This window comes from Camellia sinensis, chromosome 9, assembly GCF_055761805.1.
Source record: "Camellia sinensis isolate YWXY chromosome 9, ASM5576180v1, whole genome shotgun sequence".
Lineage (NCBI taxonomy): Eukaryota > Viridiplantae > Streptophyta > Magnoliopsida > Ericales > Theaceae > Camellia > Camellia sinensis.
This window is the reverse complement of record NC_138969.1, coordinates 42,507,630-42,579,718: the sequence shown is the minus strand read 5'-3', so window position 1 is coordinate 42,579,718 and position 72,089 is coordinate 42,507,630. Positions and strand designations below refer to the sequence as shown.

Sequence of the window (72,089 nt, the reverse complement as noted above, 5' to 3'; positions counted from 1 at the left end):
GTACACGTTGTCGTGTGTGCTTTACTTACATGTGTTCAAGTCCCTCTTATTATACACATTGTACACATTGTCGCGTGTGCTTTATTTACATGTGTTTATGCTCATTTACATGTTGTTATACACATTGTATACGTTGTCGCGTATGCTTTACTTACATGTGTACATTGTTCTTTTTGCTTCACACATTGTATGCATTGTCGCGCATGCTTTACTTACATGTGTTTGTGCGCTTTTTGCATTGATATGCTTGTTTCAAATTGCATTGTTATGCATCCCACGGTTTGCATTGTCATGCATGCCTTCCTAGCATTGTTATGCTTGTTTCAAATTGCATTATTATGCATCCCATGGTTTGCATTGTCATGCATGCCTTCCTAGCATTGTTATGCTTGTTTCAAATTGCATTGTTATGCATCCTACTCGGCTTGCATTGTCGCATATGCCCTCCTCGCATTGACATACTCCATTCCGCATTGTCATGCGTCACACTTAGGTTGCGTCATCATGCACCCCTTCACCCGCGTTGTCGCGCATTTTTCACTTGCATTGCTATGCATGTTTCTAACAGTATTGTACCTATTAAGTTTTCTTTCTTTTTCAGGCACGATATTGTATGTACAGTTCATTTGAAGCTGGTGAGACCAGACGAACCGCACGGTATTGTATTCTCCGCATGAGACGTAGTGAGAATTGTATAATTCTCTTACATCCTTTCTGCATGTAATGTAGTTAGATTTGTATATGCCTGCTTAAAACTGTTGCATGTTTTGCTTCGTTACAGCTTTCTTTGCATGATTATAAGTTATGCTCGGCCTTGTGCATTGTTCTTGCATCATGCCCCTACCTTTGGGCGCATATCTTTATCTGTATTTTGTATGCTTTGTCTAAGTCTTCGACCTTGTCAAAAATGGGTCGTCTCTGGGCTTTGACATTCACTCTCGTCATTGTTATGACTTTCAAGTTCTATCAAAGAGGGGCAACTGTAGACACCCCATTTTTTACCGTCCTCAAGACTTGGAAGTCATCGTTTGAACACTCAATGATCATCCATGTTTGTGTTCGTTTTGAGTTCTCAGAAGTCCCAGTTGCGCGTCTTGCCTCAAGATCTCTCAACTTGTTTGTTTTGTGCTTGGTTATGGACCAAACACTTGTGTTTTTGGCTTATGATGGTAGGAAGTGGCCTGTTAGCCATCCCCTCAACCCACCGGCCATGGCCTGAGGCCACCGACCTTGTTTTCTTGCCACCGGCCAAACGTATTGGTCGATCGGCACTGTATTTGGTCGGCTGGCCATTTTCTTGGTCAATCGGCCACTTTTCCTGGCCGAGGCATATTCTTTTCCTTTTTCAGGCATTGTGCATGCCAACTATGCCAACTGGTGAGCACAAACTCTGCCCTCCATACACGTGTATAGAGGGATTTCATCCTTACACTTAGCTTCCCTTGGAAGCTTAGAATTGGATTTCCTATAAGAGGAGAGCCTCCCCTCCCTTTCCAGAGGTTCAGCCAACTGATATAGAATATATATATCACTCTCTCTCTATATAGTTGTGTGTGTAATAGTGTTCTAAAGGGTGTTTTGTTCATATTTTTGCACTAAAGCACCTAGTGGTGCACTATCCCTTAGTTACTGAGGTGCTAAGGAGTTTTTTTCAGAGTTTTTGAGTTGGTTTTGATCAAAAGGAGGTGCTGGAGTTGGTGTTCTTGAAGTGTTCTTCAAGGGTGAGAAACTACTCTTTTATTCCTCATTTTTGCTTAAGCTTTTAGCAATACTTGCATACTGTTTTAAGCTTAGTGTCCAACTGAAAAAAGTTCTATTTTTATATGCTAAATGTGTTTGTTTAAGGTTACTTTTGGGTTGGGGGTTGTCTACCCCCTCTTAGGCCTTGTTTGGCCTTATTTTGTGACCTCCTTTTTGAGCTTTGAGCCCTTTTGGTCTTAACCTTCTCACCACTAAAATCCAGAGGATTTTCAGTATTGGAGAAGTGGTTTTGAAGTATTGAATAGGGGAGGGACACCCCCCTCCCTTTGTGTCTCATTTGCTTGCATTGTTGGCTCACCATAATAGCATGTTTGCTTAGCCTATGTTGACCTCATTTCAGTGGGTTTTTGGTGTTTTTTTAGCATGCCATGACTCTGTTTTGGGTGGGTTTAGTCGGCTCTTACATGCTTCATATACTTGCTTTGCAATCCCCTCATTTGCCTTAACATGCACCTTGTGTTTAGACCACCATGCTTACATGTTTTAGCTTAACTTTGAGAAGCTTTTAGCTTTGTTTTACCATGCTTGAGGTCTGATTTTGGTTGCTTGGATCACATATGCCATGCTTTGTATAGCCACCATGCAATCTAGCTTGTTAGCTTTGAGTGTTCAAGTCATTAGCATGCTTTATTTCGACTATTTCAGTGATTTGGCATCACTTGTCATGTTATTTCAGTCCATATAGTATGCTCCTATGCTTGCACTTGTGACTCCTTTAATGTTTTAAAGAGGTGGTATGTTGTGCCTCATGAATGTGTCATTGTGTACGCCATCATGTTTAGGCCTTTGGAATGCCATCTAAGCGGGTTTTTGGGCTCATTTTCGCATGCCATAACTCTGTTTTTATTGGCTTAAAACATGTTATGTTCGGTTGTCTTAAGCGTAGTGTAATACCTCTTTGGTAGCCTTACATGTCTCATGTTCTTGCCCCTTTGTCTTAGCTTGTTTTGGCTTTGGCCATTGCATGTTTTAGGCTTACTTTGCCAAGCTTTACGACTGTTTTGGGTCATGCTTGCCATATGCCTTTTGTTTTGTGTAGCTTTGGTTCAAGTCCCTTCACTAGCCTTACGCTTTAGGCCTCCTTGCATGCTACATTTGTTTTGTTTGGTTGGTTTGGCATCACTCCTCACATGATTTCAGAGCTTAATGCATTGCCACACTCTCATGTTTATCACATCTTGCTCATGCTTGAAGATTGTGCATTGTTGCCTAAGTGTTGGGCCATTTGCATGTGCATGTTCGTTTTGCATTTCCATGCTCCCAATTCATGACTTTGGCCATTGTTTTGGGTATGGTTGAGGTCTTCCCATATCGGTTTAAGTCCATCTCCGCATGTTGTTGCATGCTTGTCTTGCACGTTGCATGTTTACACGTTTAGGTTGCATTACATTTGGCATGTTTACTACCTTAAGCTTTGTGTGCATACTTGAGTCACATTGTGTTTGACATGCATGCATTGCATTGTGTTTGGTTTGGGGTGTCAAACCAAACATGAGGAATGAGGGGCGTTCGTACTTGAAGTGACGAAACGTACCTCAATCCTCGATCACCGACGCTCTTAATCAAGCATGATAGAGTTCTAGGCATTCATGTGTTTTCTTGCATTCACTCCACATTGATTTGCACACTTGGCACCTTTGGCCATCATGCATTGAAATGCGTGATTAGTGGTTCGAGGGTCGAGAGCCATACTCCCTTGAGTTCATAGTATGATAGGGAGGGTGGTCGTGCACACATTGTCTTGTAAACGCCCTGCCATGCACTGTCTGTCCTCTGCTGCAGCAAAAACAGCATTCTGCAGGAAGGGATGGCCGGTCGGCCATCTTCAGTGCCGGCCGGCTAACTTAACCTAGCTGAGAGCTCCACTTTTGGTCGATTATCATTTTTCCATGGCCGGCAACTTCATCTCTTGGCCGATGACCTCCCACAGTGCTCAGGGAGTGTTTTAGAAGCATCTTAAGGATTTTCATAATTTTCAGAGATGCAAAACAGTGCAAATAGAGGCAACATGTGGCATAGCAACGGGTTTCCGAGTGAGGCGATCGAGCATGCATCATTCAATCATTCCGAGGTGGAGCTATGGCGGCCTCCTTTTTGTAATTAATTTGTTAATTAATTAAGGGTTTGTAATAATTAATTAGCTAGGATAGTTGGTTAATCATTTGGGTTTGTATTATTTATTCGGACCCTCCGTCGAGAGGGCGAATTTGTAATAAGTGTGAATGCGTGTGTGAATGTCTTCGAACCCCACGTCTTTCTCCCTTTTACTTACTTGCTTTTGATGGTTAGCTTTAGGTCATGTTTCAATTAGCATACTTATGTTAGCATGTTTGCATACATTCATTCGTATTGCACGCACCGGGCTTGGCGCATCATACTAATTGTATAGTATTTCAATTCCAACTTGAATACGTGTATCGAGTTATCGCATTTCACATGTCATTCTTAGATTAGCCGAGCCTATTCTAGTTGCATTTTACATGTGTTGCATTAGCCATCTTAACATGAACTAGGATCATGCATGATTTCTAACTAGTTTCTTGTTTTGGCTCGGAGTACTAGGTAAGCTTTTATGCTTTAGCATCTTTCATGAGTGTGAGTGTTACCATGATAGCATGCTTGCCATGAGGCTAACTACTTATGTGATATAACTACCTGAATGCCTGTAGGTGAAGGTTAGATTACTTGAATTGGAGCAATTCATCAAAATGTGTGTTTTAAGCCCACTTGAGAGTGGCAAATCATGTTTTCTTAAGCCCACTCGAGGGTGGCAAATCCACGTCTTAGCCTACTTGAGAGTAGCACCATCAAACCATTTTTAAATAAACAAAACATGAAATGTCTTGTTCCAATTTAGGCGATCCGGTCTATACTTGTGAGTAGCATCACATAGTAATTTTAGGGTAATAACCGGAATAATAACACACATGTTTTCAAAACAAAATATCATGTTTAGTACAGGCCGATCTTTGATCGGGCGAGTGGGGGTGCTCATAGATGACCTTCCCCAATCATATCCAAGTTCCCGAGCCGAGGTAACTTTGGTGATGATAGACACGTGGCCTTAGGCACGAGTTAGGGTTTCCTAAATTCTCCCAAAATAAAATATTTAGATGGCGACTCTGTATCTGGCTAAGCAGTCCATGTTTGGCACTTCTTTCTTAAAAATTAGTTTTCCAAAACGATTTGCCGGATTTGGACTCTTTGGTGATTTATCAGTCTCGCATTGCACTTTGCGGGATTAGATTCAGAACCGTGACATTTGAGTCTGAACTGTAGCATGAGGCCCTCGGGGCGCGTCTACAGTTTCTAGCGACTCTGCTGGGGATTTAGAGAACTTGACTCGAACTCATGATATCTTATTTTGATTACACTTATGTTTTTCTTTGCATTGCATTTGCATTGGTGCGCCTAGGACACCGCGTTAAGATATTCTCGCATTGCATTTGCATTGGTGCGTCTATAGTTACCAAGTGCGAAGCATGAATTGGAATGGATTAAGATATTCCACTCCCTCATTTGGACACATCTGATCACTTCCAAACTGGCCACAGTCATCATCAACTGATATCAGTTGCAGACCTGCTGCACACCTAGTTGTGGCGTAACCCCTCTTTGGAAGAAAATTCACTAGCTGTGCGTAGAAGAATGAGAATCTAGCAGAATGCTAGGGGCACGAGCCCACAACCTCCTGTTTATCCATCAACCACCCAGGGGAGGGATAAAAATGAGAGATTGAAGAATAGAGAGATATGCGTTAAGAGAAAAAGTGAGGAAAATGGCTTTTTCAGAAAAACAGAGCCTGAGGGCCGAGTGATGTGAGAATCACAAATGAGAAAGGGTGGGAACCAATACCCGAAGAAACTGGCTCCTCACAAACTGAGAGGTCTCTCGCCTTTGGAACACGTCTGAGTGTCGTGTTTGTTGTTTTGTTTGTTTCAATTCTTATTTTGAGTCGTTTCGAGTGTTACTCGATGTAGTTAGGTTGTTTACCTTTTGTTTTTCTTTGTTAAGTCGTTTTAACTGTGGTCAGTCTTGGGCTCAATTCCCGGTTGAGAACCCTTTTCTCATTACAATTTCAAAAAATGAATCATTTTATGCTCAGAGTGCTGTGTCATTCTCCATATTTGCGCAAAACAAAATTCGTTCTTTCATAAACTGTAGGGTTCAACCCAGGTCGCATCAGAACAGTAAAACCAGGACCTATCTGAAGCTATATGGGTTCCAGACTGCAATGTAGAAGAAAAGGGGAAAAATTTGAAGTATCCTAGTATGTTTCAACTCCAGCAAATTTTGAGGTTGTATTTCAGGTGCACCTTCTTAGGCCTCGCCTTTCTTGAGAGTATGAGTGTATCTCGACCCCAAGTGTAAGCCCACTTCAAGTCAAAATTGTAGTCCAAGTAGCACCTGTGGTTTTCACATACAGATGTTATCTCTTGCCAATATAAACAGGGTGTACCCCTTTTGAGCTGAGTGTGTTGCAAAGCCCTCTGAGAGATAAATCAGAGGCACCAGAGTACATGTTTGATGCCCCTCTACTGCATAGAATGTGCACTTTCATCTACACTTCTATTGCACGCATGCCGCACATCGTTATGATTCATACATGGAATATGCTTTCAATATTGCATATGATATACCTGTCTATTGCGTAAAATGTGTTTGCTTTCAATTTTGCATAGAATATGTTTTTCTTGTCTCATACGTAACAAAAAAAAATGTATTTGCTTATCAAGTTGTTGCTCATTTGTCTATCGAGTTGTTGCTCATTCGTTTATCGAGTTGTTGCTCATTTGTCTGTCGAGTTGTTACTTATTCATTTATCGAGTTGTTGTCCATTTGTTTATCAAGTTGTCACGATTTTGTTTATCGAGTTGTTGCTCTTTACTTATCGAGTTGTAAACTTGTCAAAGTCTTTGCTTTGCTTATCGAGTTGTATTTACACTTGGTTTTCTTATCTAGTTCTTTGTTTTGATTATCGAGTTGTTTTTGTCGTTACTCAGTTCACTACCTGATTATTACGATGTAAGTGCTTAATTTTTAAACAAAAATTCAATCTCATTTACATTGTTATGTAATGCGATGCGATGTGATGCGTAGAATATACAAATGTAACACTTTTTGAACAAAACAGCTGTTTCTTTTCTCTTCTTTTTTAAATGGTCTGAGACTTTCTGTTGCAATGGATCCAGACTTTCTGCTGCTCTTCTTCTCTGGATCAACATCGCATGGAGAAAAGAACAAAGAGAAGAAGAGCAGCAAAAAGTCTGGATCAACATCGATGGTCTCAAGTGCGGGAATCGGTCCTGATCCTCTTCCTGGACGAGGGTCCAGGATCACCACCGCCATCTCCGTAGTCAGAGTCTGAGCTATCTCCGACCTCACCCTAGGATGACGCCGCCTCCTCATCAGAATCATCGGGGGAGGGCTCTCGTGAATTGCTCTCAGCACGGGTGCGCCTGTGTCTGCCTCGGCTATGGATAGTCATCCCCCGCCTGGCTCCCCCTCCTCCTTGAGAAGGAACAGATGGTCCAGCTGGAGCACCTCCCGCCGCCGGAATCTGGAATGGGGCCTGGAAAGGACAAATAGAAAATGCATCAGTCATGTTATATAAAACAGTATATGAATGCTGTGAGCAGTGTATCAGTACTGAATGCAGTGTATGGGTTCAGTGTATGAATGTCGTGAGCAACGCTGTGAGCAGTATGTGGGTTACAGTGTATCAGTGCCGTGAGTGCTGCGTATCAAGTGCCATGTTGATAGTGTGATGCATCAGATTATGTATGAAATAGATTAGGTAGAGTTTGAGACTGAGGCTGAAAGTACTTACCGGGATATTGTAGATGGTCAGCAAGTCGATGCACCGCTGCAGCATCCCTACCGCTGACGCTATCAACTCTAGGGACTGGCGAGTGTGCTCGACGGAAGCCTGCAAAAGTTTTGAAGTCATTAGCATTCTGCATGATGTCAAATGAATTGAAATGACTGTATAGAATGCAAAGTCTAGTCGTACATACCGGGGTCACACCATAGACTCCAACAAGCTCATAATCAGTAGGAGGAGGAGCGAAAGGGATCTGATAAGTCTCCCTACCTTGCCCTTGATATGTGATCGTCGTGGGCAGTGCTGGCCACTCAGCCCCCCATCCCCTCCGAGATCCACTTCTACCATGGGCTTGAGTCGCCCTCAGTGCTCCTACTCCTGCCGGCGCCGCAGGCCTCTCTCTCTCGACTCAACCAGCATCGGTCAGAGATGGCATCAGATAGATCTGAATGAACTCAGAGTAGTCGCCCTCATCTCTGAAACGGTCAGAGTCCCAGCCGATGGTGTACTCCGTCATCTCCCGCAGAGTGTACCTCTCAGTATGCCTCATATGGGTGGGAGGCGGCCTCGGGACTACTTGCTCTGGTAAGCCGAGGGTCTGCCGCAAGAAGCGCTCACCCAAGTACCACGCCCGGGAGACTGGACCCTCCAGCAGGACTCTGAAACAGGCAGTCTCTCGAGCACCGGCATACTGCTCCCGAACTGCGTTGGGCAACGGGGCCCAAGGCTACCAGGTGATCTGCAAATAAAACACAGTTTGTTATATACTGATATTGAGAGTACAAAATAAAGTGAAGCTTAAATAAACTGTAATGTTTGACATACCTCGGCTGCGGTGATGGTGTCAAAATAGCGACAGAAGAACATTAAGGACTCCCGTGGCCTCCGCTCATATCTCACATCGAAGCGGTGGAAAAACGGAACCATGGAGGGCGTCTCCTCATCCGGCACTGGAGCAAGCCTAGGAAAGTAGGCATACACCCACAACTACAGAATGCAACAGAGCTGATATGAGTGTGTTTATTAGATAAAATAATGTACAGATAAAGCAGAATACAGTATGTGCAGTGAGTGTAGTGTACAACCAGTGTAAAGCAGATTACGTGCGCGCAGTGTGTGTGATGTACAGATAATGTAAAGCAGAATTGAAAAAGATAGAAAAGGAAAAGTGTACCTCCCAGGCTCGCCAGTAGCCTCCAAGCAACTGCCCGCTGAGACGGGAGGATGAGCTCATATATCCGTAAAGAGTGGCCAAGCCTGCGTCACCCCAGTCGTAGCCGCGGATCCGTGTCACATCCACAAGTGCGCTCAGTAGGTAGAGGGCGACCATGTTTTCCCGGTCAGCGAAGAGCGTGGTCCCCAACAAGTACATGATGAAGCCACGAGCATACTGCTCCTCCTCCTCCCGAGTAGTAGGCGCCTGGATCCGAAAATGATCCTCGAACCATGAGTACCTCACAAATCTTGCCCGAGCAAGAGGTGGCTGAGTGTCGAGTAAGTATAGCTGAGCGGTGTCCCACTCGTCCATATCTGTGTGAAAGGGGATCGGATCACCCCCTACTCCGATGCCTGTGAGCATGGAGAAGTCAAAAGGAGTCATCGTCATCTCCCCAGTGGCAGAAAGGTGAAAGGAGTCGGTGGTGTCCCACCACCTCTTCACCAAAGCAGCAAGAAGGGGCCTGCTCGCAATAGGGCGCGAGAGTCCCATGCAAAAGGTCCCAAAGCCGGCCCAGTCGACAATATGACAGACCGCGTCAGGTAGCTCCATATACCAACCTCGGGCGGCAGTGTTCCCATAACCCCCGGAAGGCATAGGAATCTCCCTGTGTTCAAAACAAACAGTTGCAAAGTAGTGTTAGAAATACAATGTTGAATGTGCTCAAAATTGATGAAAATGCAGTGTGCGTGAATGTGTCCGAGTCTACACAGATATTGGGTGTGGGTGTGCTCACAGTGAACTATAGCATATGATGTATCAGTATGTTTGAATTGTTCAGTTGAGAATGCAGTGTGTGTGCATGTGTTCAGATTTAAACAGATACCGGGTGTGGGTGTGCTCACGGTGAAATACAACATTTGATGTATCAGTACGTCTGAGTTAAGCAGTTAAAGAACAGAATTGACTATCGCAGTTATATGTTCTACATTGCAGAAATTTAAACAGAAGAAGAATATACCTCAGCGGCACCGTAAGACAGATGTGACTCTAGCTCGCGCAACAAAAGCTCTAGTGGCGCACCCCACGCATAGCTCCTAAAGTGACGAATGTCATCGGGAGGCAACACATGTATAGCCGGCCTGTAAGTCGCCGGATCGAACGGCCAGATGTGAAGAGGTAGGAGCTCGACCTCGGGGTCCACGTCCATCTCCGAGGGAGTCCCACCACGTGGAATGTCATCCGCCATCTGAAAAGAAGAGTGAAAATGGGCAAGAATGCGAAAAGTCAAACCAAAAGTCAACCCCGAGAGGATAAAAAATGAGAGAAAAGTTCGGAGTGTAGAAAAGGCACAAAGATCAAAGTATGACTCGGGGGAAACAAGCCCCAAGTAGTGGAAACCAAGAAAAGGGGACTGAAACCAAGATTTGTTCGGTTCAAAGTGTGCAAAACGGGAAGGGTTTTGTGAATCAGACGACAGAAAAGGGTCGAAAACAAAAGAAAAACATGGATCGAAGGAAGAAAAATCACCTAGGAAGAGAGATGAGGGATTTTCGAGCTAGGGTGAAGTGGAAATATAAGGTTTGAAACCTTATATTTAAAGACCCGTGGCCAAAGGACAAAACTGCCCCGACATTGCCATTTTTGGCCGGTCGGCCAAATATTTGGCCGATGAGCTTATTTTGTGGCTGATGGATGGCCGGTAGCCTTTCCTTGTGGTCGATGCACCTCCCACACCCTTGTTTGGGTCAGATGTGATGTTTAGGACCTTCATTCCTCAAGAAAGTGCAAGAAAATACACTGTTGAAGCTCAAACCGGCCTCCGTGTCAACCTCAAATCATACCTTCCGTGTACGATGCTCGGTACGCGTATGGTGTATCCTTTTTCGTATCCTTTTTGTATCTTGCGAGATTCGAAAATTTCTTTAAATGCGTTGCATTACAATGTTTTTGTCTTGCGTTGTAGCGCACACCACGTTTGCATTGTTATGCACGTCTCTTAAGCGTTGTAGCGCGTACCCCTTGCATTGTTATGCACGTCTCTATAAGCACCGTAATGCGTGCCTGTTTGCATTGTTATGCACGTACTATATGCGTTGTCGCGCACACTATGCTCGCATTGTCATGCACATCCCTTAGGTCGCATTGTCTTGCGCCCCCTCCATCCGCGTTGTTTCGCATGTCTCATTCGCACCATCATACAATGCATTGTCATGCATTTCAGTACATGCATTGTCATGTATTTCGTCTCATTCGCATTGTCATGCATATTTCATCTGCATTGTCATGCATTTCAGTTTATGCGTTGTTATGCACGTCTCATTTGCATTGTCATGCACTTCAATAATTAGCATTGTCATGCATATTTCATTTGCATTGTCATGCATTTCAGTACTTGCATTATCATGCATTTCAGTTCACGCATTTTTCACGCATTTTATTACATGCATTGTCATGCATTTCAGTTCATGCATTATCATGCACGTCTCCCATGCATTGTCATGTACATCTCATTTGCATTGTTATGCATTTCAATTCATGCATTGTCATGCATTTCAGCACATGCATTGTCATGCATTTCAATAATTTGCATTGTCATGCATTTCCTCTTTTGCATTGTCTTGCATTTTCTTATAACAGGCATTGTCTTGCTCATTATGTGCATTGCCTTGCACACTCTTACTAACTAGTGCATTGTCTTGCACTCCCTCTAACTTGTGCATTGTCTTGCACCCCTCCAACTTGCGCATTGTCTTGCACTTCCCTACTAACTTGTGCATTGTCTGGCACACCCTATTTAACTTGCATTGTTTTGCAACCTACTAATTTGCATTGTTTTGCAACTATCTAACTTGCATTGTTTTGCAACTCTAACTTGCATTGTTTTGCAACTCTAACATACATTGTTTTACAAAATTTGCATTGTTTTGCAAACCCACTAACTCGCATTGTTTTGCAACCCTTCTAATTTGCGTTGTTTCGCACCTTCTCTAACTTGCGTTGTTTCGCATACCTTTAACTTACATTGTTACATTTATTACTTACATTGTTATGTACCCCTACATCGTTATGTACCCCTTTAACTTACGTTGCTACGTTTGTTACTTACATTGTTGTGTATGCCGTTAACTTGCGTTGTTTCTCATGTTTTATTTGCATTATTATGCACTCATCGCTTGCGTTGTTGCGCGTACCCTACTTGCATTGTCATACTCGTGTTTATCTCATATTGAAATGATATCTTGATCTAACGTTGAACATGTGTTTCTGCTATATTGTACCTGTTGAGTTTCTTTCTGTGCAGGCACGGTATTGTATGTACGGTTCTTTTAAAGATGGTGAAACCAGATGGGATTGTATGTACAGTTCATTCAGGGAAGTTTCGGTTCAGCTTGACTGCTACCCTTTCTCCACTCGCGTACCGCGTTTGGACGTAACCTTTTCTCCACTTGCGTGTCGCATTTGGACGTACCCTTTCTCCACTCACGTGCCACGTTTGGACGTATCCTTTCTCCACTCGTGTGCCGTGTTTGGACACACCACTTCCTCCACTCGTGTGCCGCGTTTGGACGTACCATTTCTCCACTCGCGTGCCGCGTTTGGACGTATCCTTTCTCCACTCGTGTGCCGCGTTTGGACGTATCCTTTCTCCACTCGCCTGCCGTGTTTGGACGTACCCTTTCTCCACTCGTGTGCCGTGTTTGGACGTAACCCTTTCTCCACTCGCGTGCCACGTTTGGACGTACCCTTTCGCCACTCACGTGCTACGTTTGGACGTAACCCTTTCTCTACTCGCGTGCCGTGTTTGGATGAACCCTTTCTCCACTCGCGTGCTACGTTCGGACGTACCCCTTTCTCCACTCGCGTGCCGCATTTGGACGTATCCTTTCTCCACTCGCGTGCCGCGTTTGGACAAACCCTTTCTCCACTCGCGTGCCGCGTTTGGACGTGCCCCTTTCTCCACTCGCGTGCCACGTTTGGACGTATCCTTTCTCCACTCGCGTGCCGCATTTGGACGTATCCTTTCTCCACTCGCGTGCTGCGTTTGGACGTATCCCTTTCTCCACTCACGTGTCGCGTTCGGACGTATCCTTTCTTCACTCGCGTGCCGCATTTGGACGTACCCTTTCTCCACTCGTGTGCCTCGTTTGGACATAACCCTTTCTTCACTCGTGTGCCACGTTTAGACGTACCCGCACTGTTATGTGCATCGCGCTTTCTTGCACAGTCCTTTCCTTCCATGCGTGTGCCACGCTGAAAGATGCTCCATTTCCTCTCATGCATGTGCCATGCCGAGAGATGCTTCCTTTCCTCTCTTGCGTGTGCTACACTGAGATATGTTGTGTTTGGGACTCCGGGTGTCCTCGGTAGTCGCTTTTAGTCTTCTCCGCGTGAGACGTAGCGAGAATTGCATAATTTTCTTACATCATTTCTGTTGGAATGTGTAGGACCGTTATCTCTTATTCGCTTGCTTAAAATTGTTGTATTTATTTTGCATAAATGCTTCATTACAGCTCTCTTTGCATGATCATAAGTTATGCTCGGCATCTTGCATGTCATTTGCATTTTTCCCCTGCCTACGGGCGCATATCTTTGTTATCTTGCATGCTTGTCTGAGTCTTCGGCCTTGTCAAAAATGGGTCGTCTCTGGGCTTTGACATTCACTCCCATCACTTTGTGACTTTCGAGTTCTGTCAAAGAGAGGCAACTGTAGGCACCCCATTTTTAACCGTCCTCAAGACTTGGACATCATCATTTGAACACTCAATGATCATCCTTGCTTGTGTTTGTTTTGAGTTCTCAGAGGTCTCGGCTATGTACCTTGCCTCAAGATCTCTCAACTTGTCCGTTTTGTGCTTGGTTGTGAACCAAACACTTGTGTTTTTGCTTCTAAGGGAAGAGGGCGGCTTTTTTTTCCATGCCCTCAACCCACCGGCCAAGCCTTGACGCCACCGGCCCTGTTTTCTTTCCATCGGCCAAGTGTGTTGGCCGATCGGCACTGTTTTTGGTCGGCCGGCCATTGTGTTGGTCGATTGGCCATTTTGGCTGGTCGAACCCTGTTCATCTGCTTTATGCAGATATTTTGTGTCAACTGGCACAGCTGGAATCCACAATTAACCCCCTCCATACACGTGTATGGAGGGATTTACACCCTATGCTTAGCTTCTCTTAGAAGCTTTGGATTGAACTTCTATAAAGAGGGAGTTCCTCCTCCCTCCTTAAAGGTTTAGAAAAATGAGGGGAGGAGAGTTAGATATAGTTTTGTATCTATACTCCCTTGTTTGATCCTCGTTTGTGTTCAAAAGTGTAATATTGTCTTACTATTGCACACAAACACACACTAGAACACCATCCTCTTGGAGCTGAGGTCTCTTGAGGTTGATTTCAGAGTTCTTGGGTTGGTTTGAACTCACAAAACCTGCTGGAGCCTTGTTCTTGAAGAGGTTCTACAATGGTGAGTTCCTTGCTTTAGATACCCCTTTCTTGCTTAAGCTTTTAGCCCTTCTTCCTTATTGTTTTAAGCTTAGTTTATAACTGATAAAAGTTCTAATTTTGTGTGCTTTAGATCTTTGTTTAAGGTCATTTTGAGATTTGGAGTTGTTTACCCCCCTCCCCCCGAGGCCTTGTTAGGCCTTGTTCTAGGCCATCCTTTTTGGCCCTTGCTTTGAGCTTTGCATGACCCTTCCACCACTGAAATCCAGAGGATTTTCAGTAGTGGAGAGGTGGTTTTTGTGTCCTAAATAGGAGAGGGTCATCCCCTCTCCTTGTTGTCTTGAAAGCTTGCATAAATGGCTTATGTTTGTAACATGTGTGCTTAGCTTGTTTTAGTTTCATTTCAGTATATATTAGGCTTTGTTTTGCCATGATATAGCACTGTTTTGACTTGGTTTAGACATACCATGCATGTTTCATGTACTTGTCTTGTAATCCCATGATTTGCCTTAACATGCATCATGCTTTAAGCCATGTTTCTAGCATGATTTTGGCTCGACTCCATGAAGCTTTTAGTCTTGTTATAACATGCTTAAGCTCTGATTTGAGTTGTTTTGACCATATATGCCATGCTTTGTATAGCTTCCATGCATTTTAGCATGCTAGCTTTGAGTGCCCAAGTCACTAGCATGCTTTACTTGACTCATTTCAGTGATTTGGAATCACTTGTTATGTTATTTCAGTCCATATAGTATTCTCATATACTTGCATTTGTCACTCCTTTGTTGTTTTGAAGGGTTTGTGTTTTATGCCTCATGAATGTGCCACTGTGTATGCCATCATGCTTAGGTCTTCGGGAAGCCATCTAAGTAGGTTTTTGGGCTTACTTTGACATGCCATAACTCTGATTTTGGTTGCTTAAGTCATGCCATGTTTGGTTGTTTTAGGTGTAGTGTAACACCTCTTTTGTGGCCTTGTATGCCTCATGTTTTGGCAGTGTCCTAGCTTGTGTTGGCTAGTTTTGAGCTCACTTTTAGTCTTGTTTGGACCTACCTTGGGACTGTTTTAGGTCCCCTTGGCCCTTTGGGGCTTGCTTCATGTAGCCTTAGTTTGAATCCCTTGGCTAGTTTCAAGTTTTGGGCTTTATTGCATGCCTTGCTTGCATTATTTGCTTGATTGGGCATCATCCCTAACATGATTTCAGAGCTTACCATGTTTATCATATGTCCATATTTGTTCCCTTTTAGGTGCGCTTAAAAGTCTCCCTTTTATGCCTAAGTGTTAGGCTAATTAGCATGCATGTTTGTATGTATATTTCATGCCTTTGTCGTATCATTTTGGCCACTGATTTGAGCCTATTTGAGAGTTGTCCATTTTGGTTTAAGTCCATCCTTTGCGTGTTGTTGCATGCTTGCCTTGCACGTTGTCGTATGCTTGTTGCATATTTAGTATCTTGCATGTTGTTGCATGCTAGTATGTTGTATGCTTGTTTCATGCTTATCCCTTTATCATGTTATCACATGCTTGTCTCATTTTGTATGCCGTTGCATACTTGTCCATCTTTGCATGCCTTGCATGCTTGAATGTTCATGTTGCATCTTGCATACTTGTTTAGGTTACAATGCATTTGGCATGCTTGTCGCCATTAGCTTTGTTTGGCATTGTCATTAACATGCTTATGTTGCTTTGGATTTGCATCATGCTTGAGTTGCTTGCATGCTTAGGTTGCATAACATTGTATGTGCATCCCTTGCCTCTTGATCAACCATGATGGAGGTTGAGGCCCCTTATGTGCTTTTGTGCATTTCATTTGATATTGAATTGCACACTTGGCTCCTTTGGCCATCATGCATTGGAATGCGTGATAATGGTCTGAGGGTCGAGAACCATACTCCCTTGACTTTGTAACATGATAGGGAGGGTGGTTGTGCAAACATTGCCTTGAAAATGCATTGCCATGCTCTGTTTGTCCTCTGCTGCAGCAAAACAGCATTCTGCAAGAAGATATGGCCGGTCGGCCATCTTCAGTGCCGACCAGCTACCAACTTTTGGCCGAGAGCCTCATTTTTGGTCGATGACCATTTTCCCTTGGCCGGTGGTCATGTATTTTGGCCGATGATCCCTCACAACACTCAAGTAGCAGTTCAGAAGCATCCTTAAGACTTGTGCAGTTTTCAGAGGTGCAGAGCAGTACAAACAGAGGCAACATGTGGCATGGTGATGGATTTTCGAGCGAAGTCATCTGAGCATGCATTCATCCCTCGTGTTGAGGCCATTTCAGTACTTTAATAACTTAGAATGGTTATTTATTTCGATTTGGTTTTGTAATTAATTAATTAACTTGATTATTTAGTTAATTTGTATTTTTCTTTCAGTCCCTCCATCGAGAGGACACAATTGTGTAATAAGCGTGCATGTGTGTAATGCATGCCTTCCAACCTCCACTTCTTTCTCCTTTTTACTTAACCGCTTATGATGGTTAGTTTTAGGGCACGTTTCGATTAGCATCCTTATGCTATGCATGTTTGCATTCATTCATCTGTATTGCATGCACCGGGCTTGGCGCATCATGCTAACTGCATTGTATTTCAATTCTAACTTGAATACGTGTATCGAATTGTCGCATCTCATATGTCATCTTAGAATACCCGAGCCTATTTCTAGTTGCATTTTGCATGCGATTCATTAGCCATTTTAACAGGAACTAGGATCATGCATGATTTCGAACTAGTTTCTTTTTTTGGCTCGGAGTACACTGTGAGTGTTTATGCTTTAGCATCTTGCATGAGTATGAGTTTTGCCATGACAACATGCTTGCCATGAGGCTAATTGCTTATGTGATGTAACTATCTGAATGCCTGTGGGTGAAGGTTGGGTTACTTGAATTGAGACAATTCATTGAAATCTGCATTTTAGCCTACTCACGAGTAGCAAACTTCAAACCATTTCCAAACAAACGAATATGCGATGCTTTGTTCTAAATTAGGCAATCTAGTCTATACTTATGTGTTGTGCGCATCACATAATAATTCTAGCTAATTAACCGGTATAAGAACACATGTGTTTTCAAAAATAAAATATCATGCTTAATCTTTGATCAGGCGAGCGGGGGTGCTCATAGATGACCTTCTCCAATCGTACCCAAGTTCCCGAGCCGAGGCAACTTTGGTGATGACGGACACGTGGCCTTAGGCACGAGTCAGGGTTTCCTAAATTTTCCAAAATAAAACATTTAGGTGGCGACTCTGTGTCTAGCAAAGCAGTCCATGTTTGGCACTTCTTTCTTAAAAATCAGTTTTCTAAAACGATTTGTCGAATTTGAACTATTTGGTGATTTATCGGTCTCGCATTGCACTTTGCGGGATTAGATTCAGAACCGTGACTTTTGAGTCCGAACTGTAGTAAGCCCAAATAAACAAAACGGGATTTTTCCCGGGATGTTCGGGGACGTCTACATTTACGTAGTTCGGTTTAGGTTCGCTTGAGTATTAACTCTCTCCTTTTGCGCTCTAACTTTTGTCAAAGTCGCCCTTTAGGGTTTTCAACCTTGCGAGCTCAGTTTTTTCTTTATTTCTAATTTTTCATGCTCTAACTTCCGCCTAGGTCACCTTTTCGGGTTTTTGGCCTAGCGAGCCTCTCAGTGATAGTATTTCTTCAACTTGTCCATATTGATCAGCTGTGAAAATTCCAGGCCATTTAAGTCCATGAGAATAACCACTCCACCTGACTAGATAGCCTAATGATGTAAGGACCAATCCAATTGAATCTGAACTTGCCCCTATGGTCTTGGATGGGAGCTCGGTTGTCTTTCAGCACCATATCTCCCTTCTTGAGATTCCAGGACTTAACTTTCTTATTAAAAGCCCTAGCAATTCTACGGTGGTAGCCCTGAACATGATACAATGCTTTTAGCCTCCTCTCATCAAACAACATTAACTTCTCAAATCTGCTCTATTGCCAATCCGTCTCTGCTATCTGACACTCAACCATAACTCGCAGTGACAAGATTTCAATTTCAATTAGCAAAACGGTTTCTATCCCGTGGACGAGAGAATAAGGGGTTGCCCCTGTAGATGTCCAGATCGAAGTCCTGTAGCCCTAGAGTGCAAATGACAATTTATTTGGCCAGTCCCTGCAGGTCTCAACCATCTTTTGCAGGATGTTCTTGATGTTCTTATTGGCGGCTTCAACAGCTCCATTGGTTTGTAGCTTGTATGTAGATGACTTATGAAAAGCAACGTTGAATTTGTCTAACAAGTCTATCACCTCTTTCGTGAAGTGGGAGCCATTGTATGATATGATATCGTTCGAAACTCCGTACCGACAGATGATATTGTTTCTGATAAACTTAGCCACATGCGATGCCTTCAACACTGCATAAGATTGAGCTTCCACCCACTTTGTAAAATAATCAATTGCCACCAAGATATATTCATGCCCATTCAACCCTTTTGGCGTAACTTCACCGATAACGTCGATTCCCCAGACCGAAAAAGTCCATGGCGAAATCATGTTGTAAAGCTTTGACGGCGAAATATTCATGCGATTGGCATGAATTTGACATTTGTCGCATCATCACACAAAACCAATACAATCCTCCTCCATGGTGGACCAGTAGTAACCTTGCTTGAGAATCTTTCGGGCTAGCATCACACCATTCATATGCACCACGCATTCTCCGCTGTGGATAGCCTCCATAAGGCACTTTGATTCCTCTTCTTCCACACACAACTTATGCATTTCCAAATGACCTATTTTATACAACTTACCTCCGCAGATGATAAATTGGATGGCTATTCATCGTATTCCCCATTTGTCCTTGGTATTTGCCCCTGGTGGATATATCTCATTTTCCAAGAAGTTCCAAATATCGTAATACCAGGGGTTTTTGTCTTGCACTTCATCTATGGCGGCAATAGTTTTATAAGCCGGCGTGTATTTATGCTCGATGATAATCGAACTCATCCAGACTCCAAGTGAGATGTCTACCATAGAAGATAGAGTTACTAAAGCATCGGTGAACATGTTGTTCTCCCTCAGTAGATGTGTGAAAGTCAGTTTTTCAAACCTAGGAATCAGAATATCCAGGGTCTGATGGTAAACCTTCATCTTCTCTTCTTTGACTTTCCAGTCTTCATTTGCTTGAGAAACAACTAAGTTCGAGTCCCCGATAACATCCAATCTTAGTTCCAAGGCGTCTTCTAAACTAGCAATACACGCTTCATATTCTGCTTCGATGTTGGACACCTTGAACCAGATTTTGAAGGCTAAAGGTATATGGGAGCCGTCGGGTGCTATCAGCAACACACTTATCCCATAACCGTACTGATTGAACGCTCCGTCAAAGTACATCGTCCAAGTTCCCTCCTCAACTTGTAGAATGTCTTCATCTGGGAATAAATATTCCACTACCTCATCTCCTTCTACCGGGTGGTCTATCAGGAACTCCGCTACAGCTCTTCCCTTGACCGACTTGCGGATGACATATTTGAGATCAAATTCGGAGAGAATGAGCAACCCTTGAGCCAGCATACCCGTAAGTGCCGGTTTCTCAAAGAGATATTTGATGAGATCTAATCTCGAAACCAGGATTACAGAGTGAGCTAACAAGTAGTGACTCAACTTCCTAGTAGCCCATACCAAGGCTAGGAAAGGTTTCTCCAAAGGAGTATAGCGGGTCTCGTAACCCAACATTTTATTCCTCAAATAATAGATGGCTTTCTCCACCATATTTTCAGATTCCTGAATGAGCATGCATCTCATGGTTGTGTCTGTTACTGACAAGTACAGAGTCAAAGGCTTCCCCAGCTCTAGCTGCAACAACATAGGCAGATTCTGGAGGTATTGCTTAACCTGCTCAAAGGCGAATTGACATCGATCATCCCATCAAAATTTATTCCCTTTCTTCAGGAGACCAAATAGTGGTTCACAACTCAAGGTTAATTTGGAAATAAACCGTCTTATGAATTGCATTTTACCCAGAAAGCCTCGCACCTCCTTTTCAATCTTCGATGGTGGCATTTTTAGGATGACCTTGATTTTAGAAGGATCTACTTCAATGCCCCTCTGTGTGATCATAAAGCCTAGCATTTTTCCTGTCATTATGCCGAAGGTACATTTCTGCGGGTTTAACCTCAATTTGTATTCCCTAACCCGTTGAAAAATTTCTTCAAGGCGGTGTAGTGGCCCTCTCATTCTTTGGACATGGCAATCATGTCATCCACATACACCTCGACCTCTTTGTGGATCATGTCATGCAGAATGGTGGTCGCAGCCCTCTGATAGGTAGCTCCAGCATTTTTTAACCCAAACAGTATAACTTGGTAGTAGTAGGTACCCCACGGCGTAGTGAATGCGGTCTTCTCTGTGTCCTCTGGTGCCATCAGAATCTAGTTGTACCTGAAAAATCTGTCCATGAACGATAGCAAAGCATGGCCCGTAGTGAAGTCCACTAACTCATCAATATGCGGCAGAGGAAAGTCATCCTACGAACTAGCTCGGTTCAAGTCCCGGAAGTCCAGACACACCCAAATTCTACCATCCTTCTTCGGCACTGGGACGATGTTGGCCAACCAAGTCAAATACTCAGATACTAACAAGAAACCTACCTCGATCTTCTTGGTGACCTCTTCCTTGATTTTCAGCACCTAATCTAGACGGATTCTACGCAATTTCTGCTTAACTGGCTAGACCTCGGGGTCAAGAGGGATCCAATGCTGTACAATCTCAGGATCGATTCCAGGTATGTCTTCGTAGGACCACGTGGAAACATCTTTGATTTCTTTTAACAAAGTGATTAAAGGCTCACGCTCCTCCAAAGACAGCGTGGACCCGATCTGGACTAAGTACGGATCCTTTTTAGTACCCACATTAATGGCAATGATTTCATCAACACAAGATTTAGCGAACCTTTCCTCCTCTCGATTAATCAAATTTTTCAAAGCCAGGGGAATTTCTTCCCCTTCGTTTTCATTAAAATTCTAAAAATCTTGGTCAATATAATAAACCAACAGCACAGAGAAGTACACAGAATCTGCAGAGTTCTCATTCAAAAGGTCCAAATCTTCGGTTACAAACTCAAAAGAAAAGCTGAATGAAGACCTCGACAAGACTTTAGTATACGGGTTACCACTCCCAGAAATACCAGACTCAGACTCAGAAGAACTTGAATCTGATTCCAACCCCATAGACTCAGTGGAATTAGATTCTAGCTCATCGTCCGATTGAAAATTGGACAAATAGCCTTCCTCTAACTACCAGATAAGAGATGGTGCCACTGATGCATCCAAAATGTCGCTGGTTGGGTTCACACCCAATTCTTCCCCGATCAAGGAGACCGTAAGGTTATCCCCCAAGTTCTCTAGGTCGGGCACAGGATCTGTCAAGAGACTAGCCAGTGCTGTCTCTACTCCAAGTTCACTGCCATCTAAGTCACCTTCTGTGCTCTATTTGATACTTGGTTCGACCCTTTCCTCATCATCATTGTACTGCAGCTGTAGATCAAAGAAGATTTCAAACCTGGGGACATATTGCTTCGAGGAATTCACCCAAGGCTCAAAAAAGTCACAAAAAGGGAAATCTTCTCCCTCCCGAACAAAGCGGCCATTCAGTGTCCCCCGAATTACCCTGTGGATAAGCTCATAGTGCTTCCTGACTTGCTTGGCCTTGACTTTGCCTTTCATCTCTTCTCCCTTCCTGATCCAGTCCTCTTTGGTGGGCACATAGCCCAAACCAAAAGCATGTAGGTTGTGCGGCACATCTGTTAATGCAATAACACCTTTACGGCCACTTCTTCCCAGTCTCATTCCTGGAACATGCTGCAGTTTGTTCATGAAATAGATAGACTGGGCGCTGACATATATGCCTTCGTCTGTGGCCAAGATGGTCTGCACTACCCGGGCTTCAGCCAAGGTGAATCCCAAGAGGAATACATCCTCCTCGCCATGGGTAATCTCCAGCACTGGCGTAGTTACCTCTGGCGATGGATGGATGGATGAATTCCCAAAAACAATCGACACTCCTCCCCCATGAGGGTACTTCAACATCTGATGGAGAGTGGAGGAGACAACTTTTACATGATGCAACCAGGGCCTCCCTAACAACAAATTGAAGGTGGCCGACACATCCAAAATATGGAACTCGACCTCCTGCTCAACTAGGCCCACCTAGACTCTGACTTGCACCGTACCCATGACCTCTCTATTCATGTTATCATATGCACGAATTACTTGGGCTGTGGGAACAAAGTCCACTGGTTTGAGGCCTATTGCATCGGCGGTGTGGGAAGGACACGCATTGATGGTCAAACCGGTATCTACCAACACCACCGGCACCTATTTCTCCCTGCATTCCACAGATATGTACAATGGTTTATTGTGAGCTAAGCCTTCCGGCGGTAGTTCTTTGTCAAAGAAGGTCAGAGTTGGTCTAGCACCACTTGGGAAGATCAATCCCACAAACTGTTCGGGGGTAGTGTCAATGGACAATTTAGCCTTGTCCATTGCCAACAACACTACTTGTCGTTGTACCTAAGAGGCCATGAGAAAACCCTAGATGGAGATGTCAACTTGGATTTTCTTAAGTTGTTTCAACACTACCTCTTCTTCCAGCTGTTTCTCTTTCTGTTTCTCGGCCTGTCTATCTTTTTCCAGATGCTTCTGCCTGATCCAGGTGCGGTGGCTTAAAATACAACCCGCTTCTTGTTAGATGGTCAATTTCTTCTACATACCACGTGTTGTCTAAAAGGCACTCACCCCAGTCTTCGTCGGTGTGGCCAGATGTAAATAATTATCGTCCCACCATTCACCCTCAACAGCTGGCAAACAGTTGTCCGGCTCTACTCGTATCACCTTCACATTGTAAGTGCCCCCCACAGGGTGTTGTGCATTCACAGTTTCTTGGTTGTCTTCAACCCTTTCTAGTTCAAACTGCCTCAATGCAGCTTCATATTCTATATCTACAGTGCTCACAGAGCCTACTTCCTAAGCTTGGTTTTCCACACCAACGCTCTCCGGCAGCTTTCCTTTCTCATAGGCCCTTCTGGCCACTACAGCGATCTCTGCTTCATTTCCTTCTAGTTTCATTCTAGCTTTTTCTTCCTTATCTGGTTAATCACTCAGCCATCCAGTATTGTCAGTTGATCCGTTCAAGTCGAACCAGCCGATCTGTACATCCCCCTGATCCTACTCATCAAAGAACTGCTGGTTGTCCAAATCCTCCTTCAGTTCTGCTAGATCATCCAACCCTTGGCCGGGCCATCCTCCCTGACGACATTGATGTCTATTGTGGTCGGTAGCACTAATTCGGGCTTGATTTGACCAATTGGCACAATGTAGCAGCTTGATTCATACACCCTATCAATTAAGTCCTCAAAACACTCCAGCAACGAACTAATACTTTCCTCCAAGGTAGACTCCCTTTCCACTGTAAGCATAACCACAGGCATGGGTTGGGGGTTGGACGTGTCCATTATGCACAGATCTATGCCTTTTGGAATGAACAACGTTGGTTTTAGTAAGTGAGAGGGGGTAATATATACGTTGGGGTCATAAGGAGTGGCCAGTGTATGGATCAGGTTGAGATTTCAAGGTAGGGGGACTTGATTATGGGTTGGGAGTGGATTTGTGGTCACGTTGGGTTTTTTAGGTGAAGCGATCACCTTGTTTTCAATGAGATCCAGAATCTCATGATGCAATCGAAAGCACTAGTCGGTATCATGACCATGATGTTGGTGAAATGCGCAGTATTTTACGGGGTTGTATTTGAGTGGAAGAGGATCAAGCAATGGGCGGAGTTCTAATGGTTTGAGGTGCCCTTTTTTACCTAGCACTTTCATGGCTTAAAACAGGGTCATGTATAGCTGGTTGAAAGTCCTCTGGGATCGGACAGGGTTGGACGGTGTTTGTGAGCTTGTATTGGCAAAGGGGTCGACAGTCTTGGTTATGGTGACAACACTTACATCTGACGGCCTCGCAGCTGTGCTGCCACTGGTAGCATTGGAACTGCGTATAAACGGCATTTTTGCCAGCTCCTTCTCATCTGTAATCAGCCCCTGCTTCATAGCATCTTCAATTCTCACCCCTATCTCATAGAGTTTTGTAAATGTAAACAGAGATAGGATGATCATCTTTTGCAGCAACTTGCCGTGCATATTCTGGAAAACCATCTTAATCTGATCCTTCTCAAAAGGCCTCGTAGTCAACACCGAGGCTTTAGCTCTCCACCTTGTCACAAATTCAGATAAGCCCACCTTTGGCTCTTGGCGTGTCACTTCAAGATCACAAGTTGTGACCTCGATCTGTGCATTGTATGAATACTGCGTAATAAAGGCCTCGGCCATCTCCTCCCAATTCTATTTGACAGAGTCTTCCAACTTTGTATACCATATGGCCGCTATACCCGACATGGTATGGCCAAAGAGAGACAGTTTTTGTAATCTAGCCAGGCCCATCGGCCGCAAGATGTCCGAAAATAGCCAAAGGTGAACCATTGGATCTCCAGAGCCGTCGAATCGATCGATGTACAACATTTTGAATCGATCTGGCAATGTCACTACAGAATCGGTATACCCATCCTTTACGTCCGAGATAGGGTTAACCGCTTGTGCTCTCTTGAATAATTTCTCTAGTTTATTGACTTTGAGTATAGTTGGGTCAACCTCAAACTCAAACGGAGCCTCAATCTGATAAACAGGTGCTTTGAAGGCTTGTGCTGGGATTGGCTCTTTTGGATTGCCCTAATTTTCTTGGACATTGGCAGTATGAACAGTGGCTCCGGGTGCTGGGATACACGTAGGAGGTGCATGAGATGCAAAGGCCGCAACTAGGTATGGTTGCTGTTGTTGTAGACTATTTATAACCTTGGTCTGACGAACTGTGACCTCGGCCTGACGGGCAGCATCTTGCTGTAGGGTTTCAACTGTCTGCTACAAATGATGTATCAATTCTTCCATACTAACTGGGGGATACTGGGTTATGGTGTTTTTTTGTTGTTCTTCCACTTTGCGAGGATGGGTTGTATTTCTCCCCCCTTTTCAGGGGCATACAGTGTTAGTTTTACATAGATTCTGTAATTGTCAATTGTTTGTTGTTAGGCATTCCTGGGGTATGCCCCCTTGTAAACTTGTAAATTTCATTGTCTTTATTTTATGACTGACTTACCCCAAAAAAAAAAAAAACTGGGGGCTACTGTGTCATCAGAATAGGCTAGTGATCTCATACTGGGCTAGAAGTAGAAGGCTGTCCTTGAACCTGACTGGACACAGGTGAATTGAGGGGTGACTACTGTAAAAAATGAACCGGTGAGCTCTACCTGATTCTCCTCCGTCTTATAACCGGTGGGAGTGAGGTAAACATGGGCTGTTCTCGAGCAAGATCCCCGATTTTGCAAAGCCTTCTGACTCGGGTCCAGAGTACTTGGGGGATATACAAACTTTTGAAGCTATGGTGGTAAACTACCTAGCAAAAAGAAATAAAGCAACAGAAAATGGTAATCAGAAACTGCACAGCACCTCAGCTAAGACGCTATCAACACAGACATGATCAAAGTTGTAGGACTGCACTCCACACTGAATTTCGCCCCCAAAAACAGATACCAAACTTGCAAACTTGCAACTGTTATGCACATTCCTGTACAGTTTCACTGTAAAGCACATACGAGTTAAATGAGAGCCAAAACACCCCTATAAGAGGGTAAGGTTACCCTGTCCTAGTTTTGTCAGGAACTAGGGTTCACTATTCAAACAAAGTGGTTTTCACGCAATCCTACATTTCTGATGAGAATCCTGTCCTAGTTTAGAACAGTCTCTATGGCTTTTCGATATGCAACTAGGCCGAATGGTCAAAAAGGGTACCTCAGCAAGACTACCTAATATGCCTCTCACACCTAGTACCGAGAAGTGAAAGGAGGATCAAACAGTACAACGATAGTCCAGATCCAAGGGTTGTGTTCCCATCATGGCAAAGCCCACGACCGGTCAGCCTTTTGGCAAGCTTCCGACAAACCGTCCAGGAATAGCATGTGGCATACACAGTGACTTAAGCACACCAATGCAAATGCAATGCAAAAAAACATATAAGTGTAGACAAAATGTCACATCATGAAGTTCAAGTCAAGTTCTCTAAATTCCCCAACAGAGTCGCCAGAAACTGTAGCTCGACTTTTCATGCCCCCTTTCAGAAAATGAATAAGCCTTACAATTCAGACTCCTGCGGTTCTGAATCTAATCTCACAAGTGCAATGTGAAATAGATAAACACCAAAGAGTCCAAATCCAACAAATCTTTTGAAAAATTGATTTTAAATCAAATTGTCAAAAATGGATTGTTTTGCCAGATACAGAGTCGCTATCTAAATATTTTTTGGGAAACTTAGGAAACCCATGACTCGTGTCAAAGGCCACGTGTCTGTCATCACCAAGGTTATCTTGGCTCGGGAACTTAGGTACGAGGGGGAAAGGTCATGAATTGAACACCCCCGCTCGCCTGATCAAAGATCGGCCTCTAGTAATCATGATGTTAATCTTATTTACATTATATGCTCTTGTTTCGATTATTAGGCTATCATTACTATGTGATGCGCACACAAGTATAGACTAATTTGTAAAAATTGGAACAGTTTGATTCATGTTTGTTTTGAAAATTGTTTCGAATATGTACCACTTGAAAAGTGATCGCATATAAACATTACTCAAATTATTCTAATTTAAGGAATTAGCCTTCATCCACAGTGTCACGACTCGAACCCGCCCCTATGGGTTAAGGCCATAACCGGCTAGTAATCACGAGATTACCTACGGCCTCAAACCAATAAAACAAAACTCATCAGAGTAAAGAGGCCAAACAGAAGCAAATTTAAAACTTTGTCCATAGAGCTGTGCTTATATGCACACCATAACATTCCAAAGATTTATACGTTAATAACTCACATCAAAATATATACTAACACAGAATACTGTACATACAGGATCATACAAGTTTAAGTCAGTTGAACCCAAGACTTATATACAAAAGTAGTCCAATGCTTTCGCCAACATAACAAAACTATGAACAAAGGACAAAGGCGAAGACAGTCTCGTGCGTGAGATGTTTGGGCTGCCTCCTCAAAACCTGATTGTTTCTCACAATTTCACTGAGGCTGGTTCTGGACGTCCCTTGGCTCACCTACATATACATGAATGAGTGTGAACGAAAGCCCAGTGAATAATATCGAATAAGGAAGATACATAAGCAATCTTTGAAATAGTTACAACAGACGGCCTTTGGCCCAATCACTTGTATCAATCGTCCTTCGGCCCAATCATTCATGTCAATCGGCCTTCGGCCCAATCATTTATATCAATCGGCCTTCGGCTCAATCATTCATGTCAATCGGCCTTCGGCCCAATCATTCATGTCAATCGGCCTTTGGCCCAATCATTTATATCAATCGGCCTTCGGCCCAATCGTTCATGTCAATTGTTGTCCACTATTCAAATTAATGAACTTACAAAACTTACATAGAAGTGAACAATTGGACAATAACATATCTCAAATATCTTGTTAAGACATTACTCACAGTGATCGGTTGGTTGGTTCACCCTGGAGCTCGACCCTACACATTCCATCAACACAAAAGGGTCACAAACAATTCAATCCGTTCTAAATTCACATTTTCCTCTTGAGGCTTCATTCTTATCTCTTTAGCTCAATTACAATGCTCAATTTATGCCTAAGAGTACTTAGAAGTGAAAGAGAACAGAAAACGAAACATAGAATGTCTTTTCAAAATTTTAGAAAACAGAGTCCTCGCTCGAGCGGACCCACAAGGTCTGCAAAAGTACTGGTTACATCAATTTCACGCTCGAGCGCGAACTCGGCCGCTCAAGCTAAAGATCTGTCTACATACCTCCCCGCTCGAGCGAAAGCCATGTCTGCAAAATATGCTGGGAGCTCGTATTTCACGCTCGAGCGGCGGTTTCCCCGCTCAAGCGGACATCAAGAATTCTGGGTTTTCCAGAATTTGTTCTTGAGCTCAATTCGACCTCCAAAGGTTCCAAACTCATAATTTTTGGCTCAAACTTCATATATACATGTACTAACATGGTACAAACACCAAATTACAACACAATGGAGCTCAATTTCACAAATTAATCACATGCATGTCCCAATCTACACCAAATTCACTTTCAACATAACAATTTCATGCATTCAAGCTCATACCTCTTATGAATGCTACATGTATGTGAGATATGGCTTCCATTTCAACTCAAATTGTACAAATGGTGGTCACAAGCATGGATTCTGGCCACAATTTTACATGGATCATATTTTTCATACTCAATTATGCAAATTCATGGTTATTATGCACATGCAAGCATTCCATGACTTCAAATACAACAAAATCAACCCAATTTCCTTATGATCAAACTAACTCATGTTCTTCACCATTAATAAAACTTGAATTCACAATTTACTACATTAAACTCATGAATTCACTTACCTAGAGGCTCAATTCTTTCAATCTATGGTCAAATCTAAAGTTAGACTTCAAATTTCCAAGCCTTCAAGATCAAACTTTGATTCTCTTACACCCTCTCTCTCTCTCTAGTTCGGTTCTCTCTTTTTCTTCTTAGAGTTGAAACCAGCCAAATGATACAACAGGAGAAATCAATTATAATAAGGCCCTTTACATGTGCTCTCATAGGCACAATTAATTTGAATTAAATAATTGAGCACTAAAGCACCAATTTAATCTATTTATTTTGATCCGAATCAATTTCCAATTAAATTTCACCGTAGGCTCTAAAAATTACGCTAATCACAAAGGCGCAATCGATTTCAGTTTCTGTGGCCGATAGGGCCTTCAATTTAATTTCCAAAGCAGATAGTCAAACAGATATTCCTACAGTGAACAGATAGAAATTCAAAACCACATATTTTCACATAATGGCACAAAAAATCACATTAAACACATAATCATATTCATATTAAGGACCAATTAGCACGAAACGGAACAAGGTTATCACACACAGGCATTCAAACAGTTTATCATTTAAGCAATTAGCCTCATGGCAAACATACTATATATGGCAATAATCACATTCGTGCAATATGCTAAAGCATAAAAGAGCTCGCCTAGTACTCCAAGCCAAAAAGATGAAAGAGTTAGGAAAAATGCGTGATCCTAACTATGCAATGTGACTAATGTAACGCATGCGATATGCAATCTAAATAGGCTCGACTACTTAACATGGCATATGAACCAATTTGATAGCATGCGGTCTAAGCACATATTCAAAGAAGCGTTAAACTAACAATGCAAATTAGCATGATGAATCGAGCCTTGATGCATGCAAAACAAGTGGATGCAAGGCATGAGAGATGCTAAACAAAACATGATGCCCTAAACTAACCAACATAAGCTAGTAAATAAAAGGGAGAAAGACGTGGGGTTGGAAGACATACACATTATTACAAATTTGCGCCCTCACGCTGGAGGGTCCGAATGAATAATCTAACTAAGCTAATTACTACGAATTAACTAACTATTACAAGCCGAAATCAATAAATTAGCTAAGCTACTTAACTAATTATTACAACAATAAATAGCTAGCAACTTCTAACTAATTAATTACAACACAAATTAACTAGTTAGCTATCTATTACAAGTCCATAAGCGAACGAGCCTCAATAAGTAAGTGAAATGCTTATGCATGCATGGATTTCCACCCGAAAAGCCCACTGTTCTGCTGTCAGAATGCTTTTGTTGCACAGTAGAATATCTTTTCACCTCAGACACTGCTCTATTCTGCTCTAGAAAGTCACTGCTCAATTTGAAAAGTGGCCAACAGCCAAAATTGGTGGCCTGCCGACCACAATTAATGGCCTACCAACCACAAAAGTTTGGTTCCTCCTGCTACAACAAAAAGCATACAGGGTATTCTCAAGGGTTGTTTGCACAATTTACCCCTCCTTATCATCAAACAGCTCAAAGGAGTAATAAATTTGATTCACAAACCATCAATCGATGCAATTTCAATGCATGATGGCCTATGAACCAAAGTGTGCAAGTTCAATAAATGCAACAAATAAAGACTCCCAAACCTCCTCCTTATCATGAATTGATCAAGGGAAGTGGTTGACAATGACTCTTGAACCGTTTTCATCACGAACAAGTATGAAACGATTCAAGACTCAAAGGTTCAATTAACGTCCGATTGAACCCAAACTAAGTTATTATCTTGTATCATTTTTAGTCCCCATTTTAATACTTCATTTTAATTACCAACCATTCCTTAGTAAATTAAGTCCAAATGTGAGCTTTAAGTCCTCTAATGGAAAGGAGTACCAAACCAAGAGTTGTTTTAGGTATGAGAGAAGTGTCATGCCGTTGGTAATGAACTCCCCCTCCAAAGGGATTAAACCATTAAGTACAAAACCTCAATCTCATGCTTTAAATAAGTAACTAGTTTGAACCAACTTTCAAAGCAAAACAAAAACCAAGAAAGGAGGGAGGTTGCACAAGTGATTAGAGGTGAAAACAAGTATGGAAAACCATAAACAAATGCTATCAACTCAAATAGGCCGGTGGCCAAGGCTAAACCACCAAGCCTATGAGGACAATTACACTACAAGCATGCAATACAAAACTCAAATGCAATGAACAACCAAAAAAAGTCCTAAAACAGTGCTAAATCAGTCCTAAAACATGCTGGAATTAAGACAAAAATAGCTAGAATAATAAGCTAAAACATTGAGCTATATAAGCTAGTAAACAAGCACAAGGAGGGAGGCTACCCCCTCCATTTTTTAGACTTCAAAACAACATTTTAGCCACTGAAAAAGCTCTGAAAATCAGTGTTTAAAAGCTCAAAAAAAGATAGTGTAAAAGTGGGAAACACAAGGGTAAAGGCTAGAGAAGCAAGGTGGAAAGAAAGGTGAACCACTCCTCCACCCTTTAAGGCCTTAAACCACAAGTTTCAACCCAAAATTATAGAGTTTATACAGTCCAAAATAGTAGAAAAACAGTAGGAAAAATAGCAAACAAAGCAAGGAAACAAACCAAGCTTTATACCTCTTGAAGAGGAGAACACTTCTAAGCAACATTTCAACACATACACACCCTCAAGAACTCAAAGTAGAATCAAAAGTACCTCAGCTCAAAGACCACAAGGCTTGGTTTAGAGTGTATAGGAAAAGGCTTAAAAAATTTGCAAGAGAGAGAATTGTAGAGAGAGAGAAAATATTTTGCTACAAGCTGTCGCATTCTGCTGAGGACGCCAAGCACTTGACAAGCATGCACATTCATCATTGGGTGCATGAGTGGTTATGGCTAAGTTGTAAGGGCGGTTAAAAATGGGATGTCTACAGTTGTCCCTCTTTGACAAAACTCAGAGTCATGAAATGACGTGAGTGAATGTCAAAGCCCAAAGACGACCCATTTTGACAAAGTCGCAAGACTTGGACAAACAATCAAGACAAAAATTAAATGGTTGCGCTTGCAAGCTGTCTGCGTATCCCTTTACAAGGAATCAAACCAGCGCAGTCTTCTGCATCCATAAGGGATGGTATATCATCCGTGGCCACCGGGTCAAAATCAGCGCCGAGTGTCCAAGCAAAATTTCCTGTTGTTGTGGCACCTTCATACATCCTTCGCATAAGTTCCGCGTGCTCTAACGGCTTCGTTTTGAACTTCACAACATTCTTGTCAATCTGGGGAAAAAAAAAAAAAAAAACAACAACAACAACAACAATAACAATAACATTACATACATGGAAATAAATAGTAATTGGTTCAGAAAAATATGAATGGTTATTCTCCAGGTCACATTTATAAGTACAGCTGTCAACCAACAGTTGGTGTGCGACAGGTCTATGGAAAATAATTCACAAAATTCCAATAACAGGGAACACACATACAATGCACCACATTTCAAATACATTGTTCCGCATTGGTGTAGCTTGAAAGGAAAGGAATCGATATATTCTAACCTAAAACTGAAATAAAATCTCAATTACAAATTCACAAAATTATTTAGCAACAAGTCTATGGAAAAAATTTCATCCCGAGCGAATATCCCTGTGCACATAGATGTGTAAGACATTTAAATAAGGCAGCACATAAAATGGGGCTTGTCAAATTATACAAAAATAAGAGCTCTTATAGAACCATAATTGTGTGGCTCACCCTAAGGCAAGCTTTTATTTGTGTGAATAAAATTAACAACAATATGGTTGCTGAGAGAAGTAGATGGATCCATACTACACTAGCACAAAACTGGATGATATAAAGTTAACACCAAAATACCATTAATTTGCATCTGCGACCTTTCAGCTCATAATATGGCAGTCAAGTTTAATTAGCTCATAGCTCACAAACTGAAAAGTACCTGATTGATAGGATTAACTCAACAACTATTGGAGCATCACAAAGATTTACTCCTATTGAATAATTTCTGGTATATTATGCTCCGATAGATTATATATTAATGATTTGAAGGCTAACATCAAACAGTCCATTAGTGACATGTGTGAAACATAATTCCAGGAAAACCTAAACATTCTTTGTAATCTCAAACAACTCACAGTGGAACATTATTATCTCTGTTTGATGCAACCTTTTACAACTTATATATTTGACAATTAAACAATACAAGTCAGCAACATATTTCTTTCATCTTCTCAATAATTAATTTTATTTTTCTAGTTTAAAAGTTGGCATAAACTACACCAATAGTTCCAATAATTTTCATCTTATGTCAATTTTATTTTGTAATTCTAATTGCATGAATTTTACTTTAGAATTTTGTACACTGTGTGAGTACAGTCAAACTTATAACATCCCTTTAATTGTTAGATCGAAATTAAGGGCAAAATAGTGCATTCACTTTTACTTCATTTACTTTTCTTGTTTACTGTTATTGGTCTTGACAACTTGTACAAGTCTTTAACCATTGTGGCCTCAAGCACATCTCTCTTAGAAGACTCAAAAAGGGCCTATTATTTGTTTTTTCTTGTCAAGCTATGTGTTTGTAACTTAAGCCATATTATGCCCATATGACAAATGATGCCCCAAAATAGACAAATTATACCCATACTATACTCTTTACAAATTATAGTAGCATACTACGATGGCACAAACATATAATTAAAGCGACAATTGATAACTTATGTTTTTGTTTTTGTTTTTTTTTTGTTGGTCAGTTTCGTCATTGTGCTTCACAGAAATTTTATTGTCAAGCTTGTATGAAAAAAAACAATTATAGTGAAAAAGATTCAACCTAACGTGCAGATAGTTTGACATGGAATTATGCTGCTTAGGAAAACACAATAGTTGGAAATGTTACCTTCTTATATTTGGCCCACCAATCGTCCGATGCTTGTATCAACCCAGCTTCTTCGTTGTAACTTATGCCGATTAGGCCGTGCCTTGTGTCCATAAGGCGTGCCTAGGACTACTAGGCCTTTTTAAGAAAGTTGTACTTGTTTTGGAGTTGCTTCACCTCATGGAACCTACTCGTACGTTCCTGGAAGGCCTTGGACACAGCCCTGTAGCCATGCATTGTCATCGTCTGGACACATCCCTTGTAATCGGATTCCAACTCCTTTACAACAAGTTCCAAGAACAGCCTAACTGTGTCGGAGTCCCAAACTGCTTTGTGCATATATGCGGACTGTGGGTACGGCTGACTAATGCCCCGCTTACACAAGTTTTTGGATGGCGTAGACTGCGTTCGGGATTGATCCATGTGGCTACAACATTGGAGCAACAATTGTGGCATACGTACATCATATAATGTAAAACATAACATGCACAATTGGAATTAACGAACATAGAGGAGAAGCAAATAATAGCAAAACGAATAAAGAGAATATTGCATTGTCAACATGAAACTAGCATACTAGACATTGTACTAGTCGGGAAACATAAAAAGTATCACGTGGTAAATACATACATATTCCCTACGAACCGAATCAAATCAACTACGAAACAACAAAATAACAACGACAACAGATAAGACGAATGTAACAATTTGTAGAAAATGCAAAGAGTGCTGCAGGTTGATGATGTCAACATGTAACTAGAAGACCATGTCCTTAAGTGATTGTTGAGTGTCAGGCACGGATGTTTGGCCAAACTCATCACACCAGTCAATGCAAGAACGACATGGCTGAATAGACACATGTATTAGTGTAGTTCTAAAACATGTAAATGGACTTGTGAATGTGAATACTCACCACTACATGAGGGCATTGGTAGTAGGCACGACCCAAATTTCTTGAAGATCTTGAAATCTTCACAACGCACATCCCAAAGCCACAAGCACAGAACGGTGTTGTACGCGCTGACATGGCAGAGGAAACAAACAAAGCCATCGTTTGTTTTGGGAACAACTATAGATGAAAGCAATGAAATGACAACACGGACATGGTTTACAAGTTCTCTTATATATGCAATGAGCCTTGTGTGGACATAGTGCTTGTGTGCAATTATGTGTGAGATTAATTTGTTAACGTACTTTATTTCTTCATAATACCTTAGTCCTACAATAATGGGAATTTTTAGACAAAGACTTTCAAGTGCCGTAAGTAATTTGGTTAGATTGTAAGTGTGTGTGATTAATTTCACAAGTAATCAAGTGGTGTTGTTTTTAGTAGCCTGTAAATTTAGATTTCTTACTACCACGACTGGGACTCATGTACATAGTAGCAGAAACAAGAATGTATAAATATAATCTAATAATTCTTAAACATTTATTTCAACAACTGTTTTTTGGGGTGAAAAGTCTTTTGCAAAACATTCCTTTTAATAAACAGCCAGTGTAATTATTTTGCACACAACAAACTGTCTTATTAATTTTTTTTCCCTCTTTTACAAGTGTCTAGATACACTTGTTCACAAAATTCAATGTCCACTTGAAGACAAATATGTCATGCCGTTTACACTTTAAGGTGAGGCAGTTGTGACCTTTTACAGTTTTAAGTCTGAAAGTGTAAGTAATTTCATACTTCAGCAAAAACCAGGATTGTTTCAATAACTCACGAAAATTACAAAATAATTTTGACGAAAAATGTGGGCCACAAATTACAAAATACAAAATAATATCACACCTCTAAAACTAAAAATAAAAATAAAAATAAATAATTTCTTAGAAAACAAGGACTATGAATTTCATCTCCAGCAAAGATTAGGTCATGATTTTAATTGAAAAAATGATATTTTCATATTGTAGCTTTAATCTGTTAGCCGCATAAGAGATTTATATATATATATATATTGATCATCCATTACAGACAAATTTACGTTGACTTTAACTAATTCCTTTTTTGAGATAAGTGATGATATAGTGATTTTTTAAAATAAAATTCATCATTCATATATAAATTTCAAGTCTCAATGTGTGAAAGTGTGAAACTACGAAATAATTACAAAATACAAAATGTAGGCTAGCAAAAATAGTTTTAAATCTGAAAGTGTAGGTAATTTCCCACTTCACTCAATTTCAGTAAACATTACAAAATAATTCACAAAAACGTAAGCCACAAATTTCAGGGGGAAAGCTTACATATATAGTGATTTTTTAAAATAAAATTCATCATTCATATATAAATTTTAAGTCTCAATGTGTGAAAGTGTGAAACTATGAACTAATTACAAAATACAAAATACAAAACGTAGGCCAGCAAAAACAGTTTTAAGTCTGAAAGTGTAGGTAATTTCCCACTTCACTCAATTTCAGTAAACATTACAAAATAATTCACGAAAACTTTGGCCACAAATTTCAGGGGGAAAGCTAACATAAATACAAAACAGAGGCCAGAAATTTCACTAACTTAGCCAAATAGTTGGCAAACCTAGATAAGTGCAAACACAAATTCATATGTCAATCCGAAGTATGTAAGGCAAAAAAAAAAAGAAGTTAAACAATGTTAACAAAAGGGGGATTTGTTATGGATTTCGTACATGGGGAAAAATAGAGTCACAAACGGAGCTCTTACCTTCTACTTTGGGAGGGCGGGCTGAAATAGTCAAGATCTGTTCAGCGGTGGTGCAGATCTGCATGCCGGCTGGTCCTTCCCGTCCAGTATTGGTGATGTTGTAAAAAGGAGGTGGTGGAGGGGCTCCGGTGTGTGCATGACGGACAGTCGCATGTTGAGACGGCTTCGGTGATGCTGTAAGGGGGAGGTTTTGGCGAAGCTCCAGTAGTCGACGGTATGTGTGTCACGGACTGTTGCGGCTTCAATGGCAACTATGGACACGTATGTATGGAGAACAAGAGGAAATGTTGAGGTGAGCATGTGAGGTTTCTCACTTGTGTGCCCTAGCTGTATTATTTTCCCACTCTGCGAGGAAAGGACAAAAGAAGGGACATTTCAATCATTTTACCGTCTAACGAGACCTTGGTGTTTTCCTGCCAAAAAAATTGTGAATAGTATAAACTTTTTTACTTTTGTAGTGACTTTTTTCCTTTTTTAGATTTACCCAAACAACCACATAGTAGATAGTGGATGCGAAATGACTATCATGTTTCTATACACTTATATATAAAAGGGATTTATTACTTGCTACAGTCCAAGATGGCTTTTATTTTTCTTTTCACTTTTGCCCCTATTTGTGTGCTGTGTTTTCTTTTTCTTTTTTTCTATTTTTTCTTTTTTCTATTTTTCTTGGACAATTCATAATTTTATATTTTTTTTATAATTTTTGTCTCTTTTGATAACACTTATAAATCAATTTTTTAATAAAAAAAAATTCACTGATTGTGTTTGATTGCAATTTTAGATTATAATTTATTGTGTTTTTTCAACTAATTTGAAAATTTAAAAAAAAATGATATATTTTTAGGTTGTAAAATATAATTTTTGAAACTTATTTAAGATACATAATTTATATGGACAAAATAACTCTATTTCTTTTATCTTAATGATAATTTTTAAGTGGATGTTAGATATTTTCATATAACGTGTAATCAAACAGGTTTAACCTTTTTTTAAATAGAATATAAAAAATTATACCAAACAAATTTACAACTTATTTTAATTCTTTGAAACTAATAATCTAAAACGTTATCATCATAAAAACTCTATTATAGGTGATACCAAATTGAGTCATTATTTATCAATATTCTATTCATAATAAATATGAGCATAAACCCATTAAATCACTAAAACTATGACACATGAAATGATAATAAAGTATTGTCCATAAATTTATCATATTCATATTTATTTTTATTCAATGATGACAAATAATATCCAAATATTTTATTTTATTTTTTTGAGCTAATTTTAATACTTATAGTAAAGTTTTAAATTTTTTACTTCTTATGATAAGGTTATTGTTGCTAAAAAAAATCTATGTATTTGGCAAATGATAAATGTTTTTTTTTTTTTTTTTTTTTTTTTTTTTTTTTTGAGGGGGGAGGGGGGGAGGGGGTTGTTAAAGTTTAGGTGAGTTTTAGATAGGACAATACCAAATGTTGCTCAAGTAAATAAGAATTTTATGGGAGTATTTAGAGATAAAAAATGTCGAATATTATTACTTAGGCAGTCACCTAAAAAATAATATATTTGTTGAAGATACTTTTATGCCACTTCAAATTATTTTTCCTTTTTATCCAATTAATAGTAAAAAATAAATTCCTTTTTTTTTAGGGCATCCTAATCAAACATAATGCAATAATCTCCCATTCTTATTTGAGAGTAATGATATACAACTAGAATTGGAAAAATTATAATAAAATAAACCTAGAGTTTGAACCTTGTAACAAAATAAATTTTTAATTTTTAATTTTGTCAATTTAAACCATAAACTTTTGATTTGATTTCAATTTAAGTCATTTGCCTATTTTTGTTAAGTAAAATACGAATAGATATATATATATATATATATCTTTTAGTCATCAAGTTCGACATAAATTATATTTTAGATATTTTCCATATACTTACATTGAGTTTAATGACTAAATATAATTTTTTTTTTGGGTCCATTTTATTTAACAAAAATAGACAAACAATTTAGATTAAAAACAAATCAAAAATTTAGAATTTAAATTAATAAAATTAAAAATTTAGAATTTATTTTATTACATGGTTCAAACCCTAGGATTTTTTGTAATTTTTCGAATAGAATTTTTATACAAATTTATATATAGAATAGTATAACTTCTTCTGGTTACTTCATTTTCAATCAAAATACAATCTATCATTGTCTTCATAATTTTAAAAATACCATTGACACTTCATTATTAATATTTTTTCTCCCTGTATAAATTTTTTTATTGTAGTTGTGAAATTTAAATTTATTACAAAAATAATTATATTTATGAAACATAAATTTATTACAACATTTTTTTATAGTATTACTAATAAGTAGCTTTATACAGCTATGTATAGGTGTACAGTTATATCTTGTCAGAGAAGATAGACAAATTTCCAACATATTAATATATCAAGAAAATATTATTATTAATCCAGATATTAACTCAACTTCATCTTAGATCATTATACACTTCTCTTTAATCTTAATTTATAACTCTCCAACATTGAATGTAATTTGGGTATTACACTCTCTCTTAATCTTAATTTATAACTCTCCAATATCGATTTTAACTTGTGTCACCTGCACACACTCTATCGTGAGTCACCATACTCCATTGAGAGTCACCTTGTCGCGATCTAACCCTTGCCATGTGTACCAAGAATTTTCTTTGCACCATCAAGAGTTATTATGGATTTTTTTTACTCCATTAAGAGTTTTTTGTGCAAGCCCAAGTTCATCAACATCAATGCATCAGGAGAGGCTGCCCATAGATCATCTATCATCGGTTCTGATACCATTTGTTAGGCAATTAGAGAGCCCACAGGTGCCTAGCAATATTGGTCCAATCCATTAGGGAAAAACTCTAGAGTCTACAAATATCACATCAAGGTCCAAAATACATTATTTAAAACTTATACCCACTTAAAAGCTTAAGCCCATAACTGAAGAGTTCATCTAATGTATATTAAGACTCATCCTTTTTACTCTTTATCCGATGTGAGACTCTACCTTTACACATGTTGCAACACAACAACACATATGGTTGGTAGGACAAACATTCCAGGCTTGGACAAACCATACCCAGCGTCAGGAGTGTGAGTTCGAATCCCCGCCTATGTGCGAGTTCGTGACTTACTGCTACATGGTTGAATGGTCCTGCTATGTAGCAACTACTTAAAGATGACCTCTAGGGTATTAACTCCTTATAGGATCTAGCCATAAAAGTTATCCCTATGTGGTTAGGCTTTCAAAAAGATATTATCGCCGGTTGCATTACCAAAAAAGTTACATTACCACCAAAAAAAATATAAAAAAATACATGATTGGTGCTATCTTGCCAAACTAAAATCTTATCGGGTGTTTGATTGAGTTTTAGAATCAATTGTTTAAACTCAAAACTCAAAGCCAGTTTGATTTTAAGTTTTCATATAATACATTTAAAGGCCTCATTTTGAATTCAAAATTTAAAACTCAAAACTTGTTTGGTTTCAAGTTTTCACAAAATTATTTAGTTTTCAAGTATTGACCAAATAATTTTTTATATTTTAAATGTATATGATCTAGATATACTTAACAACAATAAACAAAATGTGAAGAAATCAAAAATAAATTTAATAAATACATAAAATATTTAAATTGACAATTGCAACACACTCTCTCTCTAACAAGCTACGACAGTTGAAACCAACTCATGCAAAAACACCTTCTAAATAGCTTCGGCGAACTTGACAGTGACAACACTCTCTCTCTAACAAGAACCAAAGAAGCGGTTAGAATAAAGAATATAGAAAAAAAAATTCTTTGGTATAAAACCCATCCCCAACTTTATTATCTCAAAACACCATCTCATTTTTCATCACAAAAAATTTCTCTAAAACAACCTACTAAGTTGAAGGGAAAATGCCTCTATTTATACTAGTATAGAAGAGCTTAAGCCATGAGGGCTAACATCAATGGAGTCATCAAATTCTATTAACCAAGGCCATTAACTCTAGCCATTAGGGTTAGACTTACAAAGGTTGAAAACATATAGCCACTAAAATGGTCATCAACTCTATCATCAAAAGATGAGAGCTACAAAGGTTAAAAATCTCCCTTGCATTATATAATATATATATATATATATATATGTGATGTTATTTAAATAATCCAACTAGATAGGTCGCAAAATAGATATGGATATTGGGTCACAACCCGATCCAAGCCCAATCTCAAATACATACACAAGTTAAGCCCAACACAGCCCAGCCCAAGCTCAAGATTAAGTCCAAGACCAAACCAAGCAAATGCACAAGCACAAACTTAGGCCCAATCCAAATTAAGACTAAGTCCAAATCTAAGCCCAATTTTTATTGATGCCCACTTTATGAGACAATTCTCATTCACAACCTAATGGTTTCGACTCATTATTTTTATATTATAATCTTCTCACTTAAGATAATACAACCCCACTTAGACTCGCCTCAACCGACAGCTGGGTCCCATTTTAATTTTGAATTAAAGTTGTCGAAACCATTATTTTCCAACAAAAGTAAGATTGTATTTGTATGTTGTTATTTATTTATTTCTTTTTTTAAGTGACTTGATTAACTAACAGTTTGGTTATTTGCTAAGCACTCCATTATAAATCTATAAATAGGCTTATATCGTAATAATTAGAGATCACATTACAATTTTTTCTCATTCCTTCATGATTTGACATGGTTTCAAATGCAAAGTGATCTTGTAATGTGTTCGATCTTTCAGCAGGCGACTCTTTATCATCGGCACCCAACATCGGACTGTCAGCTAATTATCAACTAGTTTTTTGTTTTAATAGTTCAAAAATGCTATGGTCACACTTTCACAATTCGATACAACACATTTCATTAACCTTTAACTATTAATATTATGTATATGTGATCTATTGTGTTAATAAATATAAATTATCAAACCAAATAGTAAGCCTAACATATTGCTCTTTCCAATTCTAATCTCTATGGATCCTCTACATTGTGTTACCATAATTGCAAATCTGGAAACTCAACTCCACTGTCTCTTTTCTCTCAATTGTTGGATTAATTTTGGTACCACATATTTAAATGTGTATCATTTAAGAAACCTAAAACTTAAGTGATCTAATTTAGTTATAAGTAGGCTTAAGGGTATGTTTGTCATGGAATTAATGTGTAACCAATGTGTAATTTCTATTTCTATGAGGGGCGGGAATAGAAATTATGATAGTTATGATAGTTAGTTTTTTAACTGCCTACAACTGTCAGATTGAAAACTATCAACTTTTAGGGGTAATGGTCCCCAATCCTGCCTATATATGCAAAAGGAAATCACATTCTCCAGATCCTCTCAAGAAGAGATTAAACGGCATTAAAGTGAGGAAAGGATTGGAAGGCTATCCCGTAATTACACTTCTGCTCAATCGTCATAATGGATTCGGGTACACATCTCTCTTCGATCTCTTAATAATACAACATGATACGCAATCCGATATTTCAAACTCTTAGGATTTAACCCCTACAAGTGGTATCAAAGCCATTGTAACATGTCTCTTGTTAGAAATCGATATTTTAGTATAAGTCATTCTTGCCATTAATTTTGATTGACTGTTTCATGGCATAAACCTGATAAGAAAAAAGAATTGTGGGTTTATTCAGCATTTTGATTTATGAATCGGTTTTCGTTTTGGTTAATTGGAATGATGTTCCTTGATGCAAAGACCTTGATCTTTTAACAGCACTGGTATTTCAGAAATTGTTTTATTAAAGTTTTGTTTTCTAGAAATAGTTTTTTACAAACAGTTTTTTTCTAATTTTCTGGTTCTATAAAAATAAAAATAAAAACATTTTTTTTTTTTTACGAACTGTTTTCTGGAATTTCATTGACAGCATCATGCACTATGTTTAAACAGGTAATGAAATTCCAGATCGATTTGCACTTGTGTTTACACATGGAGACGATAGTCTCTCACAGGCAGTTCATCCAAACGGATATTTGAAAGGCCAAATTGGGTCTCGTCATGTTGCATTTCCATATTAGGTGGTGGATATCATGGCCCACTCTTATTTTGGGTGTATATCATGTTCTATTTATTATTATTATTATTATTATTATTATTATTATTATTATTATTATTATTATTATTATTTTGTTTTGGACTCTTTGGGCCTTTTCTAATAGTCTATTTAAAATCCTTTCCTACTATGATTTTCTTGTACATGTGTTTATTTCATGTTCATGGCACCAAGAATATAAAAATTTAAAAAATAAATAAAAAATTTTCCATGGATTAGATAAAGTTGGATATACAGCAAAATCCTTTGATTTTAAAGAAATTGTGAATGCAATACTTTTGCGTACAGTTATATATATATACATAGTATATACGATTAATGAATTAAAGAGTCTTCAATTTCAATTTAAATAATTTCGTTCAACTGTCTAACATTCTGAATATAAGTCAATTAAAACAAGATGTCACCAAAACGACCTGTCTTGTCTAGATTGTTTTATATGGAATGTTTGGATGTTTATGTATGTATACATCATGCGGGTATTTGACATACACATTGCACACACAAGATTAACACTTGGCAGAATTGCACACACATTTGTGGTGATAAACATGTGCCAATTATCAAGGTAACCTAATGTGAATAATAAGTCCATCAAAAGATAGATTTGTTATTTGACATAACTTGTTGTCAATGTTTGGTCATTACAACAAGAATACCACTTATAGTTAATATCACTGCCCAAAGGCTTGGTATTAATGTTGTGTTAGGTATCTTTAGATGTTGTCATAAAATTATTTGATTTACAGACTATTTATTTGGTTATTTGCTGTGAGAATGATTGTTTATTCGTTTTATTTTATTCTCTATTCAGCTTTAATATTGACTACTTCAATCTCTACCAACATGAACAATGTTCCAATGTTAAATGGAACAAACTTTAAGGACTGGAAAGAGAACATATTAATTGTTCTTGGCTGCATGGACATAGACTTGGCATTAAGAATGCCAAAACCAAATGATCTCACTAAACAAAGTACTCCGGAGGAAATCGCATACTTTGAAAAGTGGGATCGTTCCAACAGGCTAAGTCTTATGATCATGAAGCGCGGGATTCCAGAAGTTTTCATGGGTGTAATAACAGATGATGTCACCATTGCCAATCTATTTCTTTCGAAAATTCAGAAGCATTTTTCTAAAAACGATAAGGCTGAAACAAGTACGCTTTTAGAAAGCTTGATTTCAATGAAGTATAAGGCAAGGGTAATGTTCAAGAGTACATCATGGAAATGTCTCATCTTGCTTCAAAGCTTAAGGCACTAAAGCTCAACCTATCTGATGATTTGCTTGTGCATTTAGTTCTTATCTCTCTTCTTGCACAATTTAACCAATTTAAGGTCAGTTATAATTGTCAGAAGGAGAAATGGACTCTCAATGAGCTCATTTCATTTTGTGTGCAAGAAAAAGAGAGATTGAAGCAAGACGGGACCGAAAATGCTCATCTAGCTAGCACCTCAAAGAATATGGGCAAGAGGAAGTATAAGGGAAAAGAAGTTGCTACTCCTAAGGGTCCAGAGCCAAAGAAACAGAAAAAAGAGGATGGTTGTGGCAAGCCCGGACACAAGAAGAAGGATTGTGCCAAATACGCCGCCTGGCGTGTAAAGAAAGGTACATTTTCTGTTTTAGTCTGTTCTGAGATAAATTTAACCTCAGTACCAAGAAACACTTGATGCGTAGATTCTAGTGCTACTACTCACATATGCATTTCTATGTAGGGTTGCCTGAACTACTGAAAGCCAACTGATGCTGAAAGACATATCTTTGTGGGTGATCGCAAGTCAGTGGAAGTGAAGGCAATAGGGCACTTTAGATTATTACTTAAGACTGGTTACTATTTGGATTTAAAAGACACTTTTGTTGTACCGTCCTTTAGATGGAATTTGGTTTTTATTTATGTGTTAGACAAATTTGGATATTGTTGTTCTTTTGGAAATAAGCAATTCAGTTTGTCTATTAATTCAAATGTTGTTGGTACTGGTTTACTTAATGCTTTTGATAATCTATATTTGCTAGAAACTATTTCATCTTATAATGAAACCTTGCAAATGGAATCACGAGGTATGAAGCGTAAAATAAATAAGGAAAATTCAGCCTCATTATGGCACAAACACCTAGGTCACATCTCTAAATCTAGAGTTGAGCGACCTGTGTCTGATGGGATTTTGGACTCTCTTGATTTTTCAGACTTTGATGTCTGTGTTGAGTGTATAAAGGGAAAACAGACCAAAATGAAGAAGTTAGGTGCCAATCGGACTACGGACATCTTAGAATTAATTCATATGGATATATGTGGGCCATTCCCTACGACATCTTGGAATGGTCAACAATATTTTATAATATTCATAGACGACTACTCCCGATATGGGTATCTATTTCTTATACATGAGAAATCATTGTTTTTGGACATATTCAAAAAGTTTAAGGCCGAAGTTAAGTTACAACTCAACAAACGGATAAAAAGTATCAGGTCTGACCGTGGTAGTAAATACTATGGCAGATATAACGGATCTGGTGAACAACGTCCTAGACCATTTGCTAAATACCTAGAGGAATGTGGAATCATCCCACAATACACCATGCTAGGATCACTGTCACGACCAATACCCGTCCCTATGGGTTTAGCGTCGTAACCGGTCAATAATCCTTAGATTACCAAAGGCCTCTGAATAGGATAACATAAGATAGAGGCTATGGAAGCAAATTTACAAAATTAATATATCCATAGAGTTGTGCAGACGTTCATGGGATAGAGATTTTCAAAACAAACTTATATATATACAGATGTGACGTCAAAAATACATTAGTCTTGTGTCACTCAATTACATAGATAAGATCAAAGGGTACTTAGCCCAAGTACATGTATACAAAACAAGCTCAACTAAAGCCTTGACATAATCCTCTCAAAAGGAACCTCCTCAGGAGGCACGGTAGTTGGCTGACAAAACAAAAATATAGGCCATCAACTCTGGGCCTGGTCACGTGCCTGCTCACCTACATACATAATATAAATAATGAGTTAGAGCCCAGTGAATAATAACAGAGTAAAGAGGTTTAATGAATGTTGTCCATAACAGTTACAGAAAACAGAATTCAATAGTTGTCAGAAATGAATTTGTAATTATGTTCGAAAATCATAGAACATAATAGATACAGTTTCAGAGTCGTATTCTTAATTAGAACTTGCAATTAATCATACGTGGCACATTCATTAGTACTAGTAGAAACAATTGACCTATAAAGGGACGGCCATAAAGGCATACAGTTGACCCATAAAGGGACAACCATAAAGGCATACAGTTGACTCACGTACACGAAGACGGTACAGATGGCTCATGAGACGTACAGTTAGCCCATAAAGGGACGTATACATAAGGATCCATAATAGTTGGCTCATGAGACGTACAGTAGACCCATAATTGAGACATATCAGAACAGATAACAGATGTCATTTGAACCTAAGAATGCCACGAATACATTTCAAAAACATTGGATAACCATTCATTCATACAGAAAATAATATTTCAGAAACATATCATCTTATATCATTCAGAAAATACTTATAGTTGAACATAGCTTTATAAAGTTATTACTCATAGATAACAGAGGCTCCAAGGTAAACAGACAGAATAAGAAAATCAGATGTCTTACGGCATGCGACCTACATAACATAACAGATACATACATTAAAACACATGCTCGGAATGTACATAACTTATTTCATTATTTTTAGTGTGTTTCTAGCCTTTATCCTCATTATGGTGTCTTAATCTTGGCCTAGGAATGCCTAGGATGGAATGAGGATGCAAAAATGTACTTGAAAACATTTTTCAAAACTTGCTGAAAACAAGGTCCACGCTCGAGCGTGGCTTTCCTCGCTCGCTCGAGCAGACATGGAAAACATGAAGGTTCGCTCGAGCGCAACTTCCTTCACTCAAGTGGTCTGCAAACTTTGAAAAAGTATTGGTTACTTGATTTTCATGCTCGATGGACGCTCAATCCTCGCTCGAGCATGAGACTTAGACCCTCGCTCGAGCGTGACTTTTGTCGCTCGAGTGATCTGCAACAACACATGAACTTCTAGGAGCTTGCATTTCACGCTCGAGCGGACTTATGGTCGCTCGAGCGGACTTATGGTCGCTCGAGCGGAAGTGCACGCACTCAAAGTGGTCGCTCAAGCGTCAACTCCTACGCTCGAGCGTAGGTGCAAATTCTGGAATTTCCATATTTGTTCTCCAAGTTCAAAACTCAACCTTAAAGCATCAAACTCGATTTTTCTAGGCCCAAACTTGAGGAAACCCTTAAAAAATCATAAAACATCATGAATTAAGGATCTTTTCAAGAAATCATGGCCAAATAACTTGCCAATTGTGCAAAAATTCGACTTAAAATTTATGAATGCTCCATGAACATGACATGCATGAATTTCTTTGAGCATAAGCTTCTCAAGACATGATCAAATGCTACAAAATAACATGAAACTTGATGATTCTCCAAAATTAAAGTGAATTCAAAACATGCATGAGGGAATTCTTGGAAATTAAACCCAAAATGTGAGAAAATATGTATGCATGTATGGAATGACTTAGTTTTCTTCAATTCTAGCTCAATTCCTTCATGAATTCACTTAATTCACTTTTTTTCATACATTAATCAACTACATTACAAGATCAACGGCTAATTCTCTTACCTAGAGTCTGAATTGCACAAATGAGGGAGCTTCAATTCCCAAATTCTTGGCAAATTCTAATACTTCTTGGCAATTCTCTCCTATCCCAACTTTTGATCTCAATTGTCTTCTCTCTCTCACTCTCTCACGTTTTGCTTGAATGAGGGAGCTCAAATATGTTGAATGAAGAAGAAAGAAAGAATAAAGGCATATAAGAAGCGTTATATAGGCTCACTTGAAGATAAATAATTAAGGCTAAATAAGTGGCCATTAAATTAATCCAATAAAATCGTTCTGAATTGAATTTCAATTGAACCTACCATAAAATTTAAAAATTCTAATTAACACATAAATCAAGTCAATTTCTGAATTGGATACCGATAAGGCCTTCAATTCGTAAACCAAAATAAAAACGTGAACAGATCTTTCTGTGTTAAATAGATATATACACACATAAGGCAACATGTGATACAACATTTCACTTCAATTATTCATTAGGCGTAATTAAGCATGAATTAACGTTAATCATGGGTCAAGGTTGTTACAATCACCTAGCATGAACGGTGTATCTAAGAGACGAAATCGGACTCTTAAAGATGAGGTAAGAAGTATGATTAGTCATTCTACTTTCCCAGAGTCCCTCTAGGGTGAGGCTCTGAAGACAGCAACTTATATCTTAAATCGAGTACCAACGAAAGTAGCTGCAAAAACACCTTATGAGCTTTGGGTTGGGGCAAAAGCCTAGTCTAAAGCACTTGTATGTGTGGGGGTGTCCTGCAGAGGCGAGACCTTATAAACCTCATAAAAGAAAATTGGACTCCAAAAACGTCAGCAGCTACTTTATTGGCTATGCCGAGCGGTCAAGGAGCTATAAGTTTTATGATCCCACAAGTAGGTCAATATTTGAGAGGGGAACTGTAACATTTTTTGAGGATGTTGAGTTTAGGGGGAGAAATCCAATTAGAGACATTGTTTTTAAGGAGGAAGAGGGAGCAATCCCAATTCCTACTACTACTTTTGACCAAATGCAAGTCCCTATACCTGTCATTGCAGAAGAAGTAAATTTGGATCCTCAACCAAATAATGTTGTTCAACCTCTCATTCCAGATGAGGTAATTGTTCCTGAGGAACAAACTCAACAACCTCAAAAACCTGTGCCATTAAGGCAAACCACGACAGAACGGAGATTTGCAATTTCGAATGATTATATCGTATATCTCCAGGAACATAAGGCAGAAAATGGAATGTCGAAAGATGATCCAATCAACTTTCGTCAAGCCATGCAAAGTTTCAACTCTCATAAATGGATAAAAACCATGAATGAAGAGTATAAGTCTATGCAAGACAATAAAGTTTGGGAACTTGTCCCATTACTCGTTGGTGTAAAGCTCGGAGGTTATAAATGGATATTTAAAACCAAAAGGGATTCAAATGGTAATGTGGATAGGTATAAGACACGTCTTGTAGCCAAAGGCTTTACTCAAAAACAAGAAATTGACTTTAAAGAAACTTTCTCTCCGGTTTCAACGAAAGACTCTTTTAGGACAATTATGGCACTTGTTGCACATTTTAACCTTGAGTTGCATCAGATGGATGTCAAAATAGCATTTCTCAATGGTGACATTGAAGAAACAATTTATATGGTGCAACCAGAAAACTTTGTGTCGGGAGACCCAAAGAATATGGTATGCAAATTGACCAAATCCATCTATGGACTCAAACAAGCTTCTCGTCAATGGTACTTCAAATTTCATCAAGTTATTACTTCGTATGGCTTTGAAACAAATGTCATTTATGAATGTGTGTATCACAAGTTCAATGGGAGTAAACACATATTCCTGGTTTTATATATCGATGACATATTGCTTGCCACAAACGATATAGGCTTATTGCATGACACCAAGAGATTTCTATCAAAGAATTTTGAAATGAAAGATCTTGGTGACGCTTCCTTTGTATTAGGAATCGAAATACATCGAGATCATTCTCGGGGTATTCTAGGATTATCACAAAGGAGCTATATCGAAAAAGTCCTTAACAGATTTGGCATGCAAAATTGCAAAGCAGGTGAAACCCCGGTCGCTAAGGGAGACAAGTTTAGTCTCAGCCAATGCCTGAAGAACAGTCTTGAAATTAAAGAAATGCAAAAGATTTTTTATGCCTCGGCTGTAGGGAGTCTAACGTATGTCCAAGTATGTACACGTCCAGATATTATGTTCATAGTTGGCATGTTAGGCAGATATTTAAGTAACCCCGGCATGGATCATTGGAAAGCGGTCAAGTGAGTTATAAGGTATTTACAGAGAACAAAGAAATATATGCTCACATATATGAGATTGAATCAATTAGAGATCGTTGGGTATTTTCGACTTCGATTTTGCTAAATGCCAAGACAGTAGGGGATCCGCATCAGGCTATATTTATCTATTAGCCGGTGAAGCGATTTCTTCGAGGTCTACCAAGAAAACACTCATAGCTTCGTCCACCATAGCCACAGAGTTTGTAGCATGTTACGAGGCATCAAATCATGGAATATGGCTACAGAATTTTGTCACTAGGTTGCGCATTTTGGAAGGTATTGAAAGACCACTCAAGTTATACTGTGATAATAAGTCAGCAGTTCTATATTCCAATAACAATAGGAGCTCGACAAAGTTGAAGCATATTGACATCAAGTTCCTAGTTGTAAAAGAAAGAGTACAAAGTGGACAGATTTCCATAGAGCATATTAGGACAAACTCCATGATAGCGGATCCGCTTACGAAGGGACTACCACCCAAGGTCTTTCATGAGCACACTGCTCATATGGGTGTTGTTCTATTTGAGAACACTTGGTTTAGTGGGAGTTTGTATTTGTATTATTGTATTATTGCTTTATGTTAAACTTGAGTTTTATCTATGTACTTGGATTGGTTTCTGCCAAAATGAAGTATTTAGTTTATTACACTCTGTTACGTATTTTGAAGTATTGATCTCAATAAAGTTAAGTAAGACCAGTTGGAAATAGACATGTGTGGATTACATTATATGTAATTTCCATGCTATGCATCCATGATTGATCTATGTCATTTGGTTGTGTTGGTATATGTGACCACTGATGGGTCAAGTTACGATTAATGTAACAAAGACCGCTTTGATCCTATATCAATATAGTTAATGGACAAGATTATTTAGATACCCTCAAGTCATGATAACAAATTTCTGAGCTCACTAAAGTTAAACACATTTATCAAGTGACATATGTGGTCTAGTGGGAGATTGTTAGATTAATTTCTAATTGGGACCACATATTTAAATGTGTGTTATCATTTAAGAAGCCTAAAACTTAAGTGATTTAATTTAGTTATAAGTAGGCTTAAGCGTATGTTTGTCATGGAATTAATGTGTAGATACCATTGTGTAATTTCTATTTCTATGAGGGGTAGGAATAGAAATTATGATAGTTATGATAGTTCGTTTTTTAACTGCCTACAACTGTCAGATTGAAAACTATCAACTTTTAGGGGTAATGGTCCCCAATCCTGCCTATATATGCAAAAGGAAATCACATTCTCCTGATCCTCTCAAGAAGAGATTAAAGGGCATTAAAGTAAGGAAAGGATTGGAAGGTTGTCTCGTAATCACGTTTCCGCTCAACCGTCATAATGGATTCAGGTACACATCTCTCTTCGATCTCTTAATAATACAACATGATACGCGATCTGATATTTCAAACTCTTAGGATTTAATCCCTACAACAGTGCCCAATTTCCTAAAAATTATGTAACGATGTAGACTTTTCCTAAAGTAAAATACAATGACAAAGAGAAACCAATCAATCACAATTAGGTAGCTTGGACTTAAAATTAATAATTAAAAAAAATAACATAGTAAGTGAAGCTTCAATAACTATACATGTTCTATATAAATCTACCCCACCAATGTACCCTTTGGAATGAATAAAGAATAAAAAAAAATGACAATCCAATGCACACACTACAACAATTTACACTTTTAATTTTAGTCGCCAAAAGTTGTAGAATAGGTGACTAAAAATTACATTGGTCGCCATTGAATATGGTTTTTAGCTACTAATTTTTTTTTAGTAACTGTATCTTAATTATTGGCGACTAAAAAAAAATTAGTCGCTAAATATGTGACAATAGGTGACTAAAAATTGTTTTAGTCGGCATTAGATCATATTTTAGGCTACTAAAATTTTTGTTAGTCATGATATGCCAATTTTTGGCTACTAAAATACAGTTAGTTGCCAAAAGGTTAGCATAATGTTTGCTATTAAACTTTGGTGACCAAAGTTTTGGTCGGCAAATATTCATTTTCGGTGATTAAAAAAATTGTAGTCGCTGTAAGGCAATTTTTGCCTACAAAAATAATTTAGTCACTAAATAAAAAGTATAAATTTTACTTTTATCTTTTGTGACAAAAATATTGGTCACTGAATATTTCTTTTCGGTGACTAAAATACCTCTAGTCACCAAAATGGTTACTTTTGGCGACTAAAATATTAGTTGCTGTTATTTAAATATTTGGCTACTAAATAAATTAGTCATTGTAAATTAGCCTTTGGCGACAAAAAACAAGTTTAGTCACTAAATGTATATAAAATTTTAGTGGGAAACCTTAAATGTTGGCGCGCAGTTCTTCTCAATATTTTCAAACAGGGGTTCTTTTCTTCTCTCTCTCTCTCTCTCTCTCTCTCTCTCCCCCCCTTTATCTCTCCATCAATGTCTACACAACCTACACCGAAACAAAAGCCTACAGTCACTTGCTCTCCCTCTTCTCACAGACTCACCATCCCTGCTAACAGCCACCGCTGCTGACCATTGCGACTCTCGTTACCGTCGGTCACCATCGCGGCTCCACCCTCTCAACCAGATTCAGGTTTTTCTTTCTCTATCCCTCTCTTTCTTTCTCTATCCCCCTTCCCTTCACCATCACGGATCTAGGGTTTGATTTTATTTTTGATGTTGTAGGATTTTGATAAAATCATTTTAGGGCTTTACTCTTTTTCTACATTTGAAGCAGATATGAGCTCCAAGTTGTGTTTAATTCCACACTTTTGTTGCTCCAAGTGGTAAATTCGATCATTGTGTTCATTATGGCTCATGATCTGTATTATGCTCCATTGTTCCATACAATAAATAAAATGGAGAGTACGATTCCGATTCGATTATGGGATATATTTAGAAGTTCTGTTAGATGCCAGTCAGGCTCTTCGCCTCTCTCTCTCTCTCTGTACGCTGCTCTTCTGAGATCTGTAGTTCGGTGGTTACACTGGCTCTGAAGATATACATAAACACGCAATCACAAGCCCCTGATTATTTCTCCTTCTGGTGATCAAGCTCAAACTGTAAGTCTCTCCAATCTCTCCATATATTCATTCATTTAGGGATCAGATCTAATACTTTGAATGAATGGCTAACATGTACTGATTTTAATTTGTTTTTTTTCATTGACTGGTTTTAATTTGAAAAATTGAGTTCGTTTCACTTTCGAATTTGTGCTCTTCTCGAGCATATCTAGAATAAGTTATGATGTTTTTTGTAATTTATTTTAGATTTTCTTTTGTAATTTTCTTTTTTCATTTGCTGTGAAATTTAGGTTTTTTTTTAAATTTTTATTTATTTATTTATGCATTGTTGCTAGATTGAAATTAAGGTGTTGTGATTGGAGAAAAGAAAGAGAGAAGATGATTGAGAGCAAGAGGTTTCAGCTCAGGACCATTGGCGCACTGAGTCTATCAGTGGTTTCGTCAATTTCAATTGTGATCTGCAATAAGGCCCTTATTACCACATTAGGTTTTAATTTTGGTGAGTTCCTTACAATCAATTGCTTACATTATGTTTTTTATATATTTTTCTTTATTGTATTTACTATAAATTCAATGAAGTGCACCATATGAGAACTGTATATTCCAAAGGTATAACTGAACCATTCAATTGGGGAGCTATGTCACCAATATATGAAGTACATGCAAAAATTCTCAAACAAAGGGTTCAATCTTCCTATTGACCAGTACCACAAAAAAAAAAAAAAAAAAAAAGAAGAAGAAGAAGAAGAAGAAGAAAGAAAGAAAGAAAAAAAAAGAAGGGAAAATTCCTAGTGAAAATTAGGAGATGAATTCCTATTTTTTAATTTTAACAATTTGTAATGAATATTTTACCCTTAATTTGAAATGATATTCATGTCATTGTATTTATTGTATACCAGTGTTATTAAAGGCGCACCTAGGATATATATATATATATATATATATTTTTTGACATAGGTAGACATCAGTTAGTAATATTAGTTGTTAGTTTTGGGAGATTTCAATAGTTCCATTTTATTGTGCAACATGGGAGTAGTAAGTGGTCCAACTAATACTATTTCATTACATTTTGGCTTATCACAGACTTTGATGATTCATTCTTGCATAGAAGTCATTTTGTTACCCCTCCACTTCTAAAGGAATTGCAAAGGAATATGGATTTTGTCTAATTGTCAGTTTTCAAATGATTCCTTAATACATGAAAAGGTGAACATGTTTACAGCATGAACAAGGTAATGTATTGTGTACATTGCCTCTTCAGGGGGCTATAAATGATTTGGTTTAGTAGTTATGTTGTGAAGGCCTAAATTTGAATTCCTTCAATGGAACCCATTTAGATTGTTCTAGTATTTGATGATGGAAAATTTGCTTTCTAGCATTAACGCTGTTGCTTTTGATTCAACTTATGATCATAACATTTTTCTTTCAGTTTATTGATTTATTTCAATGGGAAGCCATTTATTTTATTGTTATTAATATTTTTCTCGTTGTTAGCTATTTCATCAATACCCTTATTCTGCCTACAATAAATGGGCCTATGGAGGGTCTGATGCTAATATATGTGGTCTATTTCTTTACAGCTATAGTTTGTACGACCCTTTTGTATATTTATACATTGATAAGTAGCCCTTTTACATATTTAAGGCACTCATTATAGACATAAATATTTTAACCAATTAATAGGTTTAAAAAAAACTCATTCATTGATTAGGTTTTTATTCTTTTAGCTGTATTTCACTATAATATTAATTTTGTCTCTTTTTCAGGTGCTGAGTGATGGGCTCAACAATTTGGACAGTCTCTGCCATTTTTGAGTTGGGTTCCAGTGATAAATGGTATGACTCATGGATAGAATAGGATGTCTAGAAACATATAAGCAACTAAAAATTTACTCATGGATAGAACAGGGTATTTTTAAGTGTCCTTTATATGGAGGGAAGTGTTCATGATTTGTCAAATCATATTACTTCAGAATTCCTTTGAAACGAATAACTCAACCAATTAAATTTTGTACGTATGATTTAAACTAGAATGAAGGAATAATGGGCTTTCATACTAGAATGGGCTTCTCTAGGTTCATCTCTCTCTCTCTCTCTCTCTCTCTTGCATGGTTTGCTGTTTGCTTGCCATACATTGTTGGTTGTTGAGTCTACTAACTTAAAACTTCTAGGAATAGAGCTCTACTTCTATGAGCTTCTATTTGCACACTAGTCTTTTTTTCTTTTTCTTTTTTTTTTTTTTTTTTTTTTGTGTTGCTTAGTTCACATTATATTGTCAATTGTTAACAAAAATTCATGGTTCAGATTCAATAGTTAATATACGAATAATGGATTTTTGTTTAGTTGATACTCGAAAGAGAAAATGGTGTGAACTAAAAAGTTTTATAGTCTATTCCTGTCTTGTCGTTCTAGTATTTTTCTCATTATGCACTCTATTTTATTTGTCTTCATGCATTGTGTACTCTATTTTACTTCTCATTGTGCATCTTGTTTTTTCGGTCTATTTGTCTCTCCATGTGCAACAAAGTTACACATAAGGAAAAGTATTAACTTGATATATATATTGTTGGATTTATTTCTAATACCTTAAGCTTTTTGGATAATTATTTCCTAATACCTTGGTCCTAGATTAATTGGCTCGGATATTGAGTTATAAAAAATAAAAATAAAAAGTTGCCTTGAGATGAGGCTTTTTTTATTTATTTATTTATATTTTTTTTTGTGAGTGTGTGTGTGTGCGTTTTAAATTGGGAGTTGGGTTTTAATTTGTTGTGATTTTGGAAGGTATGTTGCTAAGGAAAGGGGATATTGCAACATCATCAGCTGATTGATGAGTTTGAGAATGTTGTTGGAGAAGATGGAGTCATGCAAGAGCTCAAAGAGAGTCCTTATAGCCAAATTTTGAAGTTTGCACAGGTAAGCGCGGCACTAACTGTAAAGGTTACAACCTAACAGGACCATTTGAAGGACTCATGGAAATTGAATTACTAAAAAAAAATATATATATAAATTGATATTTATTTTTGGTATTCCAGTCTAATAATTGTTTATAGCAGCTATAAGGCGAAAAAAACATGAATATATATATATATATATGTATATATATATTTTTTCCAGAAAATGCAAAAAATGCAGTATTGATAGTATTACATTCATTGTCAATTCTGTGAATATGTTTATAGCATTACACAATAATGTTACCTTTTGTCACATCATCAACTAATTTTGTCTTTATGGTTGTGTCTGCACATGTATTTGCATGTGTATATATAATTTGTATGTTTTTTTCTTTAATTGGTGCATTCTCCCAAATACCCCTTAATGCCCTACCCCTCCCAGATCCATCCAAACACCCATGCCCCTACCGGGGCTTGAATCCCCAATCTCTGCTGTGGAAGTGTTGGGGTGATGTCACTAGGCCACAAGACCATCGACCATATTTATGTGTGCACATATATATAAGAAACCCAAATTACTTCACTTTTCGTTTTAATAAATTGTTCTGAAGCTTAGAGACTTGTTTTATATCTTCGTCTCTTCTAGTTTCTTCAATTTGTTTTGATTTTTATTTCATGCAACTGAATGTCAAGGATAGGGAACCATGTTATTTGGGAAAGATCCATGCAATTTGAAAAATGATAAATGAAAGAAGGTTTCTCTTAATAAATGGTTCCCTTCCATGTAATAGATTAGTCTTCTCTTGACATTGTTAAACATCATTCACAAAAAGTCCAGTTATGTAGATGATCTCCATTGAAATTAACATCTCTTATTTAATATTTAGCATGAGAAGATTATTTGTTTAGTAGCATAAACTGAGTCTGTTAATGCACATAGAAAATAAGCCCATGCTTGTTTAAATTTCAGCATTTTACTTTTCCAGTAAATAATCTTATTTCTATTTTTGGTGTTGATTTTGTGTACCAACTGCATTATGCTTCTAGTTTCACAATCATATTCTTTGGAAGCCTTTTAGAACAATGGCACAATATATGAATTCTTTTTCTGTTTATATTTTGTTCAGATTCTTTTTGCTAGCACACTTGATTAATACATCACAATTGCAGTAAGCTATAGTTCTACCCCCATTTGTGGTAATAGCAATTCGCCCAAGACCTAGTATTTGGGAATATGTTCGTGTCAATGTGTATGAATTGAGTGTGGAACAATTAAGTGTTCCAGAATATCTTCGCTTCAAAGAAGAACTTGTGGATGGAGAGTAAGGAATCTCCCTTGAAATTGTTTAATCATTATTAATCTACCCCTTTGCATATTTATTTAATTCATCACAAGTTTAATTGGAATCTGGAATTTGGAACCTGGTCTAGGTACAATGAAAATTTTGTGCTGGAACTTGATTTTGAGCCATTCAATGCAACATTTTCTAGACCAACTTGGTCATCTTCCATTGGCAATGGGGTTCAATTTCTCAATCGTCACCTGTCTTCAATCATGTTCCGTAATAAAGAAAATTTGGAACCTTTGCTTCATTTTCTTCGCACCCACAAACATAATGGTCTTGTAAGTCTTTAACTTTTGGCATTGACATTGTTTTGACAATCAATTTCTTGGGTGTTATCTAAAATAAAAAAATCTAAATTTAAATACTATCTCTTTGTTGTTAAGCATGAGGGCAAGCTAAGATCATGCAATTGAAGAATTAAAATATGTATAGGTAGAGAGGGCCTATCATAGTACCCGTTATGCGATTTTGACCTTGAATGCTTCTATCACTGATCTTTTAGAGATAGACTAATCTCATTAGAGTTGTTATTTGTATTTTTATTTTATTTTTCATTTTGTCAATAGGCTGAAATTTTGATCCGTCAGATGAGGCTTATTGTCCAGGAATTGTTGGATGTTAATTTTGGTTTTTGAGTCCTATAATTTGTTACACAGAAAAGAAGAAATGAAAAATCTTAGTGAAGACTATAAGTAATGTTGTTGGACTCAAGTAACAGTTGACCCATTGCATCTGTAATTTCTAGCATTGAGCCATTGCGCCATTGCATTTGTATTGGCCCTGTTTGGTAGAGCTATGGGAAAGTGCTTATAACTTATGCTTAAACAGCTTATAGCTTATAACTATGAACATAAGTTGATTTCTGACTTATAAATTAAGCATCTCCTGCCCCACTCAAAGAATAAGCTGATTTCTGACTTTCAAAAAGCTATAAGTTATAAGTTATAAGCTAAACCAAACACATCAAAATAGCTTAAATTAAGCTGAAAGCTGAAATAAACAGCTTTTAAGCTGCACCAAACAGGGCCATTGTAATGAACTTACAAAAAGTAGCAAACAATCTAGTCAACTGTGCAATGTGTACTCTCATCATTCCTCTTCAACAGTTACATAAATTGTACCTAAATTTTCTATACAGTTAGATAAGTTTGTAAACAGTTAATACAATTCAATGTTTAGGGAGTACAGTTAGAAAAGTTGCAAAACTCTCCAAAAAAAAATTCAAAAACTAAATCTCGATAAACTAATTAAAACAAAAGGCTCAAAAACCAAAATTAAAATTAATATTATAGCAACATAAACTACACATTGTTTCTCCACACAGTTATGATCTTAGGTTACCATAGAAATGTACTCAATGGTATAAAAAATTGCATCACTCTGTTTTTCAGTAATTCTTAAGTTCAGAGAAATGTATTTGACTAGACATTGACTATCCAATGAATTCAAATTGAATTGCCCTCTAAATTTTTTCTTCCAAAATTTACAAATAGATGGGTACAATCCATATGGTGTACAGGCTGTAAGGAAGACAATAATGCCATCCAACCAACAAAGGTACAGAGTTGATTGTTAAATCAAAGCTTATCATTATGATTATATATTATCACCAAAAACTAAAAAATGAAAAGAGCATTTCGGGGGCGAAAATTCAAAACAGTCCCTGAACGACCGTGTGACACTCACGGACAGCTTTCCCACGACAAATAGGACTTGTAACAACTAACGAAATGTAATTCGAACCCGTAGGTGGAGAGTTAGAGCCAAATACGCCCTAAACTTACTCGAAAAAGAGCTTTCCCGAAAATTGAAAACTTAATTGAAAAAGGGCGTTTCAAGGGCGAAAATTCAAAACAGCCCCCGAACGATCGTGTGGCTCACACGGATAGCTTCGCCATGACAAATAGGACTTGTGAGAACTGACGGAACGTATTCGGACCCGTAAGTAGAGAGTTAGAGTCGAAAAAGGGCGTTTCGGGGGCGAAAATTCAAAACAGCCCCCAAACCATCGTGTGGCTCACACGGACAGTTCCCCCATAACAAATAGGACTTGTGAGAACTGACGGAATGTAATCTGGGCGCGTAGGTTGGGAGTTAGAGCCAAATACGCTCTAAACTTAGTCGAAAAAGGGCGTTTCGGGGGTGAAAATTCAAAACAACCCTTGAACCACCGTGTGGCTCACACAAACAGTTCCCCCATGACAAATAGGACTTGTGAGAATTGACGGAACGTAATTTGGACCCGTAGGTTGGGAGTTAGAGCTGAATACATCCTAAACTTAGTCAAAAAAGGGCGTTTTGGGGGCGAAAATTCAAAATAGCCCCAAAATGACCGTGTGACTCTCACGGACAGCTTCCCCATGAAAAATAGGACTTGTGACAACTGACAAAACGTAATTTGGACTCGTAGGTAGAGAGTTAGAGCCGAATACGCCCAAAACTTAGTCGAAAAAGGGCTTTTCGGGGGCGAAAATTCAAAATAGCCCCCGAACCACCGTGTGGCTCACACAGATAGCTTCGCCATGACAAATAGGACTTGTAAGAACTGACGGAACGTAATTCGGACCGGCAGGTAGAGAGTTAGAGCCGAATACGTCGAAACTTAGTTGAAAAAGGACGTTTCGGGGGGCGAAATTTCAAAACAGTCCCTGACCACTGTGTGGCTCACACGGACAGTTCCCTCATGACAAATAGGACTTGTGAGAACTGACGGAATGTAATCCGGGCCCGTAGGTTGGGAGTTAGAGCCAAATACGCTCTAAACTTAGTCGAAAAAGGGCGTTTCGGGGGTGAAAATTCAAAACAACCCTTGAACCACCGTGTGGCTCACACAGACAGTTCCCCCATGACAAATAGGACTTGTGAGAATTGACGGAACGTAATTTGGACCCGTAGGTTGGGAGTTAGAGCTGAATATGCCCTAAACATAGTCCAAAAAGGGCGTTTCGAGGGCGAAAATTCAAAACAGCCCCTGAACCACCGTGTGGCTCATACGAATAGTTCCCCAATGACAAATAGGACTTGTGAGAATTGACGGAACGTAATTCGGACCCGTAGGTTGGGAGTTAGAGCCGAATATGCCCTAAACTTAGTCGAAAAATGGAGTTTCTGCAGGGCAAAAATTCATAACAGCCCCCAAATACGCCTTACACTTGGTCGAAAAACTTGCAACACTTAGTTAAAAAAGCAACTTCATTTATAGAACGAAGAAATTACATATTATATTGTGCAGTTGGTTGGAATAAATATTGCATGATACATACATATATATATATATATATATATACTTTCTTTTATTTCTAAGAAGACATTTCTCGATTGTTCTACCTTAAATGCATGTTAGAACATGTTTCATATGGCTGATTGAATTGATATTTTGTAACCAATTCTAATATTTCGTTTTTTGTTTTTCTTTGTAGATGGTTTTGTTGCGTGGACTTGTGGATAATCCATATTGGTGTATAGAGAAGAATTTTCACTTTTGCATAAAACTAATATAATACTTTTGTCGTCCTCAGCTTTTGTGTAGTTCATTATTACTGATACAGAGAACTTTTGACAATCAACAGATAATGACTATCGTGGTACATAGATCACCTTCTGTCGTGGTACATATATACCATTTGTCAGCGTACATATAGAATGTTTTGTCATGGTCCATAGAAAACTTTTGTCGTGGTACATATATCACATTTTGTTGTGGTACAGATTACAATGGTAATTTGTACCATGCCAAATGATAACTTTGCTTGGTAGTAAATGTGTTTTTTGTATACGGAGGGCTTTGATTCTTGTATGATATATTTTGTATGGAATTATTATTTTAGTTTGGACAATAATTGATTTGTATGGACTTTGATATTTAATGTTATTTATTTTTGGTATATGGATGAAGATTGTGGAATGATGATAGTATGTATCATTTTGTTTATATACGTATTACAGGTTGCATTGTATATAGACAGATTGTGGAGAAATTATAATTTCGTGATAAAACATAATATCATGTTTTTGGCGACTAAACAATTAGTAGTTAAAAAGAAATTAGGAAAAAACATTTGGCGATTAAAAGTTTTGTAGTAAAAAAAAAAAAGACATTTGGCGACTAAAAGTTTTGTAGCAAAAAAAAAGAAGATATTTAGCGATTAAAAGTTTAGTAGGCCCAAAAAAAAAAAAAAAGAAGATATTTGGCGATTAAAAGTTTAGTAGTCAAAAGCAAATTAAACATTTGGCGACTAAAATATTTCGTAACTAAAAATAAAAAACTAAATTATAAAAATACTTTTACCGACTAAAATTTTAATAGCCAAAATATAGAACTTTCAGCGATTAAATTTTTAGTAGTAAAAAAAAACTCTTTGCCGACTAAAATTTTAGTAGCTAAAAAGGTGGGACTTTAGGCAACTAAAAGTTTAGTCGCTGAAAATGGTCTAATTTAATTTAATGTCCAACATTTTGGCGACTAAAATCTTAGTCAGGTATTACATACATTTGGCGACTAAAATAATTTTAGTCACTAATTAACTTTACTAAATTTTTTGGCGAATACTTTTGCGACCAAATAATTTAGTCGCCAAAACCATTCGGCAACTAAAAATTAACTTTGGCGACTAAAAATTTAGTCGCCAAAAGTAAAAATTCTTGTAGTGACAAGACTTCCGCTATATCGAACTAGGGAGAAAAAATAAATACAAAAAAATGTAGGCAAAATTACAGTGCTTCGCGTAAGTCAAAACCCCTAAATGATCCAAACTTCTGATGGTGTTCTACTCTTTTTCCGGCAACATTGTCTTCATTTTTTACTTCAACGGCAACAAAATCACCATCAATTGACAAATTATCGAGGTCTACGGAGGGCGAACGATGAAGGGTGTTGAAAGAAGGTGAAGTGTCAAGAGAAGTAATGGAAGCATCCAAGGAGTGAAGTGTTGAGCTGGTGTTCCTTCTGGCTAAGTTCTTCTTGGCCTTGGCTCTCCATCTTTTTAGACCTTTAACCATTTCCTCAGTTAACACTACTTTCTTCATTGATGTTCCCATCTGTTTACACATTTCAAATTGGTATATCACAAATCTTACTTCTAACAAAATGAACATTTAAAAAAAAAAATGGATATAACTAAGGCTATGAGAGTCTGTTCATTATTACACTTAACTGTATAAGGATTTATTCAAACCTAAACCTAACCCTTGTCCGAATTTGCTTGCTCAAGCCCAAGCCCAAGCCCAACCCAAATTTAAATAAGATGATTATTCTCAATTGTCCTAAACGAACATATAACATTTTCAAAAATAGAAAATGAAAAATATCTCAAAAAAATACAAACACGAAACATAAAAAAATAAATAAATTGGTTTGAGTTATAGTACAATGTATTACCTTGCGATGTGACGTAATCAAAATATTTCATATTATTATATAAAATTAAAAGAAAATTAAATTTTTTTCATCCTTATACTGCACTTCCTCTAGTTTTTCCAATTTGAATAATGTTAACCCAAACTTTAAGGTAAGTTTCAGTTTAGTCCTTTCGTCCAAATTTAACGTTCAGATTAATGATTTTTTAACATACGTCAATCACACAAGTATACGTAGAAAAAAATTGACAATAATTTAGATTAAAGGATTAAATTAAGCTGGATTTAAAGTTTAAGGTTAACATTCTTTAACTTAAAACAATAAGAACCAAAATAAAATTTAATTCAAATACAAGGTTGAAAAGTGTAATTTTGCTCTATAATTTAAATATATTAACAATAGAATCCAAGTTGATCAGCTTGTAAATACTCACGCCCAAGTCTTTTCCGAATTTAATTGGAGCTTATAAAATTTTAACTGAGGTCTTGATCAAATTTGAAATTACATTACCAGGCCCTAAAATGTTGCAAACTAAACTCTAGTTACTAAAGTTAGACAGCCCAAGTTGCACTCTTAAAATAGATAAGTGATAGTTTTTGGAAAATTTTATGGTACACACTCTCTTTAAGGTGTGTACTATACGCACATTTAGTTATGATTTTTGTGTTCTTGGTTAATCTATTGTATTATTAATTATGACATTATTTTAATTATAATTTAAAAATTATTTAATTATATTTCATATGATATTTGATTATAACTCAATTTTTTTAGTTATAACTCTCATAATATTCAGTTATACCTTTTGAAAATATACATCATAGTATTTCCCAATCTTTAAGATGGTATGATGATTCTAAACAAGTAAATCTATTTGAGAATCATCACATTGGATCATGTCGTCCCATGTCCCATTTTATCTCTCTAGGTTGATCGTGCGGTGGAGTGACCCTTGGAACATAGAGAGAGCCATGTTCGAATTGTCTTTATATGATTTTAAAAATAACATTCCGTCATTTTAAATTTTTAATCACATAATAACTGATTTATTTTATTAATGAATCATTAAATCAATTAATATTTTTTAATAATGTCATAAATATATTTCAATTAATAATTCCGGTAATTTTATTGTTGTATAAAAGATTAGTTAAGAATTTTATTTTCTTTATTAATTCTATTAAATAAAAAATTCTAACAATGGGTATTTGTAATTTCTAAAATCACAAAGAATAATTCGTATTTTAAACAAATTTCAAAAAATGTATTTGTAATTTATGCTAAATTGAAAAAAGTATGACTTTAGTAGGACAAATGGAGCAGTAGAGTTTTTGTGTGTTACCTGTGTAACCAAAGCATATAGAGGCAGTGTTACATAGCCACAGAGGATGTGAACCACCAAAAGCATGCAAAGCTGTATGGCAATATGCACAGTTCCTTGGTGGAAGCAAGAACTAAACCCAAATTTGAACTGTTGGATATTTATTTTATTTTATTGAAATAAAAAAAAAAATGTCAGCAATGGAGTTTATTGCTAAAAATAGAACGCAATTCAGACACTACTAATCTTTAAAAATAAATAATAATAAAAATAAATAAATAAATAAATAAAATAAACTTACCCAAGTCCATGTGAAGAATGCTAGTTGAAATGAGTTCTGCAAAGCCCAAAAATATTGTGTTTAGAACTGAGTAATTAACACACCAATTTGTTAAATGGGTTTGGATTTGGAAGCACTTTTCTTGCTTTTGAGAAACAAAATTTGAAAATCGTTTCGGGGTCAAAAGAAAAAAAGAGTAGTTTTAAGAGTCATATTATGTTTAGAAGACATTTTAAGGGACAAATCACTGCTAATTAAATCTTGCATAATATTTCTCTGTTTCTTCTTTTAATGTGTTTGGTATGTTCTTTTTTTTATTTTCTGTTCTTGAAAATTTAAAAATAAATAAATAAATAAAATGAAAACTGATTCGGAAAATCAGTTTGGCAAACTATTTCTAAAAATTATTTTCTGGAAAGTTTACTTGAAATACCCTTTTTTAAAAAAAATATATAAATTGTGTTTTGGATTTAAAAAAAATGTTTTCACTCAAAGATGAAAATGATATGAAACAATGGGAGTTTATGAATTTTTTATGGTTAAATTATATCATTGATCCTTTAGTTTCAATAAGATTTCACTTCGGTTGCTATAGTTTTTATTTTGTCAATTGTAACTCTAGATTTTTATTATCATTTCAATGTTGTCCAGTCGTCAAAATTTGTGAGAAATGCAAACCACAGGAGTTCATGTATCCCATCCATGTAAGCTGCATATGCTCTTTTTTTTTCTTTGGCAGTTTTAACAAAGTTTGATGAAGGGACTATATTTGAAATGGAAATAAAAGTATAGTGTTAAAAATTATGAAAATGAAATTACAAGATCCAAAAGTAAAATCTCTCTAAAACTATAGTGACCAATTTTTATTTTATTTTTATTTTTTTGAAAATACAAAAAACATTCTCCTAGAAAATTCAAAACAAAAACTCAAAATTAATCTAGATTAGTTTAGATCAAAATCAAGGATAGAGAATCACCTGAAATAAAATAAAGTGCATAAGGTGGAGAAGTAATTTTGGTCTCTCAAACCAGAAGTAGTGGTCACTGGGCCTAACAAGCAAAGTTCCTAAGACAATGAGAGATTTATCATTGGTATCCAAACACATCCTTGTTATGATAGCCTGTAGCTTTGTCCCTACTATCAATAGCATCTGCAATTAAATACAAAATTATATATAGTACATTAGACTATCAAATTATAGCAATTTTGCTTCTATGAGATGCAATTTTTGATCAAGTTAATTTGCTTACTTACCACTAATGGAATAAAGGGAAGCCAGAAATAACTGTAAAATACTGCCAAAAAAAAAAAAAAAGAATTTAGTTAGTGATACTCAAGTTAGAAATTTCAATTTGAATGTTTTGGATGTCAATTTGTGAACGAAAAAAAAAGAGAGAGAGAGAGAGAGAGAAGGAAAAGAGAAAAAAAAAAAAATTGTTTGATTGCCTTTTTGTTTTCTTCATTTTCATTTTTCTTGTTTCCAGAAACAAAACTAATAAAAAGTTTGAAAACAACCATCATTTTCTTTTTGTTGTTCATTTTTGTGCAAAAAGGGTTTTAAATTTTCAAAAATAACTTTTTGGTACTTTCTAAATAGGGGTTTGGTTTTATTAAAAAAAAATTCGAAATCAATTCACCATATTTTTGTTCTTTTTTTTTTTTTTTTTTTTTGGCATTTTCTTGAAATTGAGAACATAAAATGAAAACACAACCAAATAGGAGAATATTTTCATTTCTCTTTTCCCTTTCTTTCAGAAAATCTAGGTGACAACCTAAATTTTATTTTAAAAAAGCTAGACATACCATGTGCATTTAGAAATATGAAAACCACTGAGAAGATCCAAATCCAGAAGCTGCAAAAAATAGATTTTCAAGAAACATTATTTTCATAATTAAATCTTATTTTGATGGATTAAATGTTGTATCATCAAATGCCATTCTATATTACCTTATTCCCACTACTACTCCGAAGTCTTTCTCTAAAACTCTTTTTAAGTACTTTTGGAAGTCAAAGTGGCTTCCTTCTGCAAAATGGGCCTTGAGGAGACAATAGCAAATAATAAGTATTTCATGTTAATTACATAACTAACAAAATCAAAAATTTGCAAATTAAACTATTGGAATACCATAATGAATCCATGGCGGAGAGTGAAATAGTCTACTTTGGAGACGGATTTGTAGAACTGGCGAAAGAAACAAGCCTACAAAGTTCACAAACACAAAACAATAATTTAACTAAGCAAATGTGACTAAAATTAATGGTGGTATTAAGATTTGTAAAACTAACCAGCAAGCGAAGATACCGGTGCTCACTCCAGAATTGTAGATGTTGCCTCCCAAATGATGTTTGATGAGTGAGTTGGATCCTTCTTGGATCTAAGTTGATTTACACAAAATCAAATAAAGGCGAGACAAATTAAATTGATTGGTTTTTCAAAAATACTTGAAACTAATTGGAATTTTTTTTAGATATATAACATGCATGGTTTTTAATAGAGCAAGAGTTAAAAACAAGCAAAGAAACCTTTTGGAATTGGTTTTTAGTGGGTATTGTTTTTTAAATTCATTAAAACAAATAATAACTTGTGACAGTTCTAGATAAGTAATGAAAAATAAAAGAAAGCTTAATTCCTTTCAAATCCGACAAATTTTCCCGAATGAATTAATGAAAGGAAAAAGGCTTTTCTAAATAATTGTTAGTAATTTTATATATCACAAGGAAGGAAACATTCATAATGGCATGGTATTTTTGGAACGACTTCTACTAATACCCTATCTTAACCGAAGCGTGAAGGTTATATTAGTCATCTTACTCAACTGAAAGGTAAAAATATTACACAACATTAATATCTCTTTATACAAAGATATACAAGTATTTTTTTTCCAGAACTCTGGGGACTCCCTGAGCCCCCCAGCACCCCACCTCCACGTGGGGGGCTGTGCAAGCATGACTTAGAAAAAATATATATATATATATTTCCACCAATCAGAAAACAGTGGGGTAGTGGGGGTCACCCTCACTGGGGGTCCAATGCATTTTCCTTTTTTCTCATAGAGTACAAATGTAACAATGCATAAAAGAGGTGTGATGAGAAATATAGATTGTATTTGGTTTAGTTTTGGAATTGTAATTTTTTTTTTTTTTTTAGAGTTGTGATTTGCGTGTAGAATTGTAAGTTGAGTTTTGAAAAAAAAAATTTGATTATAAGTTTTGAAATTAGTTTTTGAATTTTGAATTTTAAAAAGAGTTTTCAGTTGTATTTTCAGTTTTGAGTTTGAGTTATTGAATTTTGAGTTGTATTTTGAATTTTTTGGATATATTTTTTAAAAATATTAAAAATGTTTAAGAAAATTTTATTTTTTATTTTAAATATATAATTTTTATTTTTATATTTTATTTTATTTTGTAAATATTTTAATTTTTAATTTTAATATTTTAAACTCAAAACATAACTCCACACTCAAATCATAACCAAACACATAACTCAAAATTCAATTTAAAAATTATTTTCAAAACTCATAACCAAACACATAATTCAAAACCCCACACTATTTTCAAAACTCTACACTCAAATCATAACCAACACATAACAAAAAAAATTAAAATATTTAAAAATATATTTATAAAATAAAATAAAATAAAAAATTGTTTAAAAAAATTATATATTTAAAATAAAATAATAATTTTAAAAAAAAATTAATATCAAAAAAGATACAGCACATAAATGTATGAAATATAGTGCACATTAAAATAAATAAATAAATATTTAAAATATAAAATATTTACCCTAAAAAAATAAAATTAAGAAATTTTTTAAATATTTAAAAAAAATCTAAAATTTTTTAAAATACAACTCAATACTATTTTCAAAACACGTAACCAAACAAATTTTTTCTTTTCAAAACTCATAACTCAAAACATGACTACACACTCAAATCATGATTCTAAAAATAATTTAAAAATAAATTAATTAATTAATATTTTTTTGAATTTTTGAATTTTTTTCTTTTAAAATAGAGTTTTGAAAAGAGTTTGGTTTTGAGTTTTAAAAAAAAAAAATTGAATTAAATTTTGATTTGTATGTTTAGTTATGATTTTTTAAATTAATTTTTGAATTGAGTTTTGAATAATTTTGAGTTGTGTGTTTGATTATAAATTTTGAAAAGTAATTTAAAAATTTTGCCTTTAAAATTATAATTCCAAAAGCAAACAAAATAAATAGAAGCTCATGTAAAATTGGCCTAACGATGCAATTTTTAAGAACAATTAAAGGCTTACCATTTGAAAATTGGTATTCCAATGTTCTTGTTTGTGCCTCCCAAGATTTCCACCTTTTCATCTGAGAAATCTCCCAACATAAAGCAAGCATATATATTGAAAGACTAATATTATATAAACTAATAAATTATATATATATTTTTTATCATATGACACCTATTACACGACACATTAGTTAATATAAAAAATTTATAAATATATATATATATATATATATATTAATTTGTATGGCATGTTTTACTATTGTAAACGTGGGTCTAAAATTTCCAGTGTTACAAAATATCTCTATAAAGGGATTCCTTGTACAAGTTCCCTTCCTCTTCTCATACAATTCAAAATAAGTCAAAAACATTGACACCATGCAAGGGAGAAGGATAGTGATGGCCAAGAAAATGTCAAGAAAAGAAAAAAGGAATAGACTTTAATACTGCATTTGATTGGGGGATTTGAGAAGGAATTTGGAAAAGAAAAGAGAAAAAGTATATGAAACTAGATGAAGTGTAGGTATATTTTATTCACATTTCACATTCATTTTTCATTTTTCTTTTCAAATTATTTTCTAAATCTCCTAACCAAACACAGCGTAAGTGTTGCAAAATACACCAACCATATTTCTCTTCACACTGACCTTTATTTGGGAATTATATTTTACAATTGTGGATGTTGTGGGAAATTTTTTGTGTATTTAGTAGTAGCACCTCAAGTGAATGCCAATAAAATTACCTTAGCCATTCCAAGGCTGAATGTAAGGAAGCAAGAGAAAACATGGAACAAGGCTAGCACAAAGATTAAGAATTGGAGTTGTCTGACACCTGTTCTTGATAATAAAGAAAGCTTTCCCTGTTCACATATTACAAAACAAAACAAAACATCATAAGATGAAATGGAAATCTATACATGCCAATTTGTCACAAAAAGTTACTAAACCAAAAAAAAAAAAAACTTTAGCAACAAAATAAAAATTAATTTGGTTAAGAAATAAAAAATATAAAATAATTATCATTTTTATATAATTTTTATCTTTTGAGTAGTTAGAAATAATTTTTTACAAATTAAATATATTTCTTCATATTTATTTTTATTAATTTTTTTTTTTAATTTAAAGGGGAATCCGTATTAAATTGAAACCTTAGGGGGTGTCAATGTAATTTACCCTTTAAAGGATATCTAAAGGTTAAGGGTAAATATGTTATTTTATCTTAAAAATTAACACCGTCAAATAATTACATTGACAATGGAGGGTCAGTGTAATTTTCCAAATGTGACGGAGAACTGTAATAAACATAAATCTCAAAAAGTGTCAGTATAATTTACCCAAGTATAATTTATCCTAATATATAAAAAAAATAAAAAAATAAAAAGCAACATAACATCAAACCTTATTGAGAGACTAGAACTTAAAAAAGAAAATCAAATACCGTATAAACCTAAGTATAAAATTAAAAGTAGATCATGTTGTCAAAAACCATTATATATAACAACCAAAATTGTTTTATATTGGAGTGTGATTAAGGTCGCAAGTTTAAAGTAATACATTTTTTACTCTATGATTCATAGTGGTGGTGGATAGGCCCAAAACATCATTGAATGTGGGGTCCACGGCATTACAGAGTAAAAAATGCGATAATTTAGCCAATAGTACCAAAAGGTGTGAAAATAAAAAAAGTAGTGTTATTCCGAATCAAAAATTAGATTCATTTTTTAGATTTAATGATATGTTAAGAGGATAATTAATTAATAATTAAATATTTTTTAATTATTAATTAATTATTTTCTTAACGCATTACTGAATATAGAAAATAAATCTAAAAAGTAAATTTGTATATCATTTTCCAAATATAAATAAGGAAGAGTTGAACTTTGATACTTATCTCTATTTTACTTCTTAAGGTTGTGTTTGGATGATAGTGATTTGAAAAAAGACTTGAAAAAATTAAGATAGAAAAAAAATTCGTTTATATATTTTTTTTTAATGTTTTTCCCACTTTTTTTAATTCTTATTTAAATTCAGTATTCAAATATAAGTATAAACATTATTACCTGCTCAGCACATTTGGTTGCCTCCTCCCCATCACTTGTTATGCTTTGGCATGGAAGAAAAGTCTCACCCACACTCTTTGGAATACATATTTTTGCAATTTGCCTTTCACTAATAGTCAGCAACAAAGAGATGAACCCCAACATTATCAATTCTGCCAACATATATATCGTTAGTAGAATTAAATAAGTATCTAACTAACCGAGCTAATTCAGTTGGTCAATGCCTAAATTTTTAAGAGATTAAAATCTTAATAGTTGAACGAATAGCTCAAGGTTTGGCTTACATGCTGTAATTACCCAGTATAACATGTATTAAGAGTTAGTCGGACAAAGTCCTTGACAAACTCGGGGATTAATAAGTAAAAAAAATTTAAAAAAAAAATTACAAATTGAATACCCAATAATAATATGATAGTGTTATTGTCATGTCACCTGATTTGATCTTGTCAAGAGCTTGAAATAGAGACTTCCTCCTCTTCTTGTTGAAGTACTGGTTTTCAATTCAAAAGAGATACCAATCAATGAACTCATAAACTTTTGCTTGTGATCATTTGCATGAGGATGATGAGTCATCCATGCATGTCTGCACACACACACACACACACACACAGAAGGGCATACCTTGGATAAGAGAAGAAGGACATACTCAATTAGTAAGGAGCTTGAAATCAGAACAAAACAAATAGTTGCCACTGCCCATGTTGGTGTATCTTCAAGGCTCCGTAACCCTGCTTCTCCAGACATCTCTCTCTCTCTCTCTCTCTGTGTGAGCTTTCTCTCACTAATTTGTGGCCTCCAGAGTCTTCGAGACCTGGGATTCTGTTGTTTACAAGGAAAACGATTACAACCAAATATAATATATCGGCCAGGCTGTCTGCAGTTCAAAATTCGATTAGAGCGTGCTGTTAGGTTCTATGGACTCACCACGGAATTCACATCACGGAATTCGCATCGATGATTTGAATCATTTAACGTTTAGCATTCGTTGAGTATTTTATTTGTATAAAAAATTATTTTAATTGGATATTGATAGTCACTTGATCAAATTAAATTTGTGTCAACGCTAATTATGATTTTAAAAATAAATTATTAACATAAATGTGATTTGATCAAATGACTATTGATATCTGATTAATATGATTTTTAATAAGAATAAAATATTCAACGAGCCCTACACATTGTATAGTTCGGATCATCAATGTGAGGTCTGTGATGGGTCTATGGAGACCCAATAGGATGATCCTGTCAAGAAACCCAACTAGAAACAATTTGATCCTATAAATGGATAAATTACACTTTGCCCCCTTAAAGTTTCATCCATTTCTCACTTTGGCCCTTTAAGTTTGATTTTTTCTACTTTGGCCCTTCATGTTTGTAATTCTTCCCACTTTGGCCCTTCATGTTTGCAATTCCCACTTTACTCCTAGACTAACTTCCATAAAAAAAAGTAACAGAATTTATCACATCACTAACACATCAATTCCATATGTGATGTAAAAAATTCATTAAAGATACAAAAAATAAAAAATAAAAAACAAAAAAAATGGAATTTTTTTTTAGTCTTTAGTGAACTTATTTTTCAAATTTGTTCGTAAACATTGTTACATTATAGATGCATTTAGATTAGATGCAACTAAAAAAATAAAAACATATTTAACTATAAAAAAATAAAAAAAAAGTTCACTAAAGACGAAAAAAAAACGATAGCAAATTTTTCATTTCAGAATTGATAATACAGGTGTTTGAATCAGTATATTTTCATTTTTTTTGTCATCAATAAACTTTTTTCTTTTTTTAGTTAATTTTTTTTTTATTTTTTTTAGGTGCATCTAGTCTAGATGCATCTATAATGTAATAATGTTTATGAATAAATTTGAAAAAAAAAAAGTTCACTAAAAACTACAAAAAACTCCAATTTTTTTGTTTTCTATTTTTTATTTTTTGCATCTTTAGTGAATTTTTTATATCACAAATGGAGCTGATGTGTTAGTGATGTGACCGATTCTGTTAGTTTTTTGGATGGAAGTTAGTCTAGAAATAAAGTGAGAAGGATTGCAAATATGAAGGGCTAAAATAGGATAAATTGTAAATATGAAGGGCCAAAGTGAAAAAAAAATTAAACTTAGAAGGCCAAAGTGGGAAGAATTGCAAACATAAAGAGTCAAAGTGAGAAAAATTAAACTTAAAAAGTCAAAATAGAAAACGGGTGAAACTTTAGAGGGCAAAGTGTAATTTACCCAATATATATATATATATATATATAACTTATTTAAAATACGGATTATTTCTTATAATTTTAAAAATTACATTTTATCTTTTTAAATTTTTAATC

The 72,089-nt window shown here is 36.7% G+C and overlaps 1 protein-coding gene and 1 non-coding gene across 7 annotated transcripts; one reads left to right on the top strand and one right to left on the bottom strand.

The window, feature by feature from the left end:
* Nucleotides 1-51,576: 51,576 nt before the first annotated feature.
* LOC114280147 (uncharacterized) lies at nt 51,577-60,361 on the top strand. 5 transcript variants are annotated; one of them, XR_014339603.1, is made up of 9 exons: nt 51,577-51,808; nt 51,953-52,277; nt 52,574-52,737; nt 53,322-53,470; nt 54,005-54,073; nt 55,022-55,153; nt 56,305-56,456; nt 56,566-56,758; nt 59,900-60,361. It is a non-coding gene; the product is annotated as an uncharacterized LOC114280147 (transcript). The 5 variants fall into 5 exon arrangements; XR_014339602.1 differs by having other exon boundaries at nt 56,262-56,456; XR_014339606.1 differs by lacking the exon at nt 53,322-53,470.
* A 514-nt stretch (nt 60,362-60,875) lies between these two features.
* Nucleotides 60,876-70,607, bottom strand: LOC114280390 (MLO-like protein 12). Of its 2 annotated transcripts, none has more exons than XM_082886694.1 (14): nt 70,379-70,607; nt 70,190-70,247; nt 69,758-69,909; nt 68,441-68,557; nt 67,718-67,778; nt 65,726-65,814; nt 65,565-65,639; nt 65,387-65,475; nt 65,242-65,291; nt 64,693-64,733; nt 64,415-64,588; nt 63,459-63,494; nt 63,179-63,307; nt 60,876-61,517 (listed from the first exon to the last, which is right to left on the bottom strand). In XM_082886694.1, exons 1-14 carry the CDS (start codon nt 70,499-70,501, stop codon nt 61,191-61,193), a joined length of 1,521 nt encoding a protein of 506 aa, XP_082742820.1. In that variant the 5' UTR covers nt 70,502-70,607; the 3' UTR covers nt 60,876-61,190. The 2 variants fall into 2 exon arrangements, with proteins under 2 accessions (XP_082742820.1, XP_082742819.1); XM_082886693.1 differs by having other exon boundaries at nt 70,404-70,587.
* Nucleotides 70,608-72,089: the final 1,482 nt, after the last annotated feature.

Bases quoted from the DNA above. Each gene is read 5' to 3' on its own strand.
- LOC114280390 (XM_082886694.1), bottom strand. From the start codon at position 70,501: ATGTCTGGAGAAGCAGGGTTACGGAGCCTTGAAGATACACCAACATGG. The intron at 64,734-65,241 runs GTATGTCTAGCT...TTTTTTTGGCAG, and splicing joins CATATTTCTAAATGCACATG to TATTTTACAGTTATTTCTGG. The intron at 64,589-64,692 runs GTAAGTAAGCAA...ATTTAATTGCAG, and splicing joins TTCCCTTTATTCCATTAGTG to ATGCTATTGATAGTAGGGAC.